The 66,200-nt window shown below is 39.4% G+C and overlaps 4 protein-coding genes across 5 annotated transcripts in view; 2 read left to right on the forward strand and 2 right to left on the reverse strand.

Annotated features, from left to right (window-relative positions):
* Positions 1-14,165, forward strand: part of LOC131543800 (uncharacterized) — a 15,695-nt gene extending 1,530 nt beyond the window's left edge. The window contains exons 2-9 of the mRNA XM_058781597.1: positions 377-486; positions 710-794; positions 1,188-1,383; positions 1,470-1,538; positions 4,113-5,041; positions 6,961-7,727; positions 10,323-10,517; positions 11,752-14,165. Coding sequence (XP_058637580.1) covers positions 377-486; positions 710-794; positions 1,188-1,383; positions 1,470-1,538; positions 4,113-5,041; positions 6,961-7,727; positions 10,323-10,517; positions 11,752-12,002 — 2,602 coding nt within the window. The 3' untranslated portion in view covers positions 12,003-14,165. The remainder of the gene's footprint in view (positions 1-376; positions 487-709; positions 795-1,187; positions 1,384-1,469; positions 1,539-4,112; positions 5,042-6,960; positions 7,728-10,322; positions 10,518-11,751) is intronic.
* Positions 14,166-14,268: 103 nt separating this feature from the next.
* Positions 14,269-23,101, forward strand: LOC131543801 (lactose-binding lectin l-2-like). Of its 2 annotated transcripts, XR_009271988.1 has the most exons (5): positions 14,269-19,274; positions 19,936-20,298; positions 21,090-21,175; positions 21,290-21,784; positions 22,137-23,101. XR_009271988.1 is itself a non-coding variant. In XM_058781598.1 (4 exons), the coding sequence occupies exons 1-4, from the start codon at positions 19,241-19,243 to the stop codon at positions 21,428-21,430; spliced, it is 624 nt and encodes a 207-aa protein (XP_058637581.1). In that variant the 5' UTR covers positions 14,269-19,240; the 3' UTR covers positions 21,431-23,101. The 2 variants fall into 2 exon arrangements, 1 of the variants encoding a protein (XP_058637581.1); XM_058781598.1 differs by having other exon boundaries at positions 21,290-23,101.
* Positions 23,102-28,574: 5,473 nt separating this feature from the next.
* LOC131544709 (butyrophilin subfamily 1 member A1-like) lies at positions 28,575-44,164 on the reverse strand. The gene is made up of 9 exons (XM_058783102.1): positions 43,539-44,164; positions 43,369-43,422; positions 39,565-39,924; positions 32,915-33,208; positions 32,563-32,667; positions 32,455-32,475; positions 31,990-32,028; positions 31,076-31,117; positions 28,575-30,970 (listed from the first exon to the last, which is right to left on the reverse strand). Exons 2-9 carry the CDS (start codon positions 43,418-43,420, stop codon positions 30,375-30,377), a joined length of 1,509 nt encoding a protein of 502 aa, XP_058639085.1. The 5' UTR covers positions 43,421-43,422; positions 43,539-44,164; the 3' UTR covers positions 28,575-30,374.
* A 210-nt stretch (positions 44,165-44,374) lies between these two features.
* Positions 44,375-57,544, reverse strand: LOC131543757 (E3 ubiquitin-protein ligase TRIM39-like). Its single transcript, XM_058781508.1, has 6 exons — positions 57,192-57,544; positions 56,389-56,682; positions 45,924-45,962; positions 45,582-45,687; positions 45,444-45,485; positions 44,375-45,328 (listed from the first exon to the last, which is right to left on the reverse strand). The coding sequence occupies exons 2-6, from the start codon at positions 56,569-56,571 to the stop codon at positions 44,733-44,735; spliced, it is 966 nt and encodes a 321-aa protein (XP_058637491.1). The 5' UTR covers positions 56,572-56,682; positions 57,192-57,544; the 3' UTR covers positions 44,375-44,732.
* Positions 57,545-66,200: the final 8,656 nt, after the last annotated feature.

Here is a 66,200-nt window from a genome sequence, read left to right on the forward strand (position 1 = left end):
TTTTTGAAAATCTAAAAATGCACAGTGTCCTGTAAGGGGTAGGTTTAGGTGTAGGGTTGGTGTAGGACAATAGCACATACAGTAAGTACAGTATAAAAACCATTACGCCTATGAATGTCCCCACAAGGATAGTGAAACATCAAGTGTTATTGTGTGTGTGTGTGTGTGTGTGTGTGAGATGGTCTGACGGTGTGTGTGTGTGTGTGAGATGGTCTGACTGTGTGTGTGTGTGTGTGTGTTCTGCACAGGCGAGTGTGTGTGTGTGTGAGATGGTCTGACGGTGTGTGTGTGTGTGTGTGTGTGTGTTCTGCACAGGCGAGTGTGTGTGTGTGTGTGTGTGTGTGTGTGTGTGTGTGTGTGTGTGTGTTCTGCACAGGCGAGTGTGTGGCAGGAAGAGGAAGGGGACGCCGGTGAAGGTGTGTGACAGAGCGGCGTATGTGACGGAGGACGAGGAGGAGAGTCTGTCTGAACACAGTTACAGCCCAGGTACTGAAACACTCATCTACTGCATTGGATCTAGCCTGATGGATCAAATATGATACAAAACAAAGCAAAACACAGATTTATTTTTATATTTTTGTCCACAGGTTCAGTAAACTTTTCAAATTCAGCAATGCTAGATAATTCTGACCATTGTTTCGTACATCAGGCTGTACAGGCTTGGTTTGTTGGTTGCTGAGTTGTGTTGGTGGTGTTTGTGTTTGTGCAGGAGATGAGCAGTACGCAGAGGGAGCTGGAGACGGTCTTCCTCCGCCGGGCAGCCCATACTACCTCACCGACCCGTCACAGCTCTGGTACATTCACACAGGAGCACGGCTGTGTTCTTCATCTGGAAGCTTATTTCCTCCACAGAATAAAAATATTAGAAGAGTAATTGCAGACTTATCTCACAATTCAGATTTTCAGAGTTTACATCTAGCAATTATGATGTTTTTCTTGTAATTGTTAGTTTGTCATGCGGTTCTGACTTTTTTCATGTAGTTGTAAGTTTACATCTCACAATCTTTACTTTATTTATTATTATTGAGTTTATATAGGAATTACAAAAACAAGTAGGTAATTGTGACTTTTTATATCTCATTTGAGTTGTGAAAAAAGGCGCATGTTTTTTATTCTTTGGCAGAAATGAGCTTCTACGGTCCTGAGCCGTGTTGACTCTGAGTGTACCGTGTGTTTGTGTCCTGCAGTGTGCCTGAGCTCGCTGAAGAGGGCGCCAGCGGCGTCCGCGGCCCTGTGCTGTTCCACCCCCCGCCCAACTGCAGGATTAGAGAGGTGCATTGTGGGAGTCAGGTCCGGCTCGTCGTCATAGCCATTCGAGACATTGCCAAAGGCGAGGAGATCACAGTGGACTACAGCCTGACCGACTGGGGAGAAAATGCCATGGTAAACGATCAGAACGCCACTGAAACACGCTATATGCTCTGTGCATCTGCGTGATCGCTAAGCTAAAATATCCTGTTAAATCACAGGGCTTTCATAGTTCGGTGTCCCCACGCGGGTTTGAATGTGGATTCAACCCAGAGAGCAACATCAAGAAGGTGATTGATGCAACACACACACACACACACAGTAAATCACACTGCATTGACACTGACTGTCTTTGCATACACAACCTGAGTAAATTCAGTCTGATTGTAGATCATGACCTGTAGTGCTGGGCGGTTCATATAGAATACCGGTGTTTATTTTTCTTATGATATGAATTTTAATTTTAACGTTAGATGCGTGTTGATTTCATCAGACGATGTCGCGATTATAAATGAGAGTGACTCCTGGTTAACATGTATTACTGGGTCGTGTTTAGTCACTATTTAGTATGGAATTTTTCTACAATATTCGTTCATCATGACAGTAAAAAGGGTTAATCTACTGCAGTTTTTCCTCTCAATCAGCAGAAAATGTGGTTAACACGCGGTCATGCATAAAAAAAAAAAATACCGTCATATACCGTGAAACCGGTGTCATTTTGAAAAATACCGTGATATACATTTTTGGTCATAGCGCCCAGCACTAATGACCTGTTTATATGTTTACTTTAAAGGTGGCATGAACACTGCGATCTGATGTGCATCACATGCATTTAAACAAAATTGCAGTGTATGTGAAAAATAGCAGGGAATGTGACCAAAAGGAGTTACTCACTACTTGGTATCTGGTCTGTTTGATTATCTGAAAACAGGAAAATAAATGGTAAAATATGCTACAATAAATCAAGAAAAGTATGAAAAATATCACAAATCAGATATGGTGTCTTTAAATTCTACCATATTTCTCCAGCCATCAACCACCTTCTCAAACTTGTAATACGAAATGCTGTTGTCAACAAAACTAAAATAAAATTATATTTTTTCTTAAATATTGTGAAATGCCAAGGGCTGTGACAGTCGCCATGACAACCGTGTCTGGTTAATTATCCACCGGCGGTAATGCGTGTGACGTCACACACTCTATAACAAGAATAAAATACAAAATTTTGTATACAAGTGCAATAATAGTAACAGTTGAAATATAATTCGGTACTTATAGCATATACCATTTAGCTGTAAATTGCTTTATTTAGACTGTTAATTCACAAATGATCTCAAACTCCATAGATGGTATTTCCTTTACACCGTGTCTGCACCGTACACGAGAGGCGTTGCGCGGCGCGACACAATACAGTAGAACACAATACATTATAATCAGTGATGCTGTCTACACTGGGTGCGGTGCGGCACGACAAATCCCCGACAGTAAACTGATGCCTCGTTTAATTTACGACGTGCTGACACAAAGTTCAAATGATTTTTACCGGGCCAGTGTAGACTGACTTTAGCTGTAGCGGTGCGGCGCGTTAAGTGTTAAATGGGCGACTGAGCACTTCATATCTCAAGCCGTTTCCAGTTGCTATTTGCAACAGGAGACCAGCGAACACCCGCTTGCTTGGTGGTGGAATAATGAGGCAAGATACATGGCCACGGTTACTTAAAATGCATTTAAAATGCAAACGCGTGTGTGGCTGAAAACATCGTAACACCAATGAGGTCCTCCCTTAAACCGGATAACATCAACATGTTTGTTTTTCTGTCAAAGAATTTTAAATCTAACATTATATAAAAGCCAAGGTATGCTTAAGCATTAGTGTTTACGTTCTAATTGTTATCAGGCCAACGCAGATTTTCCAGCATGTGATTGAAGTTGTTACGAATTATTTAGGCTACTTTCTTATTTAACTGTATTATTTCTTTGATAGCCTAGTGTTTTGCAGGCTGTGTGTTGCTGTGTTCACTGACGGTGCTAAAATAAACACGTACGTTTGTTAATAGATGTTTGAGCCGCGCCTGCATTTATTTATTTTTCGGTTCAAAATTTTGTATATATATATATATATATGTATTAACACCATGTCATGTCCATTACCACTGCGGTGGTAAACATTTTTTAAAGTGAAATATTAAGCATAGTAATATTTTTGCTTTCTATTTTTATTTAGTAATATTCATTATCATAAAAGCAGGGTTATTATAGTTAACTAAAACAAACATTGTAGTTAAAACTAAAATATTATAGTCAAAAAAAGACATTTTTGTTACGTGAAACTAAACTTACTTAAAATAAATGAACAATATGAGCAACAGAATATAAACGCCTGTTGTCATAAGTAAAACATTTATTTTTTTGTTGCTATGATGTGGAGTTATTATTAACTAAAACTAAAGCCATAAAAATATTACCTGAAATGAAATAAACTTTAACTGGAAAAAAGAAAAGAAAACTTCAGGTTTTCAGCTTATTTCATTTTCATTTATTTTGAAAGTCCTAAAATAACTACAACTAAATAAACAAAAGCTTAATAAAAAATACACAACAAAATTCTTAACTTTAACTAAAATTGAAAATGGAAAAATAAAATCTAATTCAAAATATTAATTCCAATTCACAAACTAAAATACTATGCCATGAGACTAAAAAATCTGCTGTGATGTTTGTCAAGCAACAGTGAATCACCTCCACACTGGAAGTTTTTCTTGGAGTGCGTTAACTGCGTTGGAACATTTTCCCATTTGTAGCTATTGAGTCGTGCACGTTTAAGGTGAGAGTGTCCGGCTCACAGCTGGTTTGTTTCTCTGCAGGAGGAGGAGCCGGGTTCACTCCCTCTGTCTCTCACCGTTTCTGACTACCTCACTCCGTCATGGTCTCTGTCTCCCTCCTCCTCTCCGCTGTCTCACTCCGAGGCCAGCGACTCCGACCGAGAGGAGGAAGAAGAGGAGGAAGACGACGACGATGATGACGACGACGACGAAGAGGACCTGGAGGACCTGCGGGGCCGCATGATGAGACGCCGCAAGAAACGCAAAACCTCGGCGACCGTCAAGAAAAAAGCCCAGCCCCGCCCACTGTCCTTCGCATGCCCCGCCCCCTCCTCACCGCCGCCCTTCCAGCAGCCTCTAGCCCCGCCCACCACCAACATAAACAATAACATAAACATAAACATTGGCGCGAGCGGCACGCTCTCCCGCAGACAGCACTGTCCGTACTGCGGCCGTCACTTCCGCTCCCTCGCTAGGCACCTGGAGAAACACCACGAGCAGCAGCCCGAGGTCCGAGCCGCCATGGAGCTGTCGCACCTCCCCGCTCAAGACGCCTCCTCGCACCCCTTCTCCTCTCCCGCTCCGCCCACGGCCGCTCTGGGAACAACCTCCCTGTTCTCCCGCGAGCGAGACGCTTTGTCTTCGCCTCCCAAATCAGGAGGCGTCTCTTTCTCGCTCTCGCTGTCTCCTCCCCCCGCCTCCAGCACCTCAAAGAAGAGCTCGGCGACGATGGTGACGCCTAGGAAGGGCACTAAGAAGAGCCCCGGCGTCTCGCCCAACCCTCCCGCCCGGAGGGGACGGCCGCCGAAGAAGGAGAAAGAGCTGCAGCTGAAGAAGCAGGAGGAGGCGGAGCGAGCGAAAGAGGAGGAGGCGCCTCCCACGCCGGGGAAACAGGAGGAGGAGGAGAACGAAGAGGAGTTCGACACGAGGAAAGACGGAAGCGCAGAGGAGAAGAACGGAGAGATGGCCAGGTGAGTTTGTATAAAACCGAAAGCAGTAAATGCATCTCTGCAAACGCTGTGAGTTCAAAGCATCCTAGGTGTATGTGACTTTCTTCTTTCAGACGAATCCAATCGGAGTTATATAAAAAATTATCCTTGCTCTTCCAAGCGTTAGAACGGCAGTAGGTGGGTGTTTCTGATCAACAGTCAAATAAAGCGCACGCATCCATAACAAAATGTGCCTCCGTGGGGTGAATACAGGCCTCCTGCAGCGAATCCATGCGTTTTTGTAAGAAAAATATCCATATTTAAAATGCTATAAACATTTTTCTCACTTCCACTGACTGTTATACGAGCAAGCCGGATGACGTGTGTGTATATATACAGTATATGAAGAGTTAATTTGCAAAAACTGATAACTATTTATTTTTTCAGAAATCACGTTTTTTTATTGCGCATTACAAGTAACATCAATTAAACTGTAGTTGATTAATAACTTAAATACAGGTAATTTACAAAATTTAAAGTTCATTGAAAGCATGTTTTTTTTTACATATTAAAAGTTTGTTTTATAGCAAAATGAAATAACTCCACATTTCATGTTTTAGAATTTAAGAAAACACTCGTTTAATCTTCGTAATCTTCTCAGATGACAATGTAGATGCCTGACAAACGTTGTTGTAGTTGTGATCATAAACTGTGTGGATGTGATTATACTCAGTTGTTCCTCAGCATTGTAACGCGCTGCTTTTGCAAGACTCCGCGAAAACGTTTCAGCTTTTACTTTCCTTTTTTTACGCCCTGAAGGAGATATCACAGGTTCATCAAGGTCGTGGAGATTATCCATCCTCGATCACTTTTAGTCAGTTTTGACGAACTCCTCTCAGCTAGCGCATCTTTTTAAAGTGAAAGTAGCCTTGTCGCCTGACCTGAATACAGCGTGCTGATTCGCTAAAATGTATTCATCAGCTTCTGTTCATAAACAACAAGGGCGCTTGTCGGCTTCTGCAGTAAAACATGAACTCACGATGCCTTGAGAGTGGACAAGACCGGCTTTTTTGACAAAACGTGTTTAGGGTTCAGATAGAGCTCATTTTTTATAAAGTGGCGTTTATCGGTTTTGCAAATAAACTCTTTATATATATATATATATATGTATGTATGTACTTTATGTGTATGTATGTATACATATAAATAATATATATTTATATTTTATATAAATATTTATTACAAAAATGTATTGTTTTGTTTTTGCTGTCTCACCTCTGTGCTTCCGCGTTCGTCACTAATCACTGAACCTTACGACAGTCAGCAGAAGTGAAAAAAAGTATTTGTAACATTTTAAATATGGATATTTTTCTTAAAATAAAGGCACTACAGGAGGCCTTTATTCACCCCCCGGAGGCACATTTTATTACAGCTGCATGCACTGTCCGGGACTGCGATTGTTATTTGAAAAGGTTAACTTTAACGGACGAAACCAGATTGACCGACCCGCACACGCTTTAACTCAAAGGATGGACTTCGGTTCAGTGACTCGCATCTAACGTGTATAGTTAAGACAAACTCACCGTGTCTATCTAGTCATGAAGATGTGTATATATTTCAGTTTCAGCAGGCAACTATTTTTACAGCTACATTATTATTCCAGCCACAATTAATCACAACAATGTATATACAATTACCAACGATTAAGCATATAAATCGTCAGTTTGTTCACACGCATCCATCCATTATTTCAAACACGAGATAGTAGTGAGATAATACTTTATTGAACCTTTTCTGATAAAAAGTGTGCGCTGCCCTAAAACGTGACGTCGGCCCTAAAAGGATCTATACACCTAGGATGCTTTGAGGGTGAGTAAATCATGGGCTAATTTTCATTTTTGGGTGAACTAAGCCTTTAAGTAATGCTTGTGTTTTCCAAATGATGCTGTGTGCCCCTGCAGCTCTGGGCGCTCTCACATGCCGCCTCTGCTGTCGTCGCTCTCCGCGCTGGTGCTGTTCCTCCGCCGGCAGCAGCACTCCTCGTTCCTGTCGCTGTCGCGCGCTCCTCCGTCCGCCGAGGCCTGGCGCCTGCTCTGCCACTCCAGCCTGGCTCTGCTGATCCTCTACAACCGGCACCGCGAGTGCGAGGTGGCCAAGCTGACGGTGCAGGACTACCGCAGCCGCTCCTCCTGCGCCACCTCGTGCGACGCCGCTCTGTCGCCCTTCGAGCGCGCCGTCCTCGGCCAGCTCCCGCGCGTTAGCGTCCTGGGCAAACGCGGCCGCCTCCAGCCTCTCATCCTGCCTCCGCACTCCGAGGCGTGTCTGGATCTGCTGCTGAAGACGTCTGCGGACGTGGGCGTGGACCCCCAGAGCCCCTATGTGTTTTCCCGGCCGTATCACTCGCCGGCCACGCCGCTGCGCGGGACCGACCTGCTGCGGAGCCTGGCGCGCACTAGCGGTGCTAAGAACCCCGCGGCTCTAACCGCCCCCCGCGCGCGCCGGCAGGTGGCCATCCTCACTCAACTGCTGCTGCTGGAGGAGGGCGAGCGCGCCGTCAAACGCCTGGAGGACTTCCTGCAGAGGGAGTATCACGTGACGCAGAGCTGCGCTCGGATTGGCCAGGACCCGGCGCTGATGGACCGCGTGGGGAGAGTGGTGCTCTACGGAGAGCGAGAGGGAGTGCTGTTCAGAGGAATGAGTCTGCAGCACATCTGCCTCGAGCTGGACGGTACCGCAGAACACACGCACGTCACCAGAAACACTGTGAATATCTGTTAAACTAATGTATTTCTGTGACGCGCAGCTGTATTTTCAGCATCATTACTGCAGTCTTCAGCGTCACATGATCTTCAGAAATCATAATAATATGCTGATTTGCTGCTCGAGAAACATTTCTGATTATTATCAATGTTGAAAACAGTTGTGCTGCACAATATTTTTGTGGAAACAGTGATATATTTTATTTTTCAGGATTCACAGATGAATAGAAAGTTCAAAAGAACATCATTTATTTGAAACAGAAATCTACTGTAACAATATAAATGACTTTACTGTCACTTTTGATCAGTTTAATGCAGCCTTGATGAATAAAAGCATAATTTAAAAAAAAAAAAAAAATTCTCACTTATCATAAACTTTTAAATGGTAGGTTTTCACAAAAAATTTTTCTTGAGCAGCAAATCAGCATATTAGAATGATTTCCGCGGGGTCTTAAAAAGTCTTAAATTGTACAAGAAAGTCTTAATTATGATTTCAAGAGGTCTTAAATTTGGGGACGTAAAGACCAGAATTGTGATATGGCTGAATGTGACGATTAAACTTCAAAAGGCTATGATTTTATTAAATAAACCTGAGCACTGCACGTTCAGAGTCCGGTGCTGCGCTGCTTGGTGTTCTGCCGTTACCGGGAAACCGTTATATTTGTGCCAAACGCGACATTAGTGCCTTCTTTCACTGCACGATTCTATTAAAATGCATTTAGAATGATCACATAATTTAAGATATGGGGCAGAAAATGTATAGCCTATATTTATATCATGTCATATTGTTAATATCATACGAAGATTACCGCTTTTTTCTCCAAAAGTCAGCATGATTACAAATGTGATATTGATTTTTATGCAACAGTTCAACAAACAAGAAGTTAATATTAAGAGACTTGCATTTTAGGCACCATATTGGCTGTTTTTGCTCTATTTCACCAACAAAAATCACTCCAAACGCAGCCATGGCACTGTTTTGCGTCTCTGAGCAACATGACTGTGTTTAGTTCCTGAATGAATCAAACGTTTAAATGATTCGGTTCAATCGCAATGACTCACTCATTAACAGTGACTTGCTGCCACCTACTGGCCGTGTTTAATTCCACATTTACAGTATCTTCATTTTTGAAAATAATTGCAAACATCAGTTTTCAATGTTTTATGTTTCAAATATCAAAACATTATTTATGTATTTGTAGCTGCAGGTTAAAGCATTCTGTGTCCCTCTGAGCTGCGTTAAACAGTGTGTGAATACATCTGAATGCCTCTTCAGATGCATCGCAAAGATACATGCTGTTGATACTGATTTAATTTGCTCGGTAACAGCACAAATGCAAGAATTTGACTCAAAAAATGATGCACACTTTTAGAAAAAATGGCTTAAAGGTAAAAAATACCCATAAAACTTATTGGAAAAGATTAATTTCTATCACTGCTGTGAACTGACCACATACAGAATATGAAGAATATTAAAACAATTCAGGAGTCAGCTGTCCACGGTAATCTTTAACATACCAGCACAATAACACATTCAGCAAAATATCATCTAATTATCATTATACATAAAATCCCAGAAAATATCAAGATATAGTTTTTTGTCAATATCGCACACCCCTAATTCATGTTATTTCATTTATATAATAATTTTATTGATAATAATTGTTTAAATCAATATAATAATTAATAATTCTGACTTACCCAGTTTCTTAAAAATGGTTTAAAGGCTGAAATGTAAAATTGATAATTTTATAAAAGTTTTTGTGAAAACTTGTATCTGAATTGTAAATTATGCTTTTTACAGTCATTTTACAGTTTAATATGGTCCTATAGACATTGCCCTACTCCGCTCATATGGTATTCATTTGATTTGTGCAGGTCTTAGAAAGTTTTAAATTTGAGCTTAAAAATCCTGCAGAAACCCTGGATTTCTGAAGATCATGTGACTCTGAAGACTGCAGTAATGATGCTGAAAATACAGCTGTGCATCACAGAAATACATTACAGTTTAACACACATTCACGTGAGATATTCAGATATTCACATCAAAAATACAGTAAAAACAGTTTAACATTTTACATCAAATAAATGCATCCCTGGTGAGCAGAAGAGACATTTAAAAATCATAATCCAAACTTTTGATCAGTAATGTAGTAATGCATGTGATTTTGACGTTACCAATATTACGGAAGCGTAAAGAAAACAATAAATGACTTGCATGCAGATTATGTTCTTAATTAACAAAAACAGCGGAATTACATTATATTACATTTGTTTTATTACATTATATTAAAGTTATGCTAATATGTGCATGCTTTGCAATGGTAGAAAGGTGGTTTGCTAAAGGTTTTTCTGCCCTCTTGTTTATACTGTGTTATATTATGCTTAATTATTCCCTTTGCTGAAAAAGACTGACCGCTTTATATTACTTTTTGTCGTTGTATTTAATTGCAAATAGGATTCCTATTAAATCAAAGCTATTAGAGCGGCTCGTAAAGGCACAGATGTGGACAAGCGTACACGTTTAAAGCTCTGTGTCTGAGTGTTTCTTGTCTTTGTGTCAGTGATGTCGGGGAACTCTGCCGACTCGTTCTCGGAGGACTCTGATGGAGAGGCCAGTAAGAGTAAAGACCGAGCCGATGCTGCGAAGAAGGACGGCTCGAGTAATCGAGCGCCGCGGCCGAAGAAGAGCAGCAGCCTTCATCAGTCCACGAGTGCGTCAGCGGCACTCAAGAGACGCAGCGCTCAGGTCAAATCAGGTCAGCACTGAACTAGCACTTCAGTCACATCTCTTCTGAGCTTGCCTTCTGAGGGGACTGTGATTAGAAACTAATGCAGCAGCGAGATGGTTGCACACAGCAAGAAGAGCATCTGAAAACCTCTCTAAATTTAGTCAGATGTTTTGCAGTTTGTAGCCATTTCTGAATCCGGTGTTAGAAAATAATTTACTTGATTTAAGACATATTTTCTAAATCTTGAATTCCAGTAAAAATAAAAAAAATATAAAAAAGCCAGTTTTGCCATGTTACCAGTGTTATTGTAGTATCTTTAATATAGGCTTTTAATTTCCTTTAATATCTATCCACCTTATTGTCCAACGCGGAAGTAAGCCGTTTTCTGTGAATGTGTGAAATAGCGAGAAGAATAACAACGTGCAGTAAACGGTAAAACCACTGTGTTCATAATTACAAAATTACATTAAAATAATATGGAAAGACTCACCAGTTTGTGATATTTCAAGCAGTAAAACGAGCCGTTTTGGGACAGCTACAAATCCAGAAGACTCGCATAAAATTTACAAATATGAATATTGTAAACATATATATTCTGTTTTCATTTCTTTCTTTTTTTTTCTTTCTTTTCTAGAAAATTGAGAAACTACTACTAAGCTAAAGTGTTACAATATTTTGAATTCGTTTTTAATTTTTGTATCTTCTGTTTTCATTCTAATTTCCATTAACATTCTTTGTTTTTGTAGTTTTTAATTCATTTTAATTTTTAAATGAATTTTTAAGTTTTAGTTATTGTAGTACATCAGATTAAATTATAGTGTATTGTTTTGAATTTGTTTTTATTTTGTATTTTCTGTTTTAATTTCAATTAATGTTTTTTTTATTTTTTATTATTATTTAAAAAGAATGTGTGTATAGTTTTTATTAATGTATATTTCAGTTTTTGTTGTTTTAAACTAACAGAAAATGAGAGGTGCTTTGGCAACTAGCTGAAATAAATTAGTTTTATTTTCTTCCGGTAATGTTTATTTTATTTTGGTTAACAAAACATGGTTTTAATGGTTTTGGTTTTATATTATACTTGTATATAATTCCAAAATATAATATTCATATTTATAATAATCCTGCATGTCAGTAGGATGTTTGAGATTTTTATGGTTATTGTGCCGAATATATGTTAGGTGTTTTTTCATGGTCAGTGTCGACATGCGTGTTGTTGCTCGTGCTGATGGTGTTGTGTGTGTGTGTGTGTGTGTCTCAGGGAAGCGCGGCGTGCTGAAGCGGCCGTGGTCGGAGGCGGAGCGTGTGGCGGTGGAGACGCACCTGAAGAGGAACATCATCGAGCTGCGTGTTCCTGCGAAAGCGGACTGTGAGCGATGCCTGCAGCTCTGCCCTCTGCTCGTCAGCAACCAGCGCGACTGGAGAGCCATCAAGTTCTACTGCCACAACCGCATCCAGCTGCTGAAGAAACAGGGACGCAGAGACGGCAACACGGCCCCCGCTGTCTGCTGACCACAGTAACACACTCAGACACACACACAGAGAGAGAGGGACACGCACGCACACACACACACACACACACACACATACATACACAAAGAGAGAGGGACACATGCACACACACACAGAGAGAGAGAGACACGCACGCACACACACACACACACACACACACACACACACATACATACATACACAAAGAGAGAGGGACACATGCACACGCACACACACACACACATACATACATACATACACAAAGAGAGAGGGACACATGCACACACACAGAGAGAGAGGGACACGCACGTACACACACACATACACATACATACACAAAGAGAGAGGGACACATGCACACACACACAGAGAGAGAGAGGGACACGCACACACACATACATACAGAGACACACACACACACACAGAGAGAGAGGGACACGCACACATACACACACACACACACAGTAGCACACTTACAGACACACACACAGAGAGGGACATAGAGACGCACACACACAGTAACACACACACACAGTAACACACACACACACACACAGTAACACACACACACACACACACAGATGACAGAACGGTGTTGTATTTTGTTTAATAACTGTTCTTGTAAGCTAGCGCACAGTGCAATCGCACACACGCTTCCCACATTCCCTCGTGTGTGTGTTTCTCGGACCGTTTCTCTGTCAAACTAAGGAACTGTTTCACACGCCGGTGTTCAGACTCAGAAACGCAGCGGCGATGAACTGAAGCAGGTTTGGTGACTCTCTCTCTGTACGGACTGTTTTACGCGACTGACGTCATTGGTTCGGGGGAGTTTGGCTCCGGTGGATCCGGACTGGTTTTCTGGAGCTGTGTAAACAGTGTTGGATTATTTGGGACCAGCGTTTCTTTCTGGAAGCTCGAGGTCAGTCTTACCTCAACAGACATCAGTCTGCATCTGGAGATCCGCTCTGCTATCGGTCAATCTCACAAACAACACGTCCAGCTCATAATTCACACTCAGATCAACAGAACAAACAGGAAATCATGTTTTGCATAAAGATAATGATGTCTGGTTTCATTATCCTCTTTGCTTTGTTTTCTGTTTTTGTTGTTATTTTTTGCATTAGCAGTAATATCAGCAGGGCTTTTCTGTAGAAGGTTGTTTAAAAGTTGCAATTACTTTTTTTGTTTTTATTTTCCCTCAAAATGTTGCAATTATATTTTTAACCTTTTTCCCTCAAAAAAAACCAAACATATATTTTTTTAATTCTTAACTTTCTTAGGTAACCATTGCTTTACCTCAAATTAATAAAATCATCTTTGCTGTAGAATGATATAGAAAGCAAAACGATTCCTTGACATTTTTACTTTTGATTTCTGTTTTATAATTTTCTCTATCAATAGTGCTTCTCTTTAGATTCTCATTACTGTAATACTTTGATACTTTGACTTTATGTACAGACTTTATTACAGGAAAAACTACTTTTTCTTTTCAGAATAAGTTATTTTTATTTATTTTTTTGCATTGCATTAAAAACATTTGTAGCTAAGAAGTTCTTAAATGTCCAAAAAAAAAAAAAAAAAGCATCAAAACAAAATGTTCGGCTTGATTTTCTTCATGCAAAAGTGTCTGTTTTTATTTCTGGGTCAGCTATGATCTGGACCTGTTTGTGAGATTGATCCGTCTGTATTTTGAAGTGTTGTTTGCCTTAACTTTTGTTGTGTTCCTGGTTTTATATTGATCTCGTCCGGCTGCGGCTGATATTAAACCCAGTCACATTCACTCGTTTCTATGCATCATTGGTGTTTTGGGGATCAGTCGCGTTTCATTCCGTTGGAGGTTATTTTGCTCATCTGTGCCAATCCGAATGGTTTTTGGTGAAATCTCTGGCGTCAGACTCTCTCCTGTACAGTCGTCTGATCTCGGATCTGTGTACGGTGACGTATCGTAACATGATGTTAGCCAGTAGAGTGTTTCACTGCGTGATGATGTACATTCTGTAAATATGACTTATATGAAAGTACTATGTTTTAAAGTTGTTTTCTTAATGCTGTTGTAAAGGTATATCAGATTTTAGAGAGATGATATCTTAACAAATACAGAGCTTAACGTCACACTGCAAAGAAAAACCTTTGAATTTCAGACTGTCATGTCTTTTTATTAAATTACAAACACATGAAACATCAGTCGTGTGTATCTGGATGTCATTTATGATTCATATTTCTTACACAACACAAGCTCACATGCTGCAGGATAGTGAAAGGTATCAGTCGTCATCAATGCTCTTTGTTCATTTTTGACTGAAAAATGTAGCTTTTTTCTTTTTTTCTTTTTTTTTTTGATTGCTCTTAAATACTTGATAGGTTCACCTTTTCATGGTGTGGTAACAGCTTACAAAAACACATCATTCAGTGAAATGCCAAAAAAAAACACTTTTACATGTTAGATTTTTTGAAAAACAAGTAGATGTTATGAATAATTGTGATCAACTTTACTGGTCAAGTTCACTGTTTGAAATAGGTGGCCATTTGATTGCCTGAAATATCAGCTGATGTAGAAGTTTTGTCATTCAGTGTAATGCAAATGATCTGCTACACCACAGTGTCATCCATTACACTGAATGACAGTATCACTGTATAAATAACAAGTTTAGCCTCTTATCAGAGAAATGAGGAATGTTTAACATTGACAGATGTGTGTTAAACTTAACCCTCATCTGTCCCTCGGGTCAAATTGACCCGAAACTGATTTCAAAGATTTTTTAAAAATCGAGCGTTGATCGCTTTGACCCGAGACTCCTTGACTTTAGTCGCACTTGCACCGGGAACACACAAAAAAAAATTGGAGCAGATTCGAAGATGTTAAGTGGGTGTAAAAAAAAAAGTGACAAAAGTGTCCCTCGTGGGTCAATTTGACCCGGGGCCAAAAAAGACTAGAATTCATGAAAAAACTGCGGGTTTTTTTAATTGAGTTTTGTCACACTTGAGCACGGAGCACACACAAAAATTCGATTCGATGATTTTATGTGGGTGTAATAAAAAAATGTAACCTGGCCATAGGAATTTGACCACCCATAGGAATCAATGGAAAGTCCGAAAAATCTATGGATTTGTTTTACCATACAAAATCTGACACAATCCAGGAAAGATGCATACCCAAATGAAGGGCTGATACTGCAGAATGTCCCCAATGCAGAAAAAAACTCACATATCCATACACACAGGCACACACACACAAACACACACATGGTACACACACTCCCATAGACATACATTATAACATAAATAATGTTTCTGCTGGGAAATGAATATCATTTTGACTTTTTTTTTGACCAAACACAGTTAAATTTGAATGATGAGGTGAAAACCAATCATTTGATATCATTTTTATATTTTTAAATTTATCTTTTATAATTATTACATATTTATGGATATGAATGTTTAGATTAAAATACAGTATAAATTTATATATATTTTTTTACAAAATATTGTTTTTACAATGCTTTTATATATATCTGAAAGCCTTGAGATACATCTGAAAACTAAATGAAGCCTCAAAGTGGTGTAGTTTTCAAGATTTAACTTTCTGAGCTCAGTTGAGAATCTCCATAGGGTTCAATAGGCCCATCTGGTGGCTGAAACTATAAATGCAGTTTTTTGTCATTTTTCCGAGCCAGATGGCCTCAGAGACACTCAGTGACCTAGTTCCTGATGGATAATGATGTTTAAAGTAGAAATTGTGTCTTTGTTTGTTTTTTTTTGGTGAAAAAATGTATGCAAATATGCTAATTTTCATGAAAAAATCTGGAATTTATGAAAAAAAAAAAAAAAAAAAAATCTCCAAAAATTATAACAAAACCTCCATAAATAATTAGAAAAAAAACGTAATTAAAGAAAAAAAAAAAAACATTTTGGACTGAAAAAAAAGGTGTGACGTTGAGGGTCTTCGGGTCAGTTTGACCCACGAGGGACACTTTGGTTATAGGGTTGGGAGCACCGGAGGGTTAAAGAATAGAGTTCACACCACAACTATAACGATAACGACAGAGGAACGATATCTTTACAATAATTTTGAGTATGATTTCTTATTTTCCAGCTGATGTACGATAAAACACAAGCATTTGAAGCTGCAGACGACACAACTTTACCATGCTTGGTTATAATACACAGAATATCATCTGCTGCTGTGGATGCTAATATAGTTATTCTTATCATTATCATTATGTTGTTGCTGTGACGGGGATTTACAGCATAATTATGATCTGTTCATGAGATCAACCAGCAGGTTTAGATCAGTCTTGTTACTGCTTTCTAAGCTCCCATTAAAACAGTTTCTGTCAAATGTGATTACATTATTAGTGTTTTTTACTGCGGCTGTGACTTTACATTAAAATGTTGTATTATTTGTATTGCCTTATCAGAATCAAATGCATTTCCATTCATATTTTTTTCAATAATTGTATTTATTTTTGTTTATTAATCATGTAATTTTTATGTAAAGAGGCCATATCAGCATACGATCATTTACACACATACTCTTACGAACAGGTTCTTATGAAGTAATAGAAAATACAATACAGATCAATATTTTAACAGATTCCCAAACACAAGTGAGATTTATGTTCTCTTTATGTTATGTTGTTTGCCGTCAGTAGAGATGGAGACGGCTGAGGTATATTCTCGCCCCTTGTTCGTTCATGAAGCATTTTGAACGTTGCTAGTGTCACGGCCTGAGACACTTTTAAGCTAGCTCGCATTGTATTCTGTTCAGCAATGGCATTTTTTCAAGACTAGCTATCTTGAGAGCTCTTTCCTGAGATCCAGGTGGATATTTCTGGTCAAATGTTGTATCGAAATGTCTTTGCATACACCCAGTATTTCACTGATTCTTCCATTCTTCAAGCGCTCTCCTGCCTTCACTGCTGACGCTGCGACTCTTCTTGTGTGCATGTGTTCCTTCATTAGTGTTTTCCTCACATCTTTTTTCTCCTCTAATAACAAATTTGTCCATTTTGATCGTTGATAAGTTGTTTCTTACTGTCCCACGGACTCGTTTATAGCTGAAAGGAGATCCAAGGCTTTGGAATAGTGAGATTACATCCCTTCATGTTTTCAAAGCTGGGGTAAAAATGCATTTCTTGTCATTAGCTTTCTAGGAGCTGGGCTAGTATCTGTGTTTTTTTTATTTGGATTGTGTTTTGTGTAGATGCATGTTGATTGTACAGCACTTTGGTCTGCAGGTGCAACTGTAAAGTGCTGTATAAATAAAAGGAATGAATGAATGAATGTTTGTGACGGGGTTGTGGTTTTTCACTCAAAACGGCCACTGCTCCTCATGTAGTGTAGGAGAGTAGACCATATATGGCAGCAATAAAATAAGTACATTGTATATACTTATGGATTAAAATAAAATGTTGAAAAAGTAATAATTTTCCATCTTAATTTTATGGGTCGGGGTTGAGTTGTTAAGCTTGACAGTACCCTCCCTGACCATAACATGCCTCACAAATATGAATAAAACGTATGATACTAATAACCATTTTCTGCAACACTATTAAAGAGACCTGATTGATGTCATTTCTGGTAAATTATGTCACATATGAGTGGAGTCGAAATGATTATTTAGGGTCGTAGAATGGTTAGTGTGACGGGGTTGAGTTCAGACTGAGGGACATACATTTAAAGTCTGTTTTTTATAAAATATATATATATATAATTTTTATTTTACAAGAAAGGAACACATAGTACAAGTACAAACTCGGTTAAGTGCCTCTGGGACATGACAATATGCTTGGTTTTAACATTATTTTTTGCTAAAAATATTAAAATGCAAGAATTATTGTTATTCATTATAATGGGCATCCCAAAGTTTTGTGAAAAGCTTCTAACGATTCATTTTGGTGAATCACCACTTTAGAAACATCTCACCGAATCCCAGGAATGATCCGTTTGCAGCTCCACGTAACTAACTGAGCTCGTATGTGTAACATTATTACTTTTATTTTAGCGGTTTACAGTGAAAATGCAGAAAGAGTAGCAGATGAAGTCTGTATGTGTTTCAGTTTGTCTCAAGTTCTTTGTATGGATGTTTATTTAATGCTGGATTTAGGTGTTTGTATTTAATAATAGCCTATTTGTTGTATTTTGAGTTAAATTAGCTACACGATCATTACTGGGTTTGTATACATCATGTTAACAAGCCAAAAATAAATAAATAAATCAACTTGTGACGTTCATCATTTAGTTATCTAAAAAAGCATGCATTTAATGTCAAATTCTGATACAGTTAACAATTTCTGTCTTATTGGATATATTCTTATATACTAGAAAGTAACAAATGACTGTGATTGGTCCACTGCTCAACATTAAGCACTTAATGAATCTGAAATCGTTAGGTTGCTGAATGGAAATCTGTGACTTGTGGGTTAGAATTCCACTCTGTTAGTTTGTATTGATTATACTGCTTTTGTTTTTGTTTTCTGCCGAGGTCGTGCAGTTTTGATCCGCATGCGTGCGCAGTGTGAACGCTTCGTTTGAGTCAGGATTACTACTGCGGCACGAAACGTTCAGGTGTGATGCTATATCGAAGGCCTCTCCGTTCACAATTAAGTTGCTTTCGACTGAAAATAAATCGTAAAGTGCATTGCATTTGGACCAGTATTTCCGGCCGTTATCACGAAGCTGCTGAGTGGAAACTTAGGTTGACTTGGTTTAGTCCTGTCCCTACATCATCTGCTTCACTGCCTGCTTTGTCTATTCAGTCATGTGTAACTCAAAATCGAAGTACAGGGCATAATGCAAATAAGTTTGTGTAACATCAGAGTGTCCCTGCTACTCAAATTGTGTGGCAAATGAATCCTCAAAGAGATTATACTGAATTTTAATTTGGTTTAAAGGTGTGGAGTAACTGTGATTTACTGCTGTATCTGCTAATATTCTAAGCAGCATACTGTGACGTTATACAGTGGTACTGATTATAGTTATGAATTGCCACGTGATTGTGCCGGTATTAAAATACACCTAAATTCACCAACACTAGGCCTTTTCCCCTGTTGTGTTCATCATGTGTGTGTTTGGTGGCTGATGGGTTCTTGTTTCTCATCTGTTGACATCAGATAGACGTGTGACTCGAGTGTCTTGGAAATGGAAATCTCTGCTGACTCTCTTTGAATGCTATTTTCAATGTATGTAAAATATGTGGAAAGCTGCCACACAAGCTGTCTTGTTGCTGAAAAGAGCAGTTGGAGTATTTGTGTGGCATCATGAGGATTGGTTTGATCTTTGTGCTGATATCAGGTGAGTTTCAGTGCTCTTGGAAATGATCATTTTCCCCAAATTTTAAAGCTACGTATAAATATGACGTTCCAGAAATTAATGGGTTAATATACTTAAAGTGTAATATACTTCCATTATATACTTAAAGTGCTCTATTTTTGTGCACTAAAGTTGTACTTACTATACCAAAAATGATTCTTTAGTATAAGATAAACGTAAGATCATCTAAGTGCACTCAACTGTGCTGTTTTGGGACACCATGAATATAAACTAAAACATACGCGTTTAACATACTATCTCTGTGTTTAAAATGTATTTAGTCACGTCCCATCTTTCATACACGAGTACACTCATGTGTGCTACAAGTGGTGAAGAAATACATTTTTTTAAATACAGAAATAGTGTGTTAAAAGCACATTTTATTTCACATTCATGGTCCCAAAACAGCACAGTTGAGTGCACTTCGATGATCTTACGTTTATCTTAAGAAGTACTTTTAAGTACGACATTAGTGCGCAAAAATAAAGCACTTTAAGTACATTATGAAAGTGCACTTTTTTCAGCTGGGATGGTTGATCTAAAGAAAATTCTAGTGGAACTTTAACTTTGCGATGCATTCTGAATTTGATATTTCAGCATTATAAATAACATGCCATAAACGGATTATTATCTCTCTCCGCAGCTCTGAGCTCCAGCGTGAACTCTTATGTGTTTAACTTGGTGTCTGAGAGAATGAGCTGGACCGAAGCTCAGACGTACTGCAGACAGCATCACACCGATCTCGCCACCTTTAATAACCAGACGGACATCAATGAGCTGCTGCAGTCTCTACCCGGTGGTCTGAGCAGTCTGATGTGGATTGGACTCTATCGGACGGATGAGTATTCTCCCTGGGTCTGGTCCGATGGGAGCACATGCCTCTTCACACCGTGGGATTCTTCACAACCAAACAATTCTGGTGGCAACCAGGACTGTGCGTGCATGTCTAATGGATACTGGAACGATTGGTGGTGTACAGAACAATTACCATTCATTTGCTACACTGGTGAGTTGTGAGCAGCAGCTACAGTACAGCAAATACCTAACCATTTCACTTCATTTAACTGCCCAGCGGAACTGAGAACAAGCATGTTGCTTGTCATACTGTTTAATTGACTTCTTTTCACGGTTGAGACACTGATTGAGCAATTACTCGAGACACAAGATGTTCATGTTTATTTCGTGCCATAACATACTGCCTTGACACGCCACAAGAGCATCAAAACCACAAAGTCGTGGTTACCTTTTTAAATTTTTTTATTCCGTGGCGGAAAAAACTAACTCGGAATTGTGAGAAAAAAGTCAGAATTTTGAGTTTATCTCGAAATTCTGTGAATGCCATTAAAACAAATACACTTTATTCAGTTAAAAAGTATGTGGCTAGATATGGAACAAGCAATATTCAGTTGAAGTGTATGAGATTGAAACGTGTTGGATTTATTGATGATAAATATGTAACGCTGCTTGTGTATTTAAAAACACATTCAGTCGTTCAGTTTATTAACACTATTGCAGAAATCATATTGTATGACTGATGATAATTATGCATCGCATCAAATTTAGTTCATGTTAAAACTGTAATCCAAGTGGATGGACAGTTTCTATGCAATTCATATACATATTTGAGGATATATAATGATGCTCCAAAATGCAGATGATAGCTGTAGAGTATATTTTGCTAAAGACACATTTTTAAAGAAGAAACAATAAATGGTAGACCGAATACTTTTTTTTTTTTTTTTTTTTTAAGTTATATGTAGTTATTGGCCTGAGCACTTCATCATGTGTCTCTTACAGAGAAAAAGAGACAGATGGTGAGACTGGAGGTACAATCAAGACAAAATATGAATGATCCTGTAGTGAGGAGTAGGATTTTGGCAAAGGTGAGTTTAATACACTGTAAATAAATAAGCTTTTTGTTGAAATGTAAATTAAATAGATAACAATGACGATAAACTTACGAGTACTGAGTAATAATGTCTGTTTGTGTCCTTCAGTTAGAGCGGAGGCTGAAGGAGAGTGGTCTGGCAGACGCTAAGCTCTCGTGGAGGACGTTTTCTGGTGATACTGTGTTTCACAAGATGTGGTATCAGCAGAGTGACGCTTCGAACGCGTCCTGCAAGAGAACCACGAACTGATCGTCTTATAATAGCATTTCTTGTGTCATTTTAGATGCTTTTAGAAAATGTGGGAGCCATCGGTAGATGGAGCTGTATGTGCACTTCTGTACTATTAGGCTATTTCTGTGTTAAATGCCAAAATACAATTTGGAGATTTTATATAATCACCCTTACATCTTATACTGACTGTCCTTTTAGCTGCATTTTCAATGCTTCTTTTGCATTGTAAGAGTTGGTTTTTGAATGTTGCAAGTTTGTAAAGAAAAACAAAACAAAAAAACATTCAAAATATATGTAAACTGGAAAGCAAGATGACACCTGCAGGTCAACACCTGTCCTGTAGAGGGAGCTCAATAAAACAACAGAAAGAAAGTGAGTCCTTGTTATACAATTATGTAAGAGCTACTCCATGGGCTGGCTACCTTTTCAGCATGACATGCCATTTTTATTGTTTCTGGTTAACCACTGAGCCAACCCCCCACTCATTTTTTATTTTTTTTTATTTTAAAACTGCAGTCTGTAACTTTTTTTTTATGTTCAAAATTGATATAATAAGCGAGTACACCATGAATCCATTTTCCAAGCCGTGTCACATATGTACAAGTCATTGGTGTTTGGTGAAGAGTTTCTGGCTCAAGATCTGCATTTAAAGTCACAGCAGAGGTGTTCACAGAATCGCAGAATCGATCCATTAATCTATTTATCGTTACACCCCTACCTGCAGGCTCCTGGATCGGACTCCCCCCTGCCTGTTTATATACGCAACCACTGTTGTGTTGTCTGATCTGACTAACACACGTCAGCCTTTTATCTGCGGGAGGAAGTGTGTGAAGGCCAAAGACCCTGTAAAGAGTTCTGGACAGTTTATATGCATTATTTTGGCTGATTCCGTCCATAGCCCACTCACAGGCTGTCCTTCCATTATCGCTCCCCAACCCAGTGAGGATGTGTCGAGGTGACCACCTTGCGATTCGACACCAGTCCCATTGGCACAGCTTCCATCAGGAACTTCCCGCCAGATGAGCAGAGCTTTGAGACATTGGGCTGAAATGCACACCCTCCTGTGCAGATGTCTGGAGGGATTTAATTTCAGAGAAGCAGTCCATCTCTGAAAATCTCTCATGAACAGCAGCCCCAGAGTACACTGCTATGACTGAAGCCACGAGGCCCAGCAACCTCAGACGCAGCCGAAAAGAGGCTGCTTTCCCAGATGAGGCTGAATCACGCACCCTCGGTTCAGACAGGGCTGCCGGTAAGATACTGAATTTAGGTTTAAACCCAGAAATATCACTGAGTTTGAGTCAAGGTTATTGTAGTTTTGAATTTTTAAATTCGTTTTATTTTAATATTGTGTTCAAATTTGCTATAAAATTCAGTTTAATGTTTATTAGTTTCATTCATATTTTTGTTAGTTTTAGTTTTTATTTTGTGAACACGTTTTTATATAGTTTAGTTTCCATTTTAATTAAAGTTTAGCAGAACTAACAGATCACTTCCAGAGCGAAGGCCGAAGAAAGACAGGCATAATTTAACCTTAATGAAGCAAACGTTTAGATTTTTTAGATGGTAAAAGTATACAAATATACACCAAAGGAAGCAGTCAAGCCTTCTTACTAAATAAATCTACACAATTTGTGCTTAATGTCATATCTAATGATGTGTGTTGAGATATTTAATATGAAAATAAATGTAGCATTTGGTTATGATGGTTAGATGTGTCTTTCTCTTATTTAACCATAATCATGATATTGTAATTGTCGTGTGTTGCTCAGTGTCATAACTGGGACTGAAATTCAATACTGGAAATCGCATTTAACAGTAAAGCTCATATTTGAATATGTTCTTTTCATTTATGAAGAATTATAAGTGTGAGTATGATGTGATTTAGCCTATTTGTTCAAAAGCCTGGCAGAGAGATCACAAGCAGGGTTCCCGCGGGTCCTTAAAAGGTCTTAAATTTACTTTATCAAATTTAAGGTCATAAAAAGTCTTAATTATGATTTCAAGAGGTCTTAAATTTGGCTACAGACCAGAATCGCGATACAGTTTAATGTGACGATTAAACTTCAAAAGGCAGGTCTTCCAGCCAGTCCTATCAAACCTTTACAATTAATCCAGAACGTGGCAGCAAGATTAATTTTTAATGAGCCAAAAAGAATGTAAGAGAGAATGAAGAACGTCACACCTCTCTCTATTCTAATTCTATTCTTTAAAAAAAAATAAAACTAACACTAGCTTTTCTAATCTTTTTGTATTCTGTTTTCTTTTTATTTATTATACAATTAACAAAAGCAAAAAAGGCCTCTAACACTAGCTTGCTCTATTCTTTTTCTATTCTATGCTTTCTTTTTATTTATTATATAATTAAAAAAAAAAATCTCTTGCTACATGTACTGCATTATGCTAAATGAGACTTGTTATAGCACTTGCGTATCGTTGCTCTTTTGTTGATTTTGATTGCTTCCATTGTCCTCATTTGTAAGTCGCTTTGGATAAAAGCATCTGCTAAATGACCAAATATTAGCAGCTCATACTATTTTATAGCACTTGCTATTCAATTCTGTATATTATTAGTTTTAAGGAATTATGTAGTTATTTAATTGTATACACTTAATTATTGTCCTAACCAACTCCTAACTCTAAACATACCCGTTGGTAACCCTCTTGAAATATTTAACCTAATTTATTTCAATATTCAATATATTCTGGTTTAAAATTCAGTTTTCTTGGAAAGAAGACTTGTGTCTGTGCGAGACTTCAGTTAATTAGCCGCAGCGCTTCACGTCTGATGTGCTGTTTGTTTGCATCTGTTTGTTTGATGTTTGAATCAGGTCTCCTCTGTTGGAATAGATGGTGCTGTCCCAAAAAACAGGGTCCTATGCGGTCCTAGAACCGCAGCCTCCAGTATTGCAGGAACATTGGGTTGTTTTTGTTCAGACCAATGCAAAACTCGACCCATGTTTTCACCCTGCAAACACACAGAGCTGGAAATGTGAACTGGTGGATCGATAAGGAGATAATTCATTATAAAAATCTAAACACTAAAATGTGTTTGTATGTTATTTAATTAATATGTGACCCTGGACCACAAAACCAGTCTTAAGTGTCAATTTTTCAAAATTGAGATTTATACATATGAAAGCTGAATAAATGAGCTTTCCATTGATGTATGGTTTGTTGGACAACATTTGGCCGAGATACAACTATTTAAAAATCTGGAATCTGAGGGTGCAAAAAAATCTAAAAAGTTGTTCAAATGAAGTTCTTAGCAATGCATATTACTAATCAAAAATTTACTTTTGATATATTTACAGTAGGAAATTTACAAAATATCTTCATGGAACATGATCTTTACTTAATATCCTAATGATTTTTGGCATAAAAGAAAAATCAATAATTTTGACCCATACAATGTATTGTTGGCTATTGCTACAAATATATAGCCTGGTAATACCAAACTCTGCTACTTCGCTTTGCTTCGAGTACAGAAGCGAAATGAAATTGAGCGGAAGTACGAAGTCTGACGTAGTCATGCTAACAAATATACTCCAGCGACTTAAGACTGGTTTTGTGGTCCAGGGTCACATATAATAATTTACTGATAATTGTTTAAATTAATATAATTAATACTTTTGACTCATCCATTTTCTTAAAAAATGGTTTAAAGGCTGAAACGTATAATTTTATAAAACTGTTTGTTTTGTGAAAACTTCTATCTGAACTGTAAATCATGCTTTTTACATTAATTTTACAGTTTACCATAGACATTGCCCTACCCTGCTCATATGGTATTAATTTTATTTGTGCAGGTCTTAAAAAAGGTCTTAAAAAGTCTTAAATTTGAGCTTAAAAATCCTGCAGCAACCCTGACAAGATGCTCGGCTAAAGTTATGTATTGTTTACAGAAAGGTTGTGCATTAGCATCTTTTTTTCCGTTAATTATCATGTTGTGCTGCGAGTCTGTTTTTCTTCAAAGCATCGACTTAGAAAGCCTCATGTTGGTTTGATTGCTTGTGTTACATGAGAAAATAAATAATTTAGCCTGCCTGATGTTGTAGATTAATGCAGGTGCGGTTCAGGTTGCTACTCGCGGTCTTTATGTCAAACGGTTCTGGTCTGATACAGAATTAAATGAGTGCTGCTGTGGGATAACGGGTCGGTGTTCTGTAGTTCTGCTGCATCTGCTCTTCAAATGCATTAGCATTGCCTCTGTATGCAGCTCCGCCATCTCTTTTGACCTGACACAAATGAACCAGTCGTCCAGATACGCTCATGTCCTCATGCCCTGCTTCCTCGAAGGTGTAGGTGCTAGAGACAGGCCGAACGGTAGAACCCTGAACTTGTTTGTCCTGCCCTCGAATGCAAACCTTAGAAATGGTCTGTGCTGGGGATGGATCTGAATATGGAAATAAGCCTCTTTCAGATGTATTGAGGTGAACCAGTCTCCTCTTTGTATAGAATGGAGCAGGGACTTGTGTGTCGGTATTCTGAATTTGTATTTCCTCGGGTATTTGTTTAAGACTCTGAGGTCCAGAATAGTATGCCTCCCCTTTCATTTGGACCAGAAAGTACTGGCTGAAGAATCCCTGTTTTATTCTTCTGCTGACACTGAATTGCTTCTTTGAGAACGAGAGAATTTATCTCTTCCCTCAAAATGTTTGCATTCTCTGCTTGCACTTTTGGCTGTTTTCTGTCAAATTGCAGTCTGTACTCCTTTTGGATCGTGGTCAGTAACCAAACAGATAACAGGTTTTTTATAACAGATTGGGACGCTTCGAATCCTAACCTGGTTAATACTCTTCTCTCAATACCTAGCCCGAGCCTCTCAGAGCCTTTTCTTCTTCTGACCTCTGGTGGGCATTAAGCTGAACCACATTTTACGGACAATGCTTTTCATTCATGGTTAATAAGAACACAGAAATGTAAACCTATAATAAAAATATGAAAAATTACAAATATCCATATGTACTTCGTGGACACTGGAGTTCATGGTTTTCATGGCTAAATAAAGCACCTGACCCAGACGGGCTGAAGGGTCGTGTGTTAAAAGATTGTGCTAACTAGTGTCCTTACCCGACTGTTCCAGCTCCTGTTAAATTGTAGGGTGGTTACAAATTCATGGAAAGAAACAAAGATTGTCCCATACCTAAAATATCTAATGCCAATCAGTTAAAAGATTTTAGACCGATAGCTCTAACATCCATGTTGGGTAAATGTATGGAACGAGTACTAACAAGACATATCTGGAACAGTGTGGTTAAAGATTCGGACCCCCTTCAGTTTGCTTGTAGAGGAAAGAGGGGCACCGATGATGCTGTTATAACCTTATGTGATTTAGTAGCTGAACACATTCAGATGACTACAAATTATGTTAGGATTTTATTTAAAAATAACCACCCTGCAATGTTCTGGGAACGTTATTTTATGGTTGCAAAAAAATAACCCAAAACTAACCATTAGGGAACGTTCTCTGTAAGTTATTTTTAGGTTATTTAATAATAACCACCATGCAACGTTCTGGGAACATTATTTTATGGTTACAAAAAAAATAACCTAAAAAGAACGTTTCCCTAACGTTAGTATTTGGTTCCCAAAAAAATAACCAAACGGGAACCAAAAACTAACATTAGGGGAACGTTCTGTGTTTGCTGGGATCCTGTCACGCCGGTGACTATATCCCACTGCAATAGACACATTTTACAGTATTAAGGTTAACGATTAATAGATTAATTGATTGTTAATATAAATGACGATTGATTATGGAAATGATCGAAAATTGACATCCCTACTTCCATCTGAACCATAGCTAAGGTTTATCCAGAAAAGTCGCTAGGTTTGTCAGTATGTATATTCTATGGGAAAAAGCCGTTTAAAGGGTCTGAAAGTTGCTGAATATAGTAGGGTAAATTATCTGATTCCCCCCCCACTCAACCCTATACGATATTTATATATATTGCGATATTTAAAAAATTCATATCATAAGAAAAATAAACACCGGTATTCGGTATACCGCCCAGCACTAATTACAACTGTTCCATATAATTTAGTACCATGAAATTTACTAAAAATACAAAATATTAAATAAAATCATTATGACACTAAAATATAATACATTTATTTCAAATTGTTCTAACCCGCCACACGAGGAGCACCAGAGTTCACACCACGACTATAATGATAACAGGTTAAACTATCAGTGTTTTATACTGTGGCTGCGACTTTGCATTAGGATGCTTTAATTGTTATTTATATTGTTTCATCTTAAAATAGCCAAATGCAACTCCATTGATGATTGTGTGTATATATATATATTATTAATCATGCAATTATTTGCACATGAATTGAGTCCATATCAGCATATGCACATTTTGACACATGCTTTTGCAAACATGTTCTTATGATGCAATACAGAAAATACAATGCAGATCAATGTTTTATAAGTTATTCCCACACACAAATGATTACATTTATTATGTTCTCATGGGTTCCTCTGATGAACACTAGATGGAGCCACAGAATAATTTTCCCATCAGTCAGTGTTTTTTATGGAAGTTATAAGCGGCCATGGATTATTATTTTTTTCCTTCTTGTTTTCTCGTGATTACTACATAACAAGAGTTGTTTTCTCGTGATCACGACTTATTTTTCTTGTGATCTCGACATAAAGGTTACACAACTATTGATGAGGAGTTGTATACTGTACGCGTTTGGGACTTTCTTTGTGATCGCTATAATTTGTGCAGTTTATTACTGACATTTAATTAACTTATACATTTTAAATGCTTGAATAAATATGATTATTTTGCTTGAAATTGTTTGTTATCTTACGTTATTACTGCTGCACGACTCATCACTGTTTCTCATTTGTAATGTGCATCTTTCTTATTTTTAATAATATCGTTTGGAAATAAATGTATATTAAAGGGGTCATATGATGCGATTTCACGTTTTTCACTGTAATTATCATCGGGCTTTTTTCTTTAAATGTTCAAACACTTTCAGACACTTTTATAAAGCTCTTTTTATATAATGCTCAGCACATTTAATGAGAAGTGGAAACTCAGGAGCCACACGTCACAATGTTGTGATGAACATAATACAGTTTTAGATGTATATTTGTGTATTTGTACCAAGTGTCTTATTTTATTGAGTCACCGCAGACTTCATATTTCACATTTATTTTATTAAAATAACAAAAAGCAACAAAAAACAAAGTTAAGTGTTTCATAAAACACATGTATTACAAAGTACAATACTCATTCTATAGATCTGCAAACCTAAAAATAGAGCAGTTTCATGTTTAAATGGATTTTAAAATGCTCCAAAAAACACTATTTCAATAAGAGTACAAAATGAGACATTAATATATAACAGATTTACACATGCAGTACAACAAAATCTGATACATAATCGCAGGAATTTGCTCTAACGTTAAAATTCTTGCACAAATATGTCGACCCCCTCAGTAGCTGCCTTTGTATTTACATGATTAATAATCAAAACAAACTCCTTTTACCATCATTTTCCTTCAGGGGTCTTTTCTCCCTGTTGTACCTACAGTATATCAGATGTTTTCTCATAAATTAATATTGTATATTGTTACAATGTTAGCAAGTAACTGAAGCTTCTGCTTTCAAATATTTATCTTAAAATTAATTACTAAGAATAAGCCAAGTGCGAATAAAACATTTTAGTGGGGCTGGGTTGACGATATTGATTTCTGGATTTTAATCAATTCTCATTTTAATGAATCAATATGGATTCTTTAGGTACAGTCACATTAGCGAAATTTCACAAATCCATCCAAATACACACAAATCCATCATGAAAAAAACTTTTTTAAAGTGGTTGTGAACTGCCTTTTTTAAATATTTTGTACTGTTCTCTGAGGTCCACTTATGTTATCAAGATTTTTACATTAAAAAAATCATAATTTAGAAGTAATAGTTTTCTGTCCTGTTTTAACCCCCCTCATCAGAGCACTTTGAATAGGCACGGAGGATTGCTGCTGCACAAATAGCATATAAAATAACCCCGTAGCAGATATATACAGGTGGAGCTGGGGAAGGTGGAGGCTACAAAATGCTCAAGTGGATGCTAACCAGCCATATAAATGTAAAGCAGCAAGAAGCAAGCTCATTGGCTGTATATGCATCATGAACCAATCAGCTTGTGCCAAGTCATTTAACGCTGTGAATATCATCAGTTACGTTAACAACCCATCACCTGCGCCATCTAGAGTTTCATGCCTGAACTACACATGTATATGTGATTTCACCACCGCATACAATCGAGTACAGGGCAATACATGAGATGGTCTTCAGCATCGTAAATCCTTAAAGTTTTTAATATGTACAGTTTTTAAACAATGTTAAAATAGTGTTAACAAATCAAATGTTGTTGTAAAACTGTTGTCATGTTACCGGTCATGTTATGACTGAAACTATATATGTTTCATTTGGTTGTGTGCATGAGTCATTTTTTATGGCTGATGTTGATGTTTCATGATTTGTGTTTTCTGCACAGTTTCGTCTTGTGGTGCTCTACACTTCATTCTGGCGTCTAGTGTTGCTGTAATGCTGTATTCATCAAAATGAGCTGCTCTTCTAATATGCTTTTCTCAAACAGATTTCAGTCAACTTTCATTCATTATAGAGAGTTTGTTGCTGTGGTCAGGGAGGATTCAGATGTGCAGCACTTTGATTTGACATGACATTGTAGGATTGACGAGGATGTCATCAGTTGTAGTTGTCATAGAGTAAATTGACTTGATTGAATTGATGATGCTGTATTCAAGTTGTGTGTTTTAAGTACACATGATCACTGGGAATAAAACCCACTTTTAAAAATTTTGTTGTTAGAACCATACCAGTACATTTTTATAGATTTTAGTAGTTTGCAGGTTTTCACGCAGGTGTTTTTAGTGTACATTATGTCCGACTGGTTAAACTGTGTTGGTCAGTCAGGCGTCTGAGCTGTTGTTACTCAGTAAAGGCTGACTGGACTCTGCAGCTGATTCTACAGGTTCTGGACAATCCAGGATTGTAATCGGACTCTGATCACCCGCTCCAGGACCGAACAGAGGAACGACTGATCCAGAGAATCTGCTGCTGATGGTCAGGAGATGTTTTCTCTCTGTGACGTTGTAAAATGACAGCTGACCGTCATCATAATCTAACAGAACTCCCAGTCGCTCAGGTCTCGGGTTCAGTGAGAGTATAATTGATTGGTCAGTGTTGGTGTGAAAGCCATGAGGACCGTCTGAACACAAGAACCAGAAACCAGCTGATGGAGTTAAAGCAGATCTGTGTTTTGAAGCAGAACTTCCCTCTTTCACCACACCAATTAACCAGTAGTGTTTGGGAGGATTAGGGGAACGTACCAGATCCACCTCCCAATAGTGACGACCAGAGGTGAATCTTTGGGCTCCAAATGCACATAATTCATATGGAAATCCCTCATCAGTGTGATTATATCCTGGACCGTCCCTCATGATTTTACAGTCCTTAGAAACCGTCAGATCTGGATGTAAACGCTCACGGTCAATACTGATCTCAACTGTGAGGAAAAAATACATCAGCAACCATTATTAATCCTTATGTATAATTTTATATGAAATGATATTTACACACACATGCATATATAACTGAGATTACATCATACCTGCATGTCTCCTCAGTTCTTCCATAGTCATGTCTTCCACAACTAAAATGAAAAACAAGTAATTTGAGATTTTAGAGAGGAAGAAAACTATAGCTGTAGTTAACATCTGCAGTTATCGGTATCTAAAAAATTAAGTACAATAGTCCAAATATGAGAAGTGAATGATGCTGATGTGACTGGGAGTGTTGATTCCAGCTGTTTCAATGCATTATGAAAATTTTCCATATTTACACATTTGATTACATTGTTTTCTCAGACACACATTTATTGCATAAATAATGTATATGAGGGCTGTCTGGAAATTATCTAGCCATGTAATATGAAAAACAGAGACATTTCTTGAAGAAGATACAAGAAATATTGTACGTAGGACAACGATGCCTTCGGACCTCACGCAGTTCTCTCAGCTTCTCTGGGAAATCCTTTGTTGGAATTGTCATCATCTGTGTTGTCATATTTTTCTGAATCTCATCAATGGCCTGAAATCTCTTCCCTTTCAAAGGTGATTTTAGTTTTGAGAAAAGCCAGAGTTATAGGTCTCCAAATCTGGACTGCAGGGGGCTGAGTCACTACAGGTCAAACTAACTCACGGACGGCACACTGTCACGATGAAGCTGTCTGCTGCAGCCGTTTTCATCATATTGCATCTCTCAGCCACTATATCCTGGACAGCACTCTTATATTGTGTTTACAATAGTTTGTAAAATATAAAATTGCGTTTAAGAGAGTAGAATAACAAAACTGACTGTTTTGTTGCTTGTTCATTTTATTTCCACTCATCTACACCATTATTACACTGAGAGCCACCAAAACCTTTTATTTATTTATTTTCTACTGCAGTATACATGTAGATGTTTATGTTAGCAGTTACAGTTCTTGTAAAAGTACAGCACAGAACAAACATCTTCAATTACCTGCTTTTGTCAGTTTCTCCATAGTTCCCTCCTCACAATCTGAAATAAGAGAAAACATCAGTGGAAGGTTTAATTGTTAATCTACTTCACAAATTCAGACTCTGTAAAACACATTAAATGACACTTTAACCCTCTCAGGCAGAAAGACAAACTAAATCTTTTAATTTTTTTATTTATTTAAATGTATCTCAGAATCATTTCCATGTTATCTGCCATGTGATCTGAAGTTACTCTGTATGCACTGTGGATCTGGTGTGTAACCAGCACATTTCATACATAATCATAGTGTTTAATGTCCAAGACAAGAACATTTCCCTTGTAAAATTCATTCATTTCTAATGATATTGTATGTGTAAATTTTAATCAACCTAGTGTTAAGATTTTTATGAAATAGAAAGAATGCCTGAAAGGCTTCATCTGATTCATGATTGTGTTCAGATGTTAAATGAAGTTCATGTTACTCACTTTCTTCAGCTGGTTTCTTCCCTGCAAAACAGATCAGAAATATCAACACATGAGGTGATGGATACAAAGCCTGAAGATGAAAATCTGAAGCTGAAGTCTGCTAGTTACCTGTGAGTTTCTCTCTGTGTTTGTACAGCATAAAGCCAACCAAACCCAGAAGAGCAGAAATGAGAAGAGTGAAGAAAAGAGCCTTCCATGGACCTGAAGAAGCATCTGAGAAACAGAAACCAGACGAATCTAAACACATTCAAAATATATAAACCATAACAGTAAAGTAGAAACATATTTTGTCATAACTTCGTCAACATAAAAATCTTGTTCGCAATGACTTTCTTCTTCAAAAAATTAATTAAAAACCTTAAGTTACAGGACAAAAGTACTGGAATCTGTCACATGCCTGGAGTTGAAGCAAAGTTGGTCACATTCTTTTAGATATCTACAAATATCCATGTTCTCTAACCTGAAGGCATTATGCCCTGTATATTCAGTCTTCCTTCTTTTAACTCTCCAGTTCTGATGGACAGTGAACAAGAGACCAGTTGAGCGTCTGAGCGAGAGACAGCCGTCCAGCTGTGGACGGAGAACATCCCGTCTGCTCCACGACTGTGAGATGATCCTCCAGGACGGAGAACCCTTCCATCATCTGATGTCCACGTGACGCTGGGCTCTGGATACCAGCCGCTGGACCTGCAGCTGATGTTCACACGTCCATCATCAAGAGGCTTTGGAAACAGGACAGGAGTGGATCCTAAAGCTGGAGGAGAGAGAGATGTTCAGATCCTCTACAGACACAAACACTACATTCAGGAAGTGTATTGTTTAAAACACTAATACTGTTCTGATTTTTGAAGATTAAAGATTAAAGCAGCTTAACATGTACATTCTGTCATTTATTCAACCTGTGGTAAACCGACAAGACTATACTATCCTATACTAAGGATAGGTCTATATATATTTGGACACAGGCACAATTTTTATTATTTTAGAACATATTCAAGCTACATAATGTTATATAATGAGATATAATATGAGCTTAAAGTACACACTCTGAGCTTTAATTTGAGGATGTTCTCATCACAATCGGAGGAAAGGTTAATGAATTACAGCTCTTTAATATGTACCTCCCCCTTTATCAAGGAACCATGAGCAATTGGACAAAAGCTGTTTCATGGACAGATGTGGGCTATTCCTTCATTCCTACATCAGTTCAGCAGGTAAAAGGTCTGGAGTTGATTCTAAGTGTGTCATTTGTATTTGGAAGCTGTTGCTGTGAATCACATCATGCGGTCAAAGGATCTCTTCATACAAGAGAAACAGAGGAAACAAAACAGATCCATCAGAGAGAGAGAGAGCAGGAACATTAGGAGCCAAATCAACAGTTTGCTATATTCTGAGAAAACAAGACCGCACTGATGAGCTCAGAAACATAGAAAGACCTGGATGAGTGGTGATGATCGGAGAATCCTCTCCATGACAAAACCCTTCACAACATCCAGCCAAGAGGAGAACACCCTCCAGGAGACAGACACGTCTACAATCAAGAGAAGACTTCACCAGAGCAAATACAGAGGCTTCACCACAAGCTGCAAACAAGACCAGACTTTGCCAAAAAGCATCTAAAAAACCAGAGCACTTCTGCAAAAGCATTCTTTGGACGCTGAAATTAAGATCAATTGCAGCAGAAGGCTTGGAGCTGATGATCAAAGCACAGCATCATCTGTGAAACACGGAGCAGTGATCATGAGCTGCATGGCTTCAGTGGCTCTGTGTTACTGCTGTTCAGTGATGATGAGACAGAAGACTGAAGTGTATAGAGATATACTCTCTGCTCAGATTCAGTCAAATACAGCAAAGCTGATTGAGCGGCGCTTCAGAGTACAAATGAACCAAAACAAGCAGCAAAAGCAACCCAGGAGTTTGTGAAGGTAAGAAAGAGGAATATTCTGCAATGACTGAGTCAATCTCCTGATCTCGACCCGATCGAGCAGCGTTTCACTCGCTGAAGACAAAACTGCAGACAGAAAGAGCCACAAACAAACAACAACTGAAGTCTGCTGCAGTAAAGACCTGGCAAAGCTTCACAAAGAAGAAACCCAGGCTCTGCTGATGTCCAAGAGTTCAGACTTAAGACAGTCATTGCCTGCAAAGCATTCTCAGCAAAATATTACAAATTAACATTTTATTTATGATTACATTGTCCAAATATAGGTATATGGACATAACTGTATACACACACACACACACACACACACATATATATATTTATACATACAGGTGCAGCTCAATAAATTAGAATGTCGTGGAAAAGTTCATTTATTTCAGTAATTAAACTCAAATTGTGAAACTCGTGTATTAAATAAATGCAATGCACACAGACTGAAGTAGTTTAAGTCTTTGGTTCTTTTAATTGTGATGATTTTGGCTCACATTTAACAAAAACCCACCAATTCACTCTCAACAAATTAGAATACTTCATAAGACTAATAAAAAAAATGGCCTTCTGGAAAGTATGTTCATTTACTGTATATGTACTCAATACTTGGTAGGGGCTCCTTTTGCTTTAATTACTGCCTCAATTTGGCGTGGCATGGAGGTGATCAGTTTGTGGCACTGCTGAGGTGGTGTGGAAGCCCAAGGTTTCTTTGACAGTGGCCTTCAGCTCATCTGCATGTTTTGGTCTCTTGTTTCTCATTTTCCTCTTGACAATACCTCATAGATTCTCTCTGGGGTTCAGGTCTGGTGAGTTTGCTGGCCAGTCAAGCACACGACACCATGGTCATTTAACCAACTTTTGGTGCTTTTGGCAGTGTGGGCAGGTGCCAAATCCTGCTGGAAAATGAAATCAGCATCTTTAAAAAGCTGGTCAGCAGAAGGAAGCATGAAGTGCTCCAAAATTTCTTGGTAAACGGGTGCAGTGACAAAAACACATTGGACCAACACCAGCAGATGACATTGCACCCCAAATCATCACAGACTGTGGAAACTTAACACTGGACTTCAAGCAACTTGGGCTATGAGCTTCTCCACCCTTCCTCCAGACTCTAGGACCTTGGTTTCCAAATGAAATACAAAACTTGCTCTCATCTGAAAAGAGGACTTTGGACCACTGGGCAACAGTCCAGTTCTTCTTCTGCTTAGCCCAGGTAAGACGCCTCTGATGTTGTCTGTGGTTCAGGAGTGGCTTAACAAGAGGAATCGACAACTGTAGCCAAATTCCTCGACACGTCTGTGTGTGGTGGCTCTTGATGCCTTGACCCCAGCCTCAGTCCATTCCTTGTGAAGTTCACCCAAATTCTTGAATGGATTTTGCTTGACGATCCTCATAAGGCTGCGGTTCTCTCGGTTGGTTGTGCATCTTTTCTTCCACACTTTTCCTTCCACTCAACTTTCTGTTAACATGCTTGGATACAGCACTCTGTGAACAGCCAGCTTCTTTGGCAATGAATGTTTGTGGCTTACCCTCCTTGTGAAGGGTGTCAATGATTGTCTTCTGGACAACTGTCAGATCAGCAGTCTTCCCCATGATTGTGTAGCCTAGTGAACCAAACTGAGAGACCATTTTGAAGGCTCAGGAAACCTTTGCAGGTGTTTTGAGTTGATTAGCTGATTGGCATGTCACCATATTCTAATTTGTTGAGAGTGAATTGGTGGGTTTTTGTTAAATGTGAGCCAAAATCATCACAATTAAAAGAACCAAAGACTTAAACTACTTCAGTCTGTGTGCATTGAATTTATTTAATACACGAGTTTGAGTTGAACTACTGAAATAAATGAACTTTTCCACGACATTCTAATTTATTGAGATGCACCTGTATATTTAAACAGGCACTATTGGGCTACAAAATATCCACCGATATATTGTGTATATATATTTTTATATTTTGTATTTAATTTAAAAAGGTTATAACATGATTACAGAATCAAGAAGTAAATTTATTTTACAGATTTATCAATTACATTTAATTTCAGTAGTCCACTTCAGACATTCTTCTAACTGTAAGTAACTTTGCAGCTACATGCCAACAAAGTGTTATTCTTTTATTTTATTTTAATATTTTTTTTCAAATGCATTTATATTCAAATAATTTGTTTCTAATAATTTTAAATATTATTTATAAAGAAGTTTTTATGCATGGGAGTTTTCTGCAGTCTTAAAATTAAATAGCATAATATCAAATATATTGGTTTTATATTGGCCATCAGCCACCCTGCTCTTTATGATATCGGCATTGTTACTGCCAGAGTGTTTTTTTTTGCATCTGTCCACTAGGCGGTGTTGTTCCGCGGTTTCGTCTTTTGGCCTCCCCTTTCTACAATTTTACTTCACCCAGAGCCAGGTGGTTGTAACATTATGGGGGCTCGTCTATAAGTTTAGAAAGTTTTGGTAAGATAATTTGGTTGAAGAGATAATTGAATGAGTTTGATTAATAGTTGTTATGAAATGTTTTGATCGATTTGGGGAGTGTTTGCATAATGCCACATTCAAAGTTTGGCTTTTGATTTGGATAATTTTGCTGGGACTGGAGAGGAAGGAATTGTCCTGCAGTCAAAGCATTAAGGCTTTGACGGTGGGTTAAGCTCTTTTGTACATGACCAGAGGTAAGTGAGGTTTTGCACTCTAATTGCCAAGAAGTATTAATGAGGCGGGTAAGACCGTCAGAGCCACGCATATTCCTGTGTTAGGCTGTAGAGCAGCAACGCTGTTTTTTTATTTTAGTTTGTTATTTTAGTTTTTTGTTTTTTGGTACGTCGGACGCGGGTAGACGGATTAGCCGTTGAGCTGCAGGTGGGCGTACCGAAGACTAGGGTTGAGTTTATTTAGTTGATGTCTTAGTTATATACGGGACAGCTATTAATTTCTTCTGGCATTATAGTGCTGTTTATTTGGCTTTGGTTTATGCTTATTTTGTTTTCCTCTGGTCTGTGCATTTTAAGGAGACTTGGTAATGTAACATGGCTGACGAGACATGAGACGTGCGGATCCATCTGCAAGCTTTTTATTAGGCAGAGACGTGGTCGTACAGGCAGGGTCAAACAATGGCAAACAGGTATGGCAGGGACAAGACAAAGAGCAATCCTAAGACAAGCGAAGGTCGACGATCGGCAAACAGTATCCAGAGGGGCTAGGCAGAGAGATAATCCAGGTCAAACGGGCGAGAGTCCAGTAGGGGTGCAAACAATATCCAATCGGCAAGGCAAGGGTTAATCCAGGGAACACAGGCTAGCAACAAACACAGGAGAACAGGCAAGACTAAGACATTAACAAGGGGTAACCGCAAACAATACTCAGCGACGAGGGAGAGAAAGTCCATGGCTTAAGTAGGGAGTGTGATCAGTGTGTGCGTGGGATCAGGTGTGCGTGTGATTGGTGACAGCTGTGATCAGTGTTGGATGATGGGAAATGAAGTCCATGTGATGTGGGGTGTGAAAATCCATGTGGTGAGCGGGTGACCTCTAGTGGTGAATGAACGGAAGTGCAGACCAGATTCGTGACAGGTAAAATGGCAACCTTCCTTACTTTTGGCTTTGAGAAGTTATAAATCGTGAAGTTTACGTAAAATGGATAAATTACAAGATTTTTTTGGCTGCTCCTTCTGTAGAGGGATTGAATGGGCGTACAAAAGAGCAATTGTGCAAAGTAGTTGAGCATTTTAATTTTGAGGTAGCGGTAAATAAAAATACAAAATTAAAAACTTTTCGTGATCTTGTAAAAGAGAAATTGGTAGAGCGGATGATTTTAACTTTAGATACGCAATCTGAAGAAGCGTCACCTGAAAGTACTTCAACGCCGCTTGTTATGACGGGGAACAGAGCGGATTAACTTTTGAGCAACAATTAGAAATCTTGAATTTGCAGAGTAAGGATAGACAGCTAGATAGACAGCTGGAATTTGAGAAAATGCAAGCTCAAGAAAGAGAGTGTGAACGGCAATTTGAGAAGTTTAACAACTTGTGAGAGTGAACAAAGAATTCAGGAAGCTAAATTAACTCCGGAGGCAGAACGTTTGAAACTAATTGCCGAGGGGAAAATAGGCAGTATAAGTGTTAGCTCCTCGGGTGAGCAGTTGGTCGCAAACACCGCTTTAAATATTACAAATATGACCAAGTAGTTGCCTAAGTTTAACGGAAAAAATCTAGACGCTTTGTTTTCTCTGTTTGAAAGTGTTGCCGATGATCGGGGTTGGAATGATGCCAAATGTACTCTTTTATTACAAAGTGTTCTGGAGGGTAAAGCTCAAGAAGTGTTTTTCACTCTCACCAGTAGATCGAAGGGATTATAAAATTGTAAAAGACGCTGTTTTAAAAGCTTATGAACTTGTCCCTGAAGCTTACCGACGTGTGAGTTACCGTAACTTATCTGGGAAAAGTAGTGGGACAGGGGCAGGTGCGTCCGATACGGGAAAAGGTGCGCGCTGTTGATAGTTTCCCCGCTCCTACTACTAAAAAGGAGCTGATGAGATTTTTGGGGATGATTGGATATTATCGCAGTTTTTGCACAAACTTTTCGACTATAGTTGCTCCGCTTGCTGACCTGTTGAAGACCAAATGTAAGTTTGAGTGGTCTTCAAATTGTCAGCAGGTGTTTGAAAACGCGAAACTTTTTTGCTGAGTACTGCTCCTGTCTTAGTTGCTCCTCGGTGGGATCGAGTGTTCCAGATCCAAGTTGATGCAAGCCGGGTGGGTGCCGGAGCTGTATTGTTACAAAAAGATGACGATGGAGTTGATCGGTTAGTTTATTTTCTAAGAATTTTAATTCGTATCAACTCAATTATTCCACAATTGAGAAGGAAACGTTGGCTTTAGTGTGGGCATTGCAGCACTTCGACGTGTATGTAGGAGGTGGCTCAACGCCTGTAGTTGTGTTTTCAGATCACAATCCGCTCACGTTTTTACAATCTTTGTGAAGCCCTAACCAGCGACTTATTCATTGGGCTCTATTATTACAGCCGTACAGTTTAGACATATTCGAGGGAGGGATAATGGATGAGTTTTATGTCAACAGTCCTCAATGATGGTCCTCATTATGCAAAAGAGAACATGGAGGAGAGAATTTCAATGTTTGGCTGAACGATTTAATGAGGTGTATATCCTTAGAAAACAGTCTACTCACCCATGATTTTGAGAACCACATCTTCACTGTCGTATGAACTTTCTCCACTCACATAACAGCGAAATGGACCTTCATCCTGAACGCTGAGTTTCTCCAGCCGTAGAGAGACGTCTCCATCCTTCAGTCCACCAGACTGATCTGACCGCAGAGACAGAGAGGTTCGGTTCCTGTACGATTCCTCCTGTGTGTCCTGGATCTTCCCGTGATTATAGAGCAGAACAGGGTTGTTGAAGTCGTGACGGTACCAGCGGATCTCCAGAGCTTCAGCGTTCTCAGGAGGAGAGATCCAGCAGGGCAGAATCACTGAGGATCCCACATGAGCCACTACAGGATCACCAGGAACCACTACAGTGAACGACTCTGACAGACACAGAAAGACAGTGAAATATCAATAGTCATCTATATATAATTTTTATGTATATGTGTGTATATATATATATATATACAGTGGGTACAGAAAGTATTCAGACCCCCTTAAATGTTTCACTCTTTGTTAAATTGCAGCCATTTGCTAAAATCATTTAAGTTCTTTTTTTTTCCTCATTAATGTACACACAGCACCCCGTATTGACAGAAAAACACAGAATTGTTGACATTTTTGCAGATTTATTAAAAAAGAAAAACTGAAATATCACATGGTCCTAAGTATTCAGACCCTTTGCTGTGACACTCATATATTTAACTCAGGTGCTGTCCTATTAAGTGATACATTGATCATAATTAATTAATTTATCAGGACTGAAAATTAGTCACACAGAAATAAAGCAATGTGAACTACTATTTCACAAAAGAAAGAGGACAAATAGGCCTACCCTACTTATTCAGTAGAGTCTGTTTCTGTTTATTAGTAGTCACAGTATACATCACGTTAAGTAAGAATGATCATTTCTATATTTTTCCATCAACAATACGACCTGAGTAGCATGTTAATGGCTAGCGTGCATAGTCTTTTGCATCACTTATAAATATTTCTGCCTTGTATGATGAACATAATCCACATCGGATCAAGTTATTTCAAACACTCGCTGCTGTCTGAAAGTGAGTTTTGAGCTAAAATTATTTCAAGTCTTTAATGCTGGTGTTATAGCTGTTAACTTTATGAAATGAAAATGATCTGCAGCGCTGACGCTCTCCAGACGCAGAGAAACGCCGTCTTTGTTCATAACCACTCCTCTAGCCCCAGCTGGCCCGCTTTGGCCCAAGGTTTTCGTCGGGCCAAAAAACCCCGGCCGTTGGCCCCGAGGAAGCACCGACGAGGCACGATCAAGCCCCGGAAGTGACAGTGGAGACGCGACTGGCCCTGGCACGCACTAGCACGCGCTAACACGCCCGCTTCTGGCCCGACAGTGGAAACACGGCTATTGACTGGCCTAAAGAGACATGGCGCAATATTTTGTAGACTGATGAAGCAAGATTGTTCTTTTTGGGTTTAGGGGCCGCAGACAGTTTGTCAGACGACCCCCAAACACTGAATTCAAGCCACAGTACTCTGTGAAGACAGTGAAGCATGATATGGGCATGTTTCTCATTCTACGTGTTGGGCCTATTTATTGCATTCCAGGGATCATCGATCAGTTTGAATACATTAAAATAATTAAAGAGGTTATGTTGCCTTATGCCGAAGAGAAAATGCCCTTGAAATGTGTGTTTCAGCAAGACAATGACCCCACACACACCAGTAAACCAGCAGCATCTTGGTTCCAGACCAACAAGATTAACGTTATGTGGCCAGCCCAATCTCCAGACCATAATCTAATAGAAAACTTGTGGGGTGACATCAAAAATGCTGTTTCTGAGGCAAAATCAAGAAATGCAGAGGAATTGTGGTATCGTCCTGCGCTGTAATACCTGTGCACAGCCGCCAGACTCCATGCAACACAGATGTGAAGCCGTTCTCAGAAACCGTGGCTATAGTTCAGTCATTCACAAGAAAGCTACATCTTCAAGCAGTTTTCAGTTTATACAGTAAATGCTTGACTTTGTAAAGAAAAATGCAGACACTGCTATTTTTTTGAACAGCCTAATATTCCTCTTTTTTTCACTTTCTGTAAAAAATGTTTTCTTCATGTTATGATTTAGAATATAATGTGCAATGTTCCCAATGCATGTGTGTGTGTATTGAAGTAAAAGTTATTATAAAGATTTTGAGCTTTACTCACTTTTTTAAACACACTGCTATTATTTTGAACACAACTGGATATATGAATGAAATTTCAGGTGTGGTCACATTTACCATTGTTGGACGAAATCATGGCCGAAATCCAGTCATTCACGCAATCAGTTTAACAGAAAGCCATATGGTTTGAAAGTGACTTCTATTTTTCATACATCGCTACACTACTGAATATAGACAATGGATGTTTTTTGTCAATGAAATTTCACTAATTTGAGTGCCACTTTACTAGTCACATTGATTATAAATCTGCAGCATCTTTTTCGTGAAAATAAATTAAGACTTAGGGGTACATAATCCACAAGGCAGCCTGTAGGCTATTTCTGGCCTTTAGATGTTTTTGAATAGCTGAACCCTAGCTACTTAAAAAATAAATAAATAAATAAAAAAAAAAATATATATATATATATATATATATACACAGTATGTAATCTTCTATATTATCCAATAGAAACTGATCGCATATGTAAGGGTCCTGGGATTCGGTGAGATGTTTCTAAAGTGGTGGTTCAACAAAATAAATTGTTAGAAGCTTTTCACAAAACTTTGGGATGCCCATTATAATGAATAACAATAATGATTGCATTTTAATATTTTTTTAGCATAAAATAACGTCTTATATCTATCTTAAACCAAGCATATTGTCATGTCCCAGAGGCACTTAACCCGAGTTTGTACTTGTACTATGTGTTCCTTTCTTGTAAAAAATAATATTCTAAAAAAATGCAAAATATTTTATTTAAAAAAACAGACTTTAAAGTTATGTCTCAGTCTGAACTCAACCCCGTCACATTAACCATTCTACACTTCTTTAATTGTGGTGCAGAAAATGGTTATTAGTATCATACTTTTTATTCGTATTTGTGAGGCATGTTATAGTCAACTCAACCCCGACCCATAAAATTAAGATGGACTTAATTATTACTTTTTCAACATTTTATTTTAATCCATAAGTATATACAATGTACTTATTTTATTGCTGCCATATATGGTCTACTCTCCTACACTACATGAGGAGCAGTGGCCGTTTTGAGTGAAAAACCACAACCCCGTCACAAATATATGTATTTCTTGGGGTTGTAAACTTGTGACAGTGAGTTATTTTCTTCATTTTCTTTATAATTTTAATGAAAAAATATAAAATAGTCATTTTCAGTAAATATATATACTCCAAAATCATGACAACTTTTTGTTTTAAATAGAATTTTTGACGTAGAAATTGTGCCCACATTTGCAGCAGAAAGACAGTGTTGGCCATGCAGACATGTAGACCCAGAAACAAGGGGACAATATGAGAGAGAAACACAACCAAAAACCAAATCCCATTTTTCCGTTACAGGGTTGAGAAAAAAAGATGTCTAAAGCAGAAGAAAAAAAACAGAAAATAATAAAAGGTCTTTAATGCCTGAGGTGTGAAAATAGGATTTTTTGGAGGTTTTATATTTGCCTAATGATGTGGGGTATTAAGAAGTTGAATCACATGTAGTTGAAAAACATGTTCCAACTTGAAATGTTACCGAATCCCAGGAATGGCCCATACATTTCGATGAATATGAATGTGTTTATCTCTTCGGGCCTGTGTGGAATATATGAACCTGACTGAAATCCAAACGTGTTTCTGGTGTTCTTACCTGAGCTCTCTACGAGGAGATTCAGCAGAAAAGCGATAATAATCGACGACATGCCTGTGAGAATACAGACAGAATCACATAAAACAATCTCTGAGGGAGATTCTTCCAGAATAAATGATATGAGACATAATCGATCATTATTGTCGTATTCAACGAGAAAGCAAGCTCACCGGAGACAAAGACTCGTCCGTTAAATCACAGTTATTAAATATATCTAAACAGAAACTGTACAATAGACGAAAATGAGTCAGAATTAAAACGTGCTCCCGATTTGCGTCTTTTACTTTCGCTTTCTAAAAATAGCGTCAGACAACGCCTCATACAGACGTCACGCGATGACGTGTGACGCTTTACATTCGGTGTAATTAGCGGTGGTTTTGTGAAATGATATACGCGGTGTGAAAACAGGATATGTGCGTGTTTTCTGTTGGTATAAGCTTCTTCAACACACAAACTAAATGCAAGCGAACCCATTTGTAAAATTCCCAAAGCTGTTCTTTTATCAGACTGATGAATCTTCCTCCACCAGAGGAGCTGAACGTCCTACTGTCATACATCGATCTATATATCGCGTATTTGAGGCTTTTCCCTCAGGTTATGTTCTTTCCAACAGGGAAAAAAAGACAACTCCTCACACCAGATCCACTTCCAGCAGTCATGATAAACTGCAGTTGCGGTTAAAGTTTTCTATGCACAAACTGATTTGACGAAAGTCACGTGACCGATTACTATCTCTCTCTATCCAACCACGTTGACGGATAAAAATAAGCATGTAACGACCACAAACGGAGCAAAATAGCGGATTAAAAGTACCGATACATCACTTAAAATGTACTCAAGTAAAAGTACACAATTTTTAAACTACTCAAAAAAGTACAATTACTGATAAAAACTACTTAATTACTGTAACGTGAGTATTTGTAATTCGTTACTTCCTCCCCTGGGAACATCACAGGAAATTTGTCATTAAAGCTGCCAACATTTGTAATACACATCATGGCCAAGTTTAATGATCGATTAGTACACAGGTTAGAGTAGAAACTAAAGTGTTTGAGATCTCAGATGATCAGATGAAGGCCGGAACAGAGCAAATGAAGAATCAGTGCCACTCAGTATTTTCCTCATTCAGTAGAATTTGTTAAATTTAACAGACCTCTATTCTATTAGTGTAATTTTACTAAGACTAAGAACTAAGACATTCCCCATACATATTTACAGCCATTTGTCTCTGCGTTTTATGGCGTTTCTATTCTCTTTCAGTCATCATGGTTGTGTTTCCTCTCTAAAAAAACTCTTTTGTGTAACGATGCTTTGCTCATGCAGAGCGTTGAAATGATTCCTTCTGGTTAAACTGTGTTGGTCAGTCAGGCGTCTGAGCTGTTGTTACTCAGGAAAGGCTGAATGGACTCTGCAGCTGATTCTACAGGTTCTGGACAATCCAGGATTGTAAGTGGACTCTCATCACCCACACCAGGATTGAACAGAGGAACGACTGATCCAGAGAATCTGCTGCTGATGGTCAGGAGATGTTTTCTCTCTGTGACGTTGTAAAATGACAGCTGACCGTCATCATAATCTAACAGAACTCCCAGTCGCTCAGGTCTCGGGGTCAGTGAGAGTATAATTGATTGGTCAGTGTTGCTGTAAAAGCCATGAGGACCGTCTGAACACAAGAACCAGAAACCAGCTGATGCAGTTACAGCAGATCTGTGTTTTGAAGCAGAACTTCCTTCTTTCACCACACCAATTAACCAGTAGTGTTTGGGAGGTGTATTGTCTCGTGTCAGATCCACCTCCCAATAGTGACGACCAGAAGTGAATCTTTGGGCTCCAAATGCACATAATTCATATGGAAATCCCTCTCCAGTGTGATTATATTCTGGACCGTCCCTCATGGTTTTACAGTCCTTACAAACCTTCAGATCTGGATGTAAACGCTCACGGTCAATACTGATCTCAACTGTGAGGAAAAATACATTAGAAACAACTATTAACTTGTGTGCGAGTTGATGTTTACACATATATGCATATGTAACTGAGACGATATAATATATGCTTAAATAAATGAGCCAAACCTGCATGTTGCCTCAATTCTTTTATAGTCATATCTTCCTCAACTAAAATGAAAAGAAACCATTTTTGAGAAAGACAACTACAGTTATAATTGGGAACATAGAATGAGCATAAATAGTTCATGCAATAATTTCACTTACCGATTTGATTCACATTGCGTTCTAGTAGACGTCTATAAAAAATGGTGTTTGTAATAGTTTGTAAATTAAACAGTGAGGTCCAAAAATCTGATACCAAATTGGAAATCTGGAATGCAAAAAAATCTGTACTTGGAAATGAATAATTTAGAAATAAATAAATAAAAATAAATGATACAAAACAATGATTTTGACTGACGTTCTCAAGACTCCTGAACCTCACTGCATTGTGATATAAAAGTGAACCAGGCGACAATGCTAATTAATTTTTAATGTATTTGTGGATATTAACAATTACTGGTTCACTTCAGCAAATACAGTTGCAAGAACTTCTTCTCCAAATACCTTTGTTTTCCAGTTTCTCCATAGTTCCCTCCTCACAATCTAAAATGACAGAAAATATTATTGGAGGGGTTAATTAACAATCTGCTTCCATGAATGTTGCCATGAATGTTTAACAAACTATCCATTGAGTTCTAATTTCCTAGGCTCAGGGTCAAAGGTCATTTCTGAGGATGCCATTACACATTAAGGGAGCCCAGCTCATTTGTGTAAAAGTACTGGAAAAAATGTGAAGACAATTTACGCTATTAGTCTTGTTTTCTGACCATTATTTTACAGTTTTTTTTAACACATTGAAACACCACTTCTGAAAAGTGGTACAAGAAAAACTGCTTACTTTTGTAATTTATACTGGGATAATTCTGGGGTGGCAAGGAGATCCGCCCCTGCTTTCCAGCTCAGATTGGTTTGAAACAACATGTATCTTAATAAAGTAAGTCATGTGTTACTATGAGTTCTATGTCTAACCACCCTATTTTATCCATTTGCATCGTTGATTATATACAAAACATCAATTACTTTAAAACTATTTATTGATTCTCTTTCTGAGAAGAGCCTTCCATGGACCTGATGAATCTGAGAAACAAAAAAATTATAGATCAGTTACAGCAATTTAAGGTTGAAAAATAATTTAAAAAAAAAAGAAAAGTTGGTTGACATAAAAATGCCATTTGCAAACCATTTTGCATTTGAAACAAGATAATCCAAGAGAAATATAAAGGATGTGATTTTTTTTTTTTTTGATTGCATGGTGAAACATCTCTCTATAACAGGGTTGAAAAATAAGAGGGACTGATGATGTCAAAGAAAACTGTCAGGAACAATAAGACTAAGAACAAGAACTATTAAAAAAATATATTAATTTATTATAAAATATGCTTTATAACTAATTATATTTGCTCAAAATTTAAATTAAAGAAACCTCAAGTTAAGGTCACAGGAAAAAAAACCCGAGTGTTGGAAACTATCACAGGGCTGAAGTTCAAGCAAGCTTGATCACTTTGTATGTGATAACATCTTGGTTACTGAAGTATCCTTGGTTCCATGAGATATCGGAAATGAGCATTGCATCAGTTTTAGCCGATGGTATTCGAAAACAACTTTCCCTCCTAAAATTCTGAAGCCTGATTAAATCACGTCTTCTGTGCTGCACAGACAAATGACATTTCGGCTCACCAAAACGTGTCGGGCCACCTGTCTATATAAGCCAAAACTTAATGCAATGCAACGCAATCCAATAGTGCCATGCTAAAAGCGCAGAATGGAAACTGTCCTACGAGCTCCACCTTAGGGTAAGTTAAGAGCCCTAATAGGTAGCATAGGATAATATCAGAGTGAACATCTTGCACAACTTACAATACAATACAATAATCCCACAACAGCTCATCTACAAACTAAACCTGCTGGGCATTAACACCTCCCTCTGTAATTGGATCCTGGACTTTTTAACTGCAAGACCTCAGTCAGTCCGTATCGGCCGCAACACCTCGAGCACTACCACACTGAACACAGGTGCCCCACAAGGCTGTGTGCTCAGCCCGCTGCTCTTCACGCTGCTGACCCACGACTGCACTGTCCAGCTTGGATCAAGTTTGCTGATGACACAACAGTGGTAGGCCTCATCAGCAACAACGATGAAACGCACTACAGAGAGGAAGTGGCACAGCTGGCTGAATGGTGTGGTGCTAACAACCTGTCCCTCAATGTGGGTAAGACAAAAGAGGTTGTGATGGACTTCAGGAGAAACTCTGTTGACCACCCCCCACTGACCATCGACGGCTCAACCGTGGAGAGAGTCGGTAGCACTAAATTCCTGGGGGTGCACATCACAAAGGATCTCACCTGGACCACCAACATCACGTCACTCAACAAGAAGGGACAACAGCGCCTCTACTTTCTCCGTCGGCTGAAAAGGGCAAGTCTCCCTCCACCCATCCTCACCACTTTCTACAGGGGCACCATTGAGAGTGTGCTGACCAGCTGCATCACTGTCTGGTATGGGAACTGCAGTGCTGCTGACCGTAAGACCCTACAACGGACAGTGAACACTGCCGCAAAGATCATCGGTGCCCCTCTCCCTCCATCCCGGACATTTTTCTTGCACGATGCTCCAGCAAGGCCTCCAGCATCGTGAAGGACCCCACCCACCCCTCCCACAACCTCTTCCAGCTCCTGCCATCAGGAAAAAGGTACCGGAGTATCAAAGCTCGTTCTGTCAGATTGCTCAACAGCTTCTTTCCCCAGGCTGTGAGAGCTCTTAACTCCAATCTCCCTGTCCCCGCTCTGAAACCATGAACACCTCAGCCCCCCAACTCATAAATAACTATTGACAAATTTCTCCTAAGTGCAATTCTGGATGTGCTACACACAGGTGAGTGGGCTATACAAACCACCTGTAGTAACGCACTCGTCCCACTATATGCACACTAGACACTTTCTATAAACACTCCCTGCAACAAAGACTCAATAAGATAATATATGTTTACTTGAATATTGCACTACAAAATAATGTTTACTGGAGCATTGCACTACTAACTCTTTTGCACTATGCGCTGCTTCCCACAAAATCTCTCTTCTGAACAATTTAATGTAAAAAATATATATTTCCTGCACAATTTCATGTACAAATATCTCTTTAGCACTATTTCATGTACAGTATTTATGTAAAGTTCTTGTACAGTCTCAGTTTGTGTATGTGTAGTCAACTAGGTATAGTAGTTATAGTATATGTATAGTCAGATGGTTAAACTGTTGTATAGCCCTATTGTGTTTATTTATTTATTTATTTTTTTATTTTTTTTATTTTTATTTTTTCCCTATATTTGCATTGCTGTATGTGTATCTCATGTCTAACTAGTATGTAGCACCGTGGTCCTGCGAGACACAACATTTCGTTCCACTATATGTCCACACATGTAGCAGAATGACAGTAAAGCTCAACTTGAAACTTGAAACTCTGAGGTCAAGGCTGTTTAGACAGACAAGGCCAGTGCCTGAAGGGCAATGAGGTCCAAGTCATAAAACCTGGCTGCTGAACAGACGTCGCCAGTGGATACTCTGGGTTGGGGGTGCCAAACCGTTTCCTTCGCCTTCCTTAGGGGAATTGGCCAGGGGGGTGCTGACAGTAGCTGTGCCATCTCATACTGCTTTTATACTGGGGCTGATGCCAAAGATGGAACCGGTGCTTGGCCAAGAGTGGCACTCATTCAGAACCGGCTCACGTTTCCACTGGCAGGGAGCAAAACCCTCTACATCACAACCTGTGACCGAAATCGCTTGTTATCTCTTGCGGAAGAAGAGCGTTGATCTCTTCTGCTGACCACTGCTGAACTGAATATTTAAAGGGGTGGTTGATTGCGATTTTACTTTTTTAACGTTAGTGTGTAATGTTGCTGTTTGAGCATAAACAATATCTGCAGAGTTACAAAGCTGGAAATATGTGACACAGATAATACAAAACCATACAAATAAAGTATTTCTTTATGTAAGTCAGGGGTATTCAATTAAAGTTCCAAGAGGTGTGGCCTCTATATTCTCCAAGCAGAGGTCTGGATAAAAAAATTAAAATAAATAATAATACATTTTTTACATTTAGATCCATGCAAGGCCATGTGACAGAATAAAATACAGGTTTTTTTTACTACAGTTTTGTTTAGACAAAAATTTTAATATTTTAGTTAAAAGCATTATCTAAAAACAACTTAGCTACAATAATCAAAACATTCTCATCTTGAGCAAAAAAGAAATAACTAGCAGTTTCAAAGTTTAAGTTCTATCATAGCCATCTAACAACAATTTTCCCAATTATAATTAGGCTACATGATTATTTTGAAATGTTCTTAGCCAACAGATTAATAATGCTAAATCACATCTGATAGACAGTAAGAAAAATAACTACATTTGCAGCATTTTCTGCTGTGTTTTAGTGAAAGTAATATATAATTTTTCTGCTCACAGTTTTCTGTTGTTAAAATAACTGTCATCGCAGCTCTTAAACTCCGTGCCGGCGTGCGTCTGGAGAGAGAGAGAAAGCGCACAGACGCTGAAAGGGCTTGAATAAAACGCGTTTGGCTTTAAATAAAAATACTAGAGGATATAGGCTATAGATAAGATATTTACTATAAACGACCCCGAGCGCTTGTTATGTGATCCACTCCGCTGTTTTGACGCGCTGCTCACTTAAAATGGTGCTGCTGTTACGGCTCGCGGTCCAGATGGATTCCGGGGTGCGGATGCGGTCCGCCTTTTGAATAGGCTATCAGTTATATAAGTATTTAAGTATAAAAGACTTGAGTTGCTTTTAAAATGTTCACGAGTCCTTTTCCTCGAGTCGAGTCAAGTCTGGAGTCATTTCAGGTCAAGTCTGAAGTCTATAAAAATGTGACTCGAGTCCGAGTCACTAACTCGAGTGCCCATCTCTGGATCAGTGTATGACATCAAACTTCTGCGAGAACTATTCAAAAGAATAAAGAGTTGTCTGCTCTCCAATTGCTCTCGCAGTACTTTGATTTCATATGCCAATCGGTCTGCGCAGTGCCAAAGCATCTTGAACAATCCTACTGCCTCCTTTTAAACTGCGGTCTGTAGTCTAAGCTCCGCCTACTGACGTCATAGGTTCCCTTGTTCGAGACCAGCAAGGTTTCAGGGCTGGTTCGGAACCAGTATCTGAGCAATGGCCCAGGATTTTTTTGAGTGGAAACGCACGGCCCGGTTCCCAATTGGGCTACAGCTCCGGTACCAGCCCCGGTGGAAAAGCGGTATCAGGGAACCACGACTTGTTCCACCAGAGTGGGGGCACTAGAAGGACTGAGCAGCTGTCCTCACTGACTCATCTGATGACTTGAGGGAGCAGAGGAATCGAGGGAAAGGCATACAGGCACAAACTGGGCCACTTGTGGGCTAGGGCATCCCTTTTCCTTTGAGAAAAGTATTGGGCAGAAAGAGTTGTCTTCTGAGGTGAAGAGGTCAACCTCTGCCCTCCCAAAGACATTCCAGATCATTTTAACCAATTGGGGGTAGAATCTCCTTTCCCTTGGAGACACATCACCCCAGGACAGCATGTCTGCTCATTGGTTCAGCCTGCCCGGCACGTGCACTGCCTTCGATGAATGCAGGTTGTGCTGTGCCCACATGAGGAGGCGCCTCACCAGCTTGTACAGAACCTTCGACCCGAGTCCGTCTTGATGATTTATGTAGGCTACCACTGTCACTGTCCAAAGTAACCAAGACATGGTGCCCCTTCAGGTCTGTCAGGAAGGTTCTGAGAGCCAAAAAAGGCAGTTGATGTGCCAGTGCTGCACCAGCAGCCAAACGCCCAAGTTGTCACGGTTCATGGGCTCACGGTCTTATCCTCGCTCTGTTTGTGTGTGGGTGTGTCTGATTGAAGCTGATTCGCTCCAGCTGCGGATCATTATCAGCGCTAGTGTTGTCATGGTACCAAAATTTCAGTATTCGGTACCGATACCAGTGAAAATCCACGGTTCTCGGTACCAATTTCGGTACCACATGCTAATTAAAAAAAACACTATTTTTAATAATGAAGTCAAACAAAAATAAAATTTACAAAAATCAATACCATTCTTTATACTTATTTAAATTGTGTTTGAAGTTTTTCCTCAAGTAATAAAAGTATGAAAAATGTAAAGTTTCACCCAAATTTAATTTGTCTTTTAATTAATGAAATTTAAACACATTTTTTTTTTTTTGGTAAATAAAGGGGATTTACTATTAAAATTAAAATATGGAAGAAATATTGTGTGATTATTTCTTTAAAAATAAATATAATTTTTTTTCAACAGTAGTAATAGTATCACATACATTCTACTAAATAATAGTAATATATTTCTGGAACAATGTCTTTAAGATAAACTTTTATTTTGACGGGTTGCCGTGAATACCTTTATATTTCTGTGTGTAGCTATATGATATGACGCTGGTTTTACTCAAATGAAACGGTAAAATGCTCGTGAAGTGACTCTCAGAGCAGTTCTGTAGATGTTGTTTATGTATTTATGTCCTCATTGAGACGGCAGATGCTGAAATCACCGCGAGCATCACGCGCACTTCAGTGTGTGTAGTTAAAAAAAAAACAAAAAAAAGCGCGTCTCTGCCATTCATTCATTCACACAGAGACTCGCAGAACATGCAGAATTCATATCTGAATCGACTTTTGCGGCTTAATATTTACAGATACCAATCCATGTCGCGATTTGATTTAAGTGTAATGACCTACTTTTGATTAATTCATCCAAACTTTGACAAATTCCGTGACATTCCGTGCTAAACTATAAATTCCGTTTTTATAACTGGATTCCGAGATTCCGTCCGCGTTTTCTGCATCGCGGAAATCATAGGTCCGTACGCATCAAGAACCAGGTTGACCGGTTACTCGGTACCACCGGTACTTAAAAAAACCTGGTACCGTGACGTTTTCATTTTTTTAGTACCGACTTGGTCCCGAAGTACCGGGTCTTTTGACAACACTAATCAGCGCTATCTGAGACCTGTTCACGTTGTCCTTTGTTGTCAGATCCTTGGATTGTCTGCCGTGCCCTAGTCAGTGGTTTTTGTCAGTTCCTGCTTCCTGATTCTTCATCTTCTGATTTCTCCGTCGTCTCCTGGTCTCCGTGTCTGGACTGGCTGCCCATTGCATCCCGGCGCTACCTCCCTGCTCACATGAAGCTCTAACTGTTTTCACTTTGTTTGAGCTTTATGTGATTCTCAATAAACTGCTCTTGTTTTCCCACACTTGAATCCTCCTGGCTTATTTCATGACACAAGTATTGCTCACTGCAGAGCCAAATGATATCCAGCTCCCCCACTCTGGATATAATGGGTGGAGTCCATCTCCACTTCTGTGGACCTAATAGGTGGAGTTATGTTTAGCAATAGGGTAAGAGATAGGGTTAGGGTGTCTAGCTCCACCCATTACATCCAGCGAGGGGGAGCTGAACGTCAAGCTCCACCCATTGGCTCTGCAGCGAGCAGCCTCTCCAAACGCCAGCCTACCCTTGCACAGAGCTCCCGAACCCATATTGAAAGGCCCAGCTTCCTCTGAAATGTATTGAGGGGGAGTGAGACCCCAACTTTGAACAATGCCACATGGCTACTGAATTTTCAAAGAGCATTAAAGCATGAGCCAAGCCTGCATTTGGGAAGAGTTGAGAACTACTCCCAGGAGGGATATTCACTCGCTGGGAGACAGTGAGCTCTTGGTTAAATTGATCTTGAGCTCCAACTAACCAAAACGAGCCAGTCATCAAAGTACTTCAGGATGCACACTTTCATATGTCTCCAAAGGGGAGAGGGTCGCATCCACGTGCTTTGCAAAAGTCTTCAGTGCCAGGGACAGTCTGAATGGAAGGACACACTGGGTTCCCGCTTGTTCTGTAAATATTTGTGTAAGTTGCTGCTAACATAGCAGGGACCCGACGTACATCACTGAGAGTAGTTGTCAGTTGTTTTTGGTTCACCTACAGCCGATGGAGGAGGGTTTGGGCCTGGCGTTGTGGCAGTGGTCAAAGAGCTCTCAAAGGAGAAGGAGGGAGAGCTCGGCCTGCAGTCTTTGGTGGTTGTGGGGCCCGCCATTTTTTAGTTGATATCTGGGGGTTTGCAGCGAAAGAGTGGGAGAGTTTGGTCCCAGCATACACCAGTTCCTCCATTTTCTGTAAGAAGCTTAGAAGTGGAGATGCTGAAGAGAGGGATAGTGTGTCTGGTGAGATGGGCTCTGGCTCTGGTGTTTCCGGTGGCTGTGATATGTTGTCCTGTTTTTCAGAAAGTCGTCCTTGGGTCTTGGAGCTGATGCAGTATGTCACAATCTGTTTGTGATGAGCTCTGTGGGCAGGGCTCAGCCGGGATAGTTTCCATGAGCAGAGTTTGTTTTGGCTGCGTGGTGTTATCAATGTCCTTTTGGGATGTGTCAACCACATGATGATTGATATGAAGTCCTGTGGTCACTCATATTCTGTCCAGGCCATTCAGGCCGAGTGGATTGGCACACACTACTGAAGGATGACGGAGGGAGAAATAGATATTGTCCTTTAGCACTGTTTATTTGGGTGGAGGCCATCCAGTTTAAACAGTTGTCTATGGCCCCAGAAAAGATTGAAGTTGTCGATGAAGTTGACTCCTTTTATGCTGCAGGTTCTTTGTAGCCATGTATTCAGCCCAAGCAGCCGTGAAAACATGTTAGTTCCCCTTGCTGGGAGTGGTCCACTGATGAACGACTGAACTTCAAGTCTTTGAGTTCACTGAAATCCTCCTTAAGGAGTTCTGACTGCTCTTTCCGTATATCATTCTTCCCCACATGGATGATGATTCGATTTGCAGTCTTGTGCTTCATCAGAATGTTCCGAAGTTCCTTGTTCACTTGGTATAAACTGTTGAGATTCACAGGACTCACCGGCTGTATGCTGATGGGGTCTGTGATGATGATCTGCTGTGTGTTCCGCCTGTTTTGGATGTCCAGCAAGTAACTTTGTTTCAAGAACCACAATCCTTGGTAGAAGTCTGTGGCAGTTCATGCAGCAAGTAGATTCCACAAGAGGCATTTTCCTTCCCGTAAGAAAGTGAGTATTCCAGTCCCAAAAAGTCTTTAGTTTGGTGTTTGTGCCAAAACTGTGTTGTTTGAGCACTGTGCTGATCTGCTGAAATTAAAGTCTTAGAAAAATCTGAGAAAAGTACATAAACAGGGAGCAAAGCGCAGAGCAGTAAGCAAGAGTGTCCGAACAGTAGCGAAGCCAGAAGGGAAGCATCAGGCCACTCCTTTGAGCATAAAACTCAAGAACAGTCACTTATGAGAGATCTTTCAGATCCACAAACAAAAACCAATCCCCTGGGCAAACCTGCAAAAGGAATTGTTTCAGTGTCAACATCTTGAACGCTTTATCAGGGCATGGTTCAGATGTCTTACTTAGATGGAGGATGGGCCTGAAGCCATAATCTGGTTTTTGGAAAGAGGTTGTAGTGTCTGTAGCACTGTGAGCTGGAGGGACCGTCTTCACGGATTCCCTTGCCAGCATTCTCTACTTCATTATTGACACACTGTTTTCCTGTTGAACACTCCAAAGCTGCTTTCACACAATCTATTGTATAAATAAAGGTGACTAGACTTGACTTTGGAATGGAGAATGTGAGCATCGCTGCCCACATAGCCTCCAAAGCCCGAAACTTAACTGGTGGTTTGTAGGCAAACATGAAACTTATTGGAAGGAGGTCCAGCTGTAGTGGGACTTAGCCCTCTCCTCTTCACCCTTGATGCATCAGTATAGCTTCTGCGGCTCAGGGTCCAAAGTCAATTTTGGACAAAGATCCTGACGCTTGGGGAAGGAGTAGCACTTGGCGGTGCTGTCGGATCTCAGGCTGCACTTTGGGTTGAGGTCAAGCAGACGATGGTGCTGGCTTCATGGGCTGCATTGGTGGAACCCTCTGGCATTTGAAGAAGCTGCCAAGCTGGATCGCTTGGTTTGGAAGTAAAGCAGTAAAGCGCTTCTGAGCTGCAGAGAATCGCTCAGCAAAACTGTCTACCACAGAGACAAACAGACCAGTGGGGGAGACTAGGGAGTCGAGGAAGGGAGTCTTGTCTGCATCCTTGATCTCCAGCAGATTCAACCATAGGTGCTCAAGGACCACCAAGTTTTCCATTGTCTTTGTGGTGTGCACTCCCTGAAAAAGGCAGGATCCGGGCCAAACAGAGATGTGCATTGATAACCTCCTTGAAGGGGGAAGCTGATCGTACCAATTATGCTTTGCACCGTCAATGGAGGTGAAAGCGGTGGAGGCTGATGAGTGGATGCAGGCTCTCTGGCATCAGTTGGGGGCACCCTGGCAGGAAATATTTGTTGAGGTGGCTGCGGGCAGGCTCTTCTGGGGCCAGTCACTCCAGACCAAGCTCCTCAACAGCCTTGGTGAGGATGTGGATGAGCTCCCTGTCTAATCTGGTCCTGACCTCACGCAGGCTCCTTAGGCAGGAGGGAGGTGGAGTCCTCCTTAGAGCCCAACCACTCCTCCTCATCAGAAGCCACCAGTAACATGGTCTCATAGGCAAAACCCTCCTCGGACCCTCCAAATGAGACCAGGCCACTTGCACCTGAAGAGTGGCACTGATCATCACAGGAGAAGAGCACCAGGAAAACCTCTTGTTGTGGGTTGAGTGAGGCACACAGGACCTGGGCTGGCATGAGCTCACTCAGACCTGCCTGCTCAGCCCTTTATTTCTTCCTCTGAGGCTCTTGGGAGGAAAAGAACAGGAGACCACGAGGGGCGGGAATGCTCTCTTTAAAGAAAGCAATCTGTGAGCGGAGCAGTGAGAGAGCCTACTCTTGCAGTGAGAGCAACTTGTCTCAGTGAGCACGGCTTCTGTGTGGGCTTTCCTCATACAGGCCATGCACCCTGCATGCACAACCATATTAATAAGGGAAATAAAATATCCTGGCATGAGGATGAAGTATAAATGAAAATGTTCTCTAACCTGAAGAGACAATGGCCTGTACATCAATCCTACTTTCTTGTAACTCTCCAGTTCTGATGGACATTGAACATGAGACCAGTTGAGTGTCTGAGAGAGAGATGGCTGTCCAGCTGTGGACAGAGAACATCTCGTCTGCTCCACGACTGTGAGACATTCCTCCAGGACGGAGAACCCTTCCATCATCTGATGTCCACGTGACGCTGGGCTCTGGATACCAACCGCTGGACCTGCAGCTGATGTTCACACGTCCATCATCAAGAGGCTATGGAACAAGGACAAGAGTGGATCCTAAAGCTGGAGGAAAGAAAGATGTTCAGATCCTCTACAGACACAAAAACAACATACAGCAAGTATATTGTTTAACACTGTCTGTTCTGATTTTTTAATGTCTCTCCAGAGTCTTGAAGCAGTTGAACATGTACATTCTGTCATTATTTATTCATCCTCCAGTAAAACAGTGAGATTTCTTCTCATCAATCGAACAGAAACAAAGATTATTTCGATTTATTTATTATATCATCATCAGTATCGGCCATCAAAAATCTGTACTGTTTGGCCACTACAAAAAACACCATTATCACATCAGTAGTCCATATGCCTTAAATGTAACTCAAAGATGTTTACACCAGGTTTAATGGCATGATGTTGATCAGTCTGTTTCTCACATAAAGCAATCATACTACATGGAGTAATATTTCAGCAGTCCTCAATGATAGTCCTCATTATGCAAAAGAGCACATGAAGGAGATAATTTTAATGTTTGGCTGAACTATTGCTTTAATGAGGTGTAGATGCTTGCTTACCTGTGATTTTGAGAACCACCTCTTCTCTGCTATATGAACTTTCTCCACTCACATAACAGTGAAATGAATTTTCATCCTGAAGTGTGAGTTTCTCCAGCCGTAGAGAGACGTCTCCATCCTTTAGTCCACCAGACTGATATGACCGCAGGGACAAAGAGGTTCGGTTCCTGTATGATTCCTCCTGGATGTCCTGGATCTTCCCATGATTATAGAGGAGAATGGGGTTGCTGAACTGATCCTGACGGTACCAGCGGCTCTCCAGAGCTTCAGCGTTCTCAGGAGGAGAGATCCAGCAGGGCAGAATCACTGAGGATCCCACATGAGCCACTACAGGATCACCAGGAACCACTACAGTGAACGACTCTGAGACAGAAAATCAAATGTACTATGCATTAATTAAATATACACATTGAATTAAATACACTATGTATTAGTCTTTAATAATGTATATATATTTTTAATATATTTAAAGTGTGTTCACATTTACTGTTGTTCAAGCAACAGTTCACAAGCAAAATTCAGTCATTTTAATGGGAGATCTGAAATTTCGATCCAAAATTCAACTATTGCTGAAGCCAAAGCTATCTCTACTGTAGCTAAGCTGAATAAAAAGAAACGTGAAGACAGTAAACACATGATTGCGACAAAATGGTTTATGTGTGTTTTTCAAGTCATCTCCAGATAATAAAAAAGCATCTGATTCTGAATAATGTAGTGCTAACTGACATTGCCTAGTATCTATTGCCAAGTGTAATAAATGCTATAAAATATATCTTCTGCCTTATTCTGTGATAAAAATGGGAAAGAAATGTAGTATATAAACAAATCATAAAATTGTCATTAGGAAAATATAAGAAAAAAAAAAAATTAGCCTAATAGTTATTGTCCAGCAGTGTATTTAATTTATCAACCAATTAAAAGCAAGAGGTAATAATAAATAAATAATAATAATAATACTCACAAAACCTGCCAATTAGACAGAACAGTTATTTTATTTTCCCCCTCACTTCTGAAATGATTGAGAATCATGATTTATTGTTTGTTTCACAACTGAGCTATCGGTAAGCCACACCCCCCTTAATTACTGTTAAACAAACGGAGTTGCTCACTGTCTTTCAATGACAGCTGCAGTGTGAAAACCATGTCCCACGATGTTTTTGCACAATTTTGGACACAGAAGGCCACCAAATGGGAATTAAATATTCCATGGAGGGATTTATAAAATATTTAAAAATAAATACGGTGGGTAACTGGAAGCGAGGGTTTACAGATCACGATGCAAGCGGGAGAAGTCTCATATTACGGTCGGTCATCAGGATCGTGGATCAACACTGTTCATGTATCGCAGGGTACGATTAAATTAATGTACATTTAACCAGTTTAATATGGAGAGGCACTGAAATGTAGACCTACGTTTATGTGTTTTTGACCTACACTGTACAAGATGCGAGAACAGTCCGCTATTTAGGTTTGTACGTTAGCATGGACTCACCAACTTTAACATTAGCTAGTTTTAGCCAGAGATACCTTACTAAAGCACAAGATAACATTAACGTTCTGCTTGAGCAGATGAAAACTGTAACTTAATGAGTGTATGACAACCATAAAATGAACGTTTTTGTCTTCATACCCATCTACCCGTCTTTCGGATGAGATGTTAAACCGAGGTCCTGACTCTCTGTGGTCATTAAAAATGCTATGGCACTTCTCGTAAAAGAGTAGGGGTGTAACCCCGGTGTTCTGGCCAAATTCCCTCCACTGGCCCTTGTCAATCATGGCCTCCTAATAATCCCCATCCACTTGATTGGCTCTGTCTCTCTCTCCTCTCCACCTGTAGCTGGTGTGTGGTGAGCGCCGTTGTCCAGTGGCTGCCGTCGCATCATCCAAGTGGATGCTGCACACTGGTGGTGGTTGAGGAGAGACCCCCCACATGATTGTAAAGCGCTTTGGGTGTACGGCAATACACAATAAAGCGCTATATAAATGCCTCATTCATTCATTCATTCATTCATTCATTCATTTGTATTGGGGTATTGGTTGTCATTCATTTGTATTGGGGTGAATACTTAGGGACATTTCACTCTGTTTTGTTTGGATTCAGGAAATGTAATAAAATAAATGATATCGCCCATCCTCTCAGGATACCTGGAGTCAGTGTTACGAGTACCCCAGGCACATCGTTTTTCCATTTTTGAAGCATAAACCCCATAAAACCGATGCCAGGTTCAGATCTTCCAATGTTTCTCTATGGCGCTGAAACCTAAAGATGTCCGAGTTCCGCTCCCCGTGCAACTGATACTCGACTGCCATTGGCTAGTCTGCGTTCGAGGGGAGGGGCTTACCGATAGGTCAATTCTCCCCCAATTCTGAACAGACAACTAAATGTAATTTACTAGAGGTTCTCACAAAATGTCTGTTGCTGCAGCCTGTTTATATATTTATTGTAATTATTTATCGCAAAATCTGTACCTCTTCTGTGGATAATATTATTTTTATAATGATCCTTCCTCAAGCAGCAGAAGTTAAGTGACAGTGTGCAGATATTACTGGCGCATTTTGGAGTGAACTAAATATGCAAGACTATAGTTTTACATGTCACTGTTTATGACAGGTCGTTCATCCTTTGCCGGGCCGTTTAAAAAAAATACAAAATTGGGGGCATAAATTAAGAGTATACTCACTTCTCCAGGCACCACTACACCACTGCTCGCGAGTATCGAATATACTTGTAATATACTTTGAATATACTTGAATATACTTAAAAATACTTGTGCATATTATACATTTTTGTGACGATGCAACAATGACCTGATTAGACAAGTGACAGTTCTGTCAACTGTCCTGAAACGCGAGTGAAAGTCTTGGATCAGCGTGCAGCTCGTTGTAGTGCAGACGAGATGCGCCGACAGGCACGTGCACACATAGACATCAAAGGGGGCTTCAGCACCTGCCCTTTTTGAAGGGGGAAGCTGAGTAAGCGGCCTTTTTTCTGGGGAGTTTTTTAATTTATAAATGAATATATGTATGTATAAACTACTGTACTGTATACTGTAAAAATATGTCAAATTAAAAATTAAATGTTGTATAAATAAAAAGGTTAGGGATCATATTTGTTTCAAGTACTTTTTATCGGGGGTGGGGGGCCTCCAACATGAATTTTGCCTAGGGCCTCCTAATGTCTAGAACCGGCCCTGTATGCAAATCAGGCGTTAAGCAATTAAAATGTGCTAATTTGCATACACAAGGCATTGCAGATGAATAGGATAAATAAAATAACTAAATATTTACTTGAAGTAGCATAGAAAACATGTACATTGTGGCTTAGTTTCCTTTGTTGTTGCCTGTTCTTGTGATAAAATTAGTGAATGCTAAAGAAGACCATGGTCTCTGTGAACTAATTATTTTGTAAACATCTGTTGAAAAATGAAACAACATGAAACAATTGGGTGAGTGTTAGGGAATTAAAATAAATTGGTAAGTAAGTCAGAGTTGTGCTAATATACTTAAAGTTTTGTTTAGAAAAAAAAAAAAGAAGTGTGCCCTTTTTTCCACTTGAGCCCCTGGCTGTTGTACGTCCCTGTGCGCCGATGTGGAACCACTTTGAGACAGTGAAATACAGAAGACGTGATACAGCTGAATCACTCATGCTGTTTTCAAATGACTGTTTTAATCTGATAGTTTGTGTGGATTTATTTACTCATCTAACCTACATTTATTATTTATTCAATATAGCAGGAATTTCCCTCATTATAAACTTGAAAGCTGCAGGAATGAGTAAAACTATGCGATATACACACGATCCCATTATATTAAACATAACTCCATTATACAGAGGTTTGTGAAATAAAATTCCATGACTTTTCCAAAACCTTTCCAGGCCTGGAGATTGCTGTTTTAAAATTACATGGCTTCTCCAGGCTTTCACGACTGTACAATCCCTAATAAAAGCAACTGATGCATGCTGTTAATCACTTAAGTCGGTCCACCAATGTGATTGTGCGAATGCTCCGTTACCTTTCCTTCCTCTAATCACATGCCGGATCCGTCACCCCGCTTTGTTCTGGGACCTCGCAATTTACAAATTAAGCACTGCTATTTACTATAGACAATGGACATTTCTTTCTGTGAAATTTTACTGTGTGTGACTTCATATTCATCAAGTCTATAGGCAGGGCTTGACATTAAAGGGATAGTTCACCCAAAAATGAAAATTCTGTCATCGTTTACTCACCCTCAAGTAGTTCCAAACCTGTATGAATGTCTTTGTTCTGCTGAACACAAAGGAAGATATTCTGAAGAATGTGGGAAACGGAGCAGTTCTGGGGCACCATTGACTTCCTTTTTTTTTTTTTTCCTACTATGGAAGTCAATGGTGCCCCAAAACAGCCTGGTTACAAACTTTCTTCAAAATATCTTCCTTTGTGTTCGGCAGAACAAAGAAATTCATACAGGTTTGGAACTACTCGAGGGTGAGTAAACGATGACAGAATTTTCATTTTTGGGTGAACTATCCCTTTAACATCCGCCACATGCGGTTGGATTTCAGCAGTGGTGGGTAATACGGTCACTCCCACTGGCCACTTTGGCGGGTTGAATTTTATATAGCCTACAGTAACAGAGCTCAACATTAATGCTTGTGTGGGACAAGTGGATTTTTGAAGGGGCAAGTGAAAGAGAATGAATGATTCTGATTGTATTACATTCAGTGTAAATGGCAACTGATAATAGATAATTAACAGTAACAAGGTCACACCAGTTGAGGTTTACGCAACCTGTCTGTATGTGAAAAAAATCTTGTGGAGAAATCAAAACAAATAAACGCAAAAGCACACAGAGGAAAAATACTGTGGTAAAAACTTAACTTTTTATTTTTTTATTTTTATATATATTAGCGAGAGTGCTAAAAGACAATATCTATTTCTCCCTCCGTCATCCTTCAGTGGTGTGTGCCAATCCACTCGGCCTCAATGGCACACACACACCTGGACAGAATATGAGTGACCACAGGACTTCATGTCAGCCTCAGAGTCATCTTATGGTTGACACATCCCACAAGGACACTGATAACACCACGCAGCCAAAACAAACTTTCCTCATCACAAACAGACTGTGACGTACTACATCAGCTCCAAGACTCAGCACCCAAGGACAACTATCTGGAAAACAGCCAGGGAAGCCAGGACAACATATCACAGCCACCGGAAACACCAGAGCCAGAGCCCCGCTCACCAGACACACTATCCCTCTCTCCAGCATCTCCACTTCTAAGCTTCTCACAGAAAATGGAGGAACTGGTGTATGCTGGGACCAAACTCTCCCACTCGTTCGCTGCAAGCCCCCAGATATCAACTAAAAAACGGCGGGCCCCACAACCACCAAAGACTTCATGCCCAGCTCTCCCTCCTCCTCCTGTGAGAGCTCTCCGTCCGCTGCCACAACGCCAGGCCAAAACCCTCCTCCATCGGCTGTAGGTGAACCAAAAACAACTGATAACAGCTCTCAGTGATATGTGTCGGGTCCCCGCTATATTAGCAGCAACACTCACAAATGTTCACAGAACAAGCGGGAACCCAGTGTGCCTGTAGCTTTCTATATTTCCGTTTTATCACGTGATAGAAAGTCTAAGGCCTTCTCAAGCCGTACGGCTGACCCATCTAATCTGCGGCCTGTAATGCGTCAATCTAAGATTGCTGTAGAGACAAAATGTAATTCCATCAAGTTAGCATTTTTAAACATTCGCTCACTAAAAAATAAATCATTTCTGATCAATGATTTAATAACCACAATCAACCTGGATTTTATGTTTCTAAATGAAACATGGCTTGAAGACAGCTGCAGTGCAACAGTCCTCAATGAAACAGCCCCTCCTAACTTTAACTTTACAAGTGTCTGCAGGACTGTTAGGAGAGGTGGAGGTGTAGCTGCTCTATTTAAAGATGTTTATCAATGCAAGCAAGTGTCATTTGGTCAGTATTTGTCCTTTGAATATCTAGGTATTGTGTTGAAAGGTGCTCCACGCATTCTGTTTATCATTATTTACAGGCCTCCAAAATTCACAGAACTGTTATCAATGATTTCCTCAGAGTTTGACTGTTTTACTATTGCAGGGGATTTTAATATTCACATAGATAATGCAGAAATCAAAACTGCAAAAGAAATTATTACTGTTTTAAACACTTTTGATCTGATCCAGCATGTGCATGAACCCACACACAATCGTGGACACACTCTAGATTTACTCATCAGTAAAGGTCTAAAAATTTAATCCATTGTTGTTAAGGATGTAGCACTATCTGATCACTTCTGTATTTTCTTTGATATATTGATCTCTGTTACCACTGAATCTAGATCTGTCTCTGTCAGAAAGAGATGCATTAATGAGAACACCAGTGCGCTATTTATGAAGGCTATATCTTTAACACCAAGCATTTCTGCAGACTCTGTTGATCTTCTCCTGGATTCCTTTAACTCAAAAGTTAAGAATGTTATTGATGATATTGCTCCGACAAGGGTCTGCAAGAAGAATGGCAAACAAAAATCACCATGGAGAAAATCAACAGCAGTTCAGAGTATGAAAAGACAATGCAGAAAAGCTGAGCGGATGTGGCGGAAGACAAAACTTGAAATTCACTATAGCATCTATAAAGACAGCCTTCATGCTTTCAATGTGGAACTAGCCACAGCTAGACAGACCTTCTTCTCAAACCTTATAAACAGTAACTTAAACAACTCTCGCACTCTTTTTGCTACTGTGGAGAGACTGACGAACCCCCCAAGTCAGATTCCCAGTGAAATGCTCTCCGACAGTAAATGCAATGAGTTTGCTTCCTTCTTTTCTGAGAAGATCAATAATATCAGAAAGGAGATTGGCATATCTACTTTTGCAGAGGTCACACAGATTCGACCGCAATTTCAAAAAGAAGTGACTATGTCTGTTTTTGAAGCAATTGATTGCAAAATTTTGAAAGAAATAGTACAGCACCTTAAATCATCAACCTGCTATCTTGACACACTTCCCACATCTTTTTTCAAAAGTGTGCTTAACTGTTTAGAAGCAGATCTCTTAGAAGTGGTGAATGCTTCACTTCTTTCTGGAACTTTTCCAAACTCCCTGAAAACTGCAGTTGTTAAGCCCCTTCTGAAAAAGCGCAATCTTGGTAACACAATGTTGAACAACTATAGACCAATATCAAATCTTCCGTTCATAGGTACGATTATTGAAAAGGTAGTTTTTAATCAGCTGAACAACCACTTAAACTTAAATGGATACCTGGACAATTTTCAATCTGGTTTCCGAGCACACCATAGCACAGAGACAGCACTCATTAAGATAATAAACTATATTCGCTTCAATTCTGATTCAGGCAAAATATCAGTTCTGGTACTACTAGATCTTAGTGCTGCGTTTGACACTGTTGATCATAACATACTTCTAGAGAGACTGGAAAACTGGATCGGGCTTTCTGGGATGGTACTCAAATGGTTCAGGTCATACTTAGAAGGGAGAGGTTATTATGTGAGTATAGGAGAGCATAAGTCTAAGTGGACGTCCATGACATGCGGAGTCCCACAAGGCTCAATTCTTGCACCGCTCTTGTTTAGCCTGTATATGCTCCCACTAAGTCAAATAATGAGAAGGAACCAAATTGCCTATCACAGCTATGCTGATGATACCCAGATTTACCTAGCCTTATCTCCAAATGACTACAGCCCCATTGACTCCCTCTGCCAATGCATTGATGAAATAAACTGTTGGATGTCCCAGAACTTTCTTCAGTTAAATAAGGAGAAAACTGAAGTCATTGCATTTGGAAACAAAGATGAAGTTCTCAAGGTGAATGCATACCTTGACTCTTGGGGTCAATCAACTAAAAACCAAGTCAAAAATCTTGGGGTGTTTCTGGAGACAGACCTTAGTTTTAGTAGTCATGTCAAAGCAGTAACTAAATCAGCATACTATCATCTCAAAAACATTGCAAGAATTAGATGTTTTGTTTCCAGTCAAGACTTGGAGAAAATGGTTTATGCCTTTATCACCAGCAGGTGGATTATTGTAATGGTCTCCTTCCAAAGAAGACCATTAGACAGCTGCAGCTCATCCAGAACGCTGCTGCCAGGATTCTGACTAGAACCAGAACATTTGAGCATATTACACCAGTCCTCAGGTCCTTACACTGGCTTCCAGTTACATTTAGGATTGATTTTAAAGTACTTCTACTCGTTTATAAATCTCTAAATGGCCTAGGACCTAAATACATTGGAGATATGCTCACTGAATATAAACGTAACAGACCACTCAGATCATTAGGATCGAGTCAGTTAGAAATACCAAGGGTTCACACAAAACAAGGGGAGTCTGCTTTTAACTATTATGCCGCCCGCAGTTGGAACCAGCTTCCAGAAGAGATCAGATGTGCTAAAACACTAGCCACTTTTAAATCCAGACTCAAAACTCATCTGTTTAGCTGTGCATTTGTTGAATGAGCACTGTGCTACGTCCGAACTGATTGCACTATGTATAATCACTTTCTATTCTTAAATGTTTTAAATTCTTTTAAAATAAATTTTTAAATCACTTTGTTTTTATTGTTGTGATTTTTATTATTTTTAATAATGACTATTTCACTTCCTTTTATGTAAAGCACTTTGAATTACCATTGTGTATGAAATGTGCTATATAAATAAACTTGCCTTGCCTTGCCTTGGTGGGCCGTTATCGGCGTTAACGTGCTGCGTTAACGTGAGACTCTTATCGGGCGATAAAAAAAATATCGCCGTTAATCTATTCTCAAAGTTGGGTTGGGAGCTGGGTCTATACTACGCAAGCTATGATGACTTTCACCTTGATATTTTAGCCGGATGTATACCTAGCCGAATTGCACTGTAGGGGCGAGAACGAGTCTTGAACCTGTGTGCATGCGTGCTAACATGGATGCAGCTATGAAGCCGCCGGGTTTGCTTCAGGAAAATTTATTTTAAGAAGCTTCCCAATGGAAATCAACAAGTAAT

The sequence above is a fragment of the Onychostoma macrolepis genome, chromosome 07 (genome assembly GCF_012432095.1).
Source record: "Onychostoma macrolepis isolate SWU-2019 chromosome 07, ASM1243209v1, whole genome shotgun sequence".
Taxonomy (NCBI): domain Eukaryota; kingdom Metazoa; phylum Chordata; class Actinopteri; order Cypriniformes; family Cyprinidae; genus Onychostoma; species Onychostoma macrolepis.

What these genes read in the sequence shown, in the direction of transcription:
- LOC131543801 (XM_058781598.1), top strand. Translation starts at nt 19,241, where the DNA reads ATGAGGATTGGTTTGATCTTTGTGCTGATATCAG. An exon ending in ACCATTCATTTGCTACACTG is followed by an intron (nt 20,299 to 21,089) that starts GTGAGTTGTGAG and finishes TGTCTCTTACAG; the next exon opens with AGAAAAAGAGACAGATGGTG. An exon ending in GGAGTAGGATTTTGGCAAAG is followed by an intron (nt 21,176 to 21,289) that starts GTGAGTTTAATA and finishes TGTGTCCTTCAG; the next exon opens with TTAGAGCGGAGGCTGAAGGA.
- LOC131544709 (XM_058783102.1), bottom strand. Translation starts at nt 43,420, where the DNA reads ATGTCGTCGATTATTATCGCTTTTCTGCTGAATCTCCTCGTAGAGAGC. An exon ending in TCTCCTCGTAGAGAGCTCAG is followed by an intron (nt 39,925 to 43,368) that starts GTAAGAACACCA and finishes TGTGTCTGTCAG; the next exon opens with AGTCGTTCACTGTAGTGGTT. An exon ending in TGTGGTTCTCAAAATCATGG is followed by an intron (nt 33,209 to 39,564) that starts GTGAGTAGACTG and finishes TCTCTCCTCCAG; the next exon opens with CTTTAGGATCCACTCCTGTC.
- LOC131543757 (XM_058781508.1), bottom strand. Translation starts at nt 56,571, where the DNA reads ATGATGGAAGGGTTCTCCGTCCTGGAGGAATGTCTCACAGTCGTGGAG. An exon ending in ACGCAATGTGAATCAAATCG is followed by an intron (nt 45,486 to 45,581) that starts GTAAGTGAAATT and finishes TTTTCATTTTAG; the next exon opens with TTGAGGAAGATATGACTATA. An exon ending in AGAATTGAGGCAACATGCAG is followed by an intron (nt 45,329 to 45,443) that starts GTTTGGCTCATT and finishes TTTTCCTCACAG; the next exon opens with TTGAGATCAGTATTGACCGT.